The 61,488-nt window shown below is 39.1% G+C and overlaps 4 protein-coding genes and 1 long non-coding RNA gene across 9 annotated transcripts; 2 read left to right on the plus strand and 3 right to left on the minus strand.

Annotated features, from left to right (window-relative positions):
* Positions 1-1,910: 1,910 nt before the first annotated feature.
* On the plus strand, positions 1,911-2,504 carry LOC141631905 (uncharacterized). Its single transcript, XR_012537726.1, has 2 exons — positions 1,911-2,114; positions 2,220-2,504. It is a non-coding gene; the product is annotated as an uncharacterized LOC141631905 (long non-coding RNA).
* Positions 2,505-27,194: 24,690 nt separating this feature from the next.
* On the plus strand, positions 27,195-29,890 carry LOC141643985 (receptor protein kinase-like protein ZAR1). The gene is made up of 2 exons (XM_074453397.1): positions 27,195-28,840; positions 28,998-29,890. Exons 1-2 carry the CDS (start codon positions 27,403-27,405, stop codon positions 29,663-29,665), a joined length of 2,106 nt encoding a protein of 701 aa, XP_074309498.1. The 5' UTR covers positions 27,195-27,402; the 3' UTR covers positions 29,666-29,890.
* Positions 29,891-32,228: 2,338 nt separating this feature from the next.
* On the minus strand, positions 32,229-33,987 carry LOC141643987 (auxin-responsive protein IAA32). Of its 4 annotated transcripts, none has more exons than XM_074453401.1 (6): positions 33,640-33,987; positions 33,379-33,539; positions 33,014-33,292; positions 32,814-32,922; positions 32,492-32,576; positions 32,229-32,457 (listed from the first exon to the last, which is right to left on the minus strand). In XM_074453401.1, the coding sequence occupies exons 1-5, from the start codon at positions 33,687-33,689 to the stop codon at positions 32,492-32,494; spliced, it is 684 nt and encodes a 227-aa protein (XP_074309502.1). In that variant the 5' UTR covers positions 33,690-33,987; the 3' UTR covers positions 32,229-32,457. The 4 variants fall into 4 exon arrangements, with proteins under 4 accessions (XP_074309502.1, XP_074309501.1, XP_074309503.1 ...); XM_074453400.1 differs by having other exon boundaries at positions 32,410-32,576; positions 33,640-33,698; positions 33,793-33,882; XM_074453402.1 differs by having other exon boundaries at positions 32,410-32,576; positions 32,814-32,886; positions 33,640-33,783.
* An 831-nt stretch (positions 33,988-34,818) lies between these two features.
* On the minus strand, positions 34,819-41,118 carry LOC141643986 (uncharacterized). Of its 2 annotated transcripts, XM_074453399.1 has the most exons (10): positions 40,610-41,118; positions 40,432-40,509; positions 38,488-38,869; positions 38,156-38,346; positions 37,911-38,013; positions 36,992-37,092; positions 36,701-36,875; positions 36,112-36,282; positions 35,424-35,524; positions 34,819-35,329 (listed from the first exon to the last, which is right to left on the minus strand). In XM_074453399.1, the coding sequence occupies exons 1-10, from the start codon at positions 40,856-40,858 to the stop codon at positions 35,276-35,278; spliced, it is 1,605 nt and encodes a 534-aa protein (XP_074309500.1). In that variant the 5' UTR covers positions 40,859-41,118; the 3' UTR covers positions 34,819-35,275. The 2 variants fall into 2 exon arrangements, with proteins under 2 accessions (XP_074309500.1, XP_074309499.1); XM_074453398.1 differs by having other exon boundaries at positions 38,156-38,869; positions 40,610-41,082.
* A 1,165-nt stretch (positions 41,119-42,283) lies between these two features.
* Positions 42,284-50,025, minus strand: LOC141643989 (elongator complex protein 2). The gene is made up of 10 exons (XM_074453404.1): positions 49,742-50,025; positions 49,488-49,575; positions 48,963-49,048; positions 48,443-48,596; positions 46,739-46,899; positions 45,760-46,428; positions 45,129-45,444; positions 44,382-44,599; positions 43,455-43,632; positions 42,284-42,894 (listed from the first exon to the last, which is right to left on the minus strand). The coding sequence occupies exons 1-10, from the start codon at positions 49,865-49,867 to the stop codon at positions 42,401-42,403; spliced, it is 2,490 nt and encodes an 829-aa protein (XP_074309505.1). The 5' UTR covers positions 49,868-50,025; the 3' UTR covers positions 42,284-42,400.
* Between the last annotated feature and the right edge of the window lie 11,463 nt (positions 50,026-61,488).

Here is a 61,488-nt window from a genome sequence, read left to right on the forward strand (position 1 = left end):
TTGGACGGCTTAAATACTTCTTGGGAATTGAAGTTGCATCCGGTACTAAGGGTCTCTTTCTTAGTCAAAGAAAATACGCTCTAGAAATTATTAAAGAAGCGGGTTTGGAAGGAGCAAAACGAGTAGACATACCAATCCAGCCGAATCACCAATTGGCGTTAGCAAATGGAGATTTATTACACGATCCTATGAAGTATCGGAGATTGGTAGGCCGTCTTATATACTTGACCATTACGAGGCCTGACTTGGTATATGTAGTACACATTTTGTCACAGTTTGTACACGCCCCAAGAAAGGAGCATATGGATGCTGTTTTACAAGCCATACGTTATATTAAGGGGAGTCCGGGAGAAGGAATAGTGATAGAACGAAACGGTGACTTAATGTTGCGTGGGTACTCGGATTCCGATCATGCTAGGTGCCCCTTAACTAGAAGGTCTCTCACGGGATATTTCGTGAAGTTGGGAAATTCACCCATTTCTTGGAAAGCGCGAAAACAAACAACGGTTGCCACGTCAACTGCGGAGGCTGAATATCGAGCTTTGGGTGCATTAACTAGTGAAGTCATATGGCTTAAATCATTTCTCAAGTCACTCAGCATTGATCATCAGCCACCAGTGGAGTTATTTTGCGACAATACCTCGGCTTTGAGCATTGCTAAAAATCCGGTTTTCCATGACCGAACAAAACATATCGAGGTGGATTGTCATTTTATACGTCATCATATTGTACACAAGACCATTTCGACCTCTTACATACGGAGTAAAGATCAGGTTGCGGATATCTTTACGAAGGCATTAGGAGGAGAAGCATTTCATTTTCTTCGATCCAAGTTGGGCATTAGCTTGTCAAGTGCTCCAACTTGAGGGGGAGTGTTAAATGATATTCACATAATATCATAAATATTAGGTGTATAATATCTAACCTAATTTAGCATATCATATAATTAGTTTCCACTGATTAAGGCTCTTGTTTAGGTAACTAATATTTTGTGTATTGTATATATACGTTGTATCTCCTAATTAAGCCTACTAATTAATTCAATAATAAGATTAATTCTTCCTTCTCCGGTGTCTTTCCCCCTTCTTCGTTTATCAAATGCATGGAATAGGAGGGATTTGTCATTCTCTTAACATTCTATTTTTTTTTTCCTTATATTATTTAAGACGGAATACTGGATTAAGATCAGAATTAGTGGAAATGATTTTATTAACATCTTGTATGCTTATCATACTTATCCACTCGCATTGTCCTTGACGAATCTTATCACTAACCGTTACGGTTTCCGAGTTTATCACGTGACCTCAACGAATCTTATCACTACTCTTTAGGTTTAGAATAATATTAGAGATTACATAGGTGACCGAGTTTATCACGTGATCTCTTAATTAGATGTTTGATCGAGGCGACAATTGCGCTTGGAACGTCCCAAGCAAACGATTAACAATTAGACCTGGCAAACAGATCGGGTCGTGTCGGGTTCGTGTTCGTGTCACATGTAAACGGGTCACAAACCCTTCAACCCAAACCCGACCCGTTTAAATCTCGTGTCGTGTTCGTGTCGACCCACTTACATAAATGGGTCATCAAGCCTCAACCCTAACCCGCTAATATCGTGTCGGGTTCGAGTCGTGTTTTCGTGTCATGTCAATATTTGGAAAGTTTTAAGTATATTTATGTGATGAAAGATAAAAAAATTAGGATTAATTTATTAAACATGTCATTCGTGTCGGGTTCGTGTTTAGAGAGCTCAACCCAAACCCGACCCAATTAAATATCGTGTCGTGTTCGTGTCGACCCACTTACATAAATGGGTCATTGAGCCTCAACCCAAACCCGTTAATTTCGTGTCGGGTTCGTGTCGGGTTTTCGTGTCGTTTCATTATTTGCCAGCTCTATTAACAATACAAGAATAAGGTTTCTAACCATCTATAAATAGAGCGAGTTGAGTGAAAGGAGGTACTACAAATTAAAAACACAACAAAAGAGTAAAACATACATTTAGCGAATCGATCATACAAAAAACAATAAAAGTATTTGTGAAAATGGCAGCTATTTCAACCATCAACAATATGATCCCAAGTGCTGGTGTTCGTGCATGCCCACCTTCTCAGGTATATAAGTTTGTTATCCTGTTGTTTTTTTATTAATACATCGTTAATGACTTTATTTGTTTCGATTAATTAATTCTCATCGTATTATTGGTGGTTGTTGCGCAGGAGACGATGGACGGCACGGACGCTTCTGTCCCGGTGTAAGATGTATTGTCCCAACACTCAAGGTTACTACGGTCTTTAGGTGATCTTGTTAGTATGTATGGTCATGGTGGTTTTGTTCTAGTGTATCGTCTTGAGTACTAGTCGTCTCAGGTCATGTTATTTATTTAGCGTCTAAATGTTTTTTGTTTTTAAGTTACTCGTTTCTTTTCAGACTTTTTAGTTGAACCATGTACCTTATCGAGATCTTCAATAAAATCTAAAGGCTTCTTTTATGTTCTAAATAAACTCGGGTTTATTTCTTGCCGTATCTATTTTGTTGAATTGGGTTCAATTCGTTGACACTCTCTATCCATTTGCCTTGTGATAAAAGATTGAAAGGTGACAATGAGTTGATTATGGAAAAAATTAAATATTCTTCTATATATGTTTAATAAATGTTGTACTCATAGATGGCCGATGACTTGAGGATGCGATCATACAAACATGGTGATACGAAAATTACTTGAATGAATATGATCCGTTAGAGTTGCAGCGGAATTAATAAAACTGGATAATGCTGAAGACTGTCTGATTTTCGTATTTAACCTGATTTGAATGGTTTAGTGGACTGTCTGATTCAGAACGTGAACTTAGTAATTTTTATGTGTTTTTTTTTTTTATGATATAAACGAAACAAGTAAATAAAAGGATATTTGCTTGAACTAGACCTATAGCTCAACCAATGGTGAATTATAATCAAGTCCTATTGATTATAACTCGGATTAATGTTCGAAAACGCGTCAAACAATAACGGGATTTGGAACGAAACTCGTCGAATCTGGTTGCTTACACAATGTAAACGAAACTTGAAAGTTTATTGATAATTTTTGGATGTGAAATAAGGATACAGGAGCGCCCTATTTATACTAAGCTAGATCGACTCTTAGAAGGACATAAGGAAACAACCGACGTCCCTGAGCTTACACGACTTAAGCTATGGCAAAATTGCCTTATTATAATCTTAATACTTTTAGGAAATAATTAAAGGAAATTACAATAGAATAATTAACTAAACCGGATTTTAAGAAAGTTGGAAACTTTTCTAAAACCAGGTGGACTACTAATTAAGAAAACTTGAATAAGGAAAGATATGGCAACCGGCGTTTGTGCTCGCCTATGCACGTTTCCTTAAGCTCTGCGGACCTTCCTTCTTCAGCTCAATGATGCACTCTCCTTGACGTCCAAACAAGTTACTAAACTTGACGCCCAAGATTCGCCTTATTCAAGTTTTCTTAATTAGTATGTATGGTCATGGTGGTTATGCTCTAGTGTATCGTCTTGAGTACTAGTCGTCTCAGGTCATGTTATTTATTTAGCGTGTAACTGTTTTTTGTTTTTAAGTTGTGGTCTCTTTTTAGACTTTTTAGTTAAACCATGAACCTTATCAAGATCTTCAATAAAATCTAAAGGCTTCTTTTATGTTCTAAACTGTTTAGTTTTTGCCTTGTCTTCTTTGTCAAGTTCACAATTCATTGACACACTATTTATCCTCTGATAGAAGGTTGAAAGCAGTGGAGTATCTTAGTTATGCCGGGAGAGGGGGCCGGCACCCCAGAGTTTTCATATTACAATGCAAAATTATCAGTCAGGCCCCCTTGACTCAACGACCGAGTCTTTTATTAATCCACGAAATCAATATTTTAAACCTCGGCCTCTTTTATTGTTCACTCCAAGATTCGCCACTGGTTGAAAGTGACACGAGTACACGACAATGAGTTGATTGTGGAGAAAAAAATTCTTCTATACTTAACAAACGTCGTACTTATAGATCATAGATGGTTGATGACTTCAAGAAACCGTTGATTTCAGAGGACAAAATAGTTATGTCAACACAATGATAATAAGTTCCGGTCACCACCACATCATTATTTTCTAACGAAGTTGGTGTGGACGATGTCTTGGGCGTTTCCTTTCCTCGTTTAATTATTACACAAATTCTCATTGAAGACATGACATATCCGTCACAAGCTTGTGACGGATACCACTTTACCTCACAATGTACCCACTTTTTCTCTCTCTGCAACACTATTCATGTGGTCCCCTTTCTCCACTAACCCATTTTGTTACCATTTTATCTCACAAAATATCCGCCACAAATGGTAACCCGTCACAAGGGAGACCAATTGTAGTTATTAATTAGTTCTCAGGGCTTTGCCTCTCTTATGTACGAAAAAAAAAAAGACAGTGGGTTTACGATTTCGGTATCAGTCAACTTATAAAGATACCTATAGTGGATAAAAATTAGAAGTTTTAAAGGATCGGTTGATCTCCCTTATCGTTTTAAGCGTAAAAAACTGGATTACATATTATGTTTTAGACTATGTTTATTTCTTACTTTATCTATTTTATCGGGTACAATTCATGTCATTTATACTCTAAATTCATTGACGCACGGTTGAGGACTTTTCGCATTTATACGGTGGCCAAGCGATGATGCCAAAGCGAAACATGCACTGTTAGAGGCAATTGACTTGAACTCATCAGACATTAATCCATTTATCTTAATCATTTTTTTACCTTTTAAAATAAAAAAGTAAAATAAACAAGCTTCCGCATTGGCCCAAAAGGAGTATGTATAATACAGGGTTGGACTTGTATCCTTATATATAATAGGTGTTCGAAATATATTCCTTTGCGAAAATAAAATTGAGTCCCAACTTTGTTGTAATGTTGTCGATTTTTATCAAATTTGTATTTATTTATTTTACAATAGGCGAAATACTTACTCCGTTCTATATATATATAAACTATAGACGGAGTATATTCCATTCGACAAATCTATTACACAAGTTTGCATAATTTATTCCGCTAATCCGTCACAAAACGGTAAAGCCTATTTAATTGCCCGATAAAATTCATTTGAAACCTCCTAGAAAGGTTGGCAGTTTGCGATGAGCAAGCTTAGAGCCCGAAAAGAAACGGCGACCCATTTGAATTCCCTCTGATCTCCCTGACATCTCCCTAATTCCCCCTTTCCTAATTCCAGACGCCTCTCTCAATGGGCTTCAACCTTCTCCTGCGTACATGTTGGCCCATTACCCTTCTTCGTGTTTATTCCAACCGTGGGATCCCCCTCTTCTCATTAAGTCCATTTATTTATTAAGTGGGTCTTCTTCTATTATGTGATTTTTGGCTCAAACAGTTTTTACCCCTTAAGTTTATATTATTAAATAATTATCATATCGTTTTATGTCATTTTATCAAAATCAGTTACTTTTTCAGTTAGTTTGCGAAACATTTTTTTATATAATCAGCTAGTTAATCAGTTCCTAATTCAGTTACCTTTTTAGTTAATTTTACTAAATAAAACCTAATTTTTTTATGTTTTTTTTGGGTGAGGGAGGATTCACAGCGCTATTTTTAGTGTAAGAATTCTTGCTGGGCACATATCCGGATGAGTAGATTGCATGCATTTGAGATTGATTATATGACACTTCCTCTCTTAACTAATTATAGACACTTGCATGCATTTCCTTTCCAATATCTAGGGGATTCTAACTTGACGCTTGCTCTTTGAAATTAGCACGTATCTTAATTGTTGAATTTCTATCTAGGGGATTCTAATTTGACGCTTGCTCTTTGAAATTAGCACGTATCTTAATTGTTGAATTTCTTAGGAAATGTAATTGGAGAGAAAAGGGAGAAGTTTTTTCATATAACATGAATTGCTCACATAATAAACATAATAAGTTGGCCTTTAAATAGCCTTATAATATAATATAATACAAAGTAACAAAGTGATGCACTAATACAAGACTACATTATCCTAATTATTAGGAACCATAACTTAATTATAGGAAACTAACTTAGACTAAATTGGAGCATAACCCATTTGAATTTGGAAGAAAGGTGCGTATGGAACGCAACAGCAGTAGCACATTCCCATTCCTAAGAAAGGTCTTGTATGCGAGAACGGAGTTATGGTCGAGAACGACATTTGTTGATGAGCAAAACCCTGTTGTAGCCGTTGTAGGCGCTTCTCCGTTGTCTATTTAAACAAATTACGATGTCAAATGGAAGAACACGCAGTTAATTAAGTAAATGATCATGGTCATTTCTAAATTAATTACCTCAATTTGAGACCTCAATTGTTTCATATAGTCTATTGCATTTTCAATGATTGAAACTTCGTCTTTCTATCAAGTTTTGGAAAAGTCAACAAAAACTATAGTAAGCACAAATTAGTTGAATGTTAGCACAAAAATACGTACAACAAAAATAAGTTGCAGTCATGATCTGAATTCAAACCCCGGCCTTATTACGCGCTTTATAGTTTACATAAACAATAAATATTTGCACAAGTATTATAAGGGAAAAAAAAAAGGAAAACAGAGCTGAGATTAATTAACCTTTTCACAATTGGGCACAAGATCTTATAGGACTTTAATCTTCTTGTCGATTCGGTCTTGTCGTTTCTGGTAGTTACAAAACAAGCTAAGTTCATGATTCAACAATAAAAAAATTATATATATTATTTACCTTTTATATATATTCTTTTTAACGAGAATATTTTAATCAAACGTAAATAAATGATTTTTTTTAGACAGATGAAACAATATAATAAAGCAAACTCGTTACTCGTGTATAAATATAAATTGGTTTCCGCGCATCTTTACAAATATTCACTTACTCAGATCCAGCCGGAATATTTGTAAAAATGCAGAGGAACAAAGTTATATAATTAAATAATAAAAAGGAGAGTGAAGTGTGGTAAAGTTTGCACAAAAAAAACCAATATTTTTTAGTTAGAAAGGAGATTTGGAAGATTATTGCGAAAGGAAATTAGGAAGATTATTTTTGGACGGAGGAAGTACGTGTTATAGCGATATACGAGTAGATAATAAAAACAAGTAGATAAATGGAAAGAAGAGTTACCCACTTACCCTCTTGGATATTATACTATGAAGCTCAGCTGAACGGGAACGCTTTATCGGTAAGCCCTACGAATAGATTAATCTCATAAAACAAATCAACAAGTTATATGTTCAACTTTTTTATTTATTTTAAAGGTAAACAAATGATCGAGTCATCACTAAGATGATAAAGAGAAGTAGTATACTTGAGTGAGTTCCTGCTCGAAATCATGAATAGAAGTTTCCGTTAAACAATCATCTTCGTCTTCATCTTCGTCTGACAGATCATCGCTTAGCAGCTCGAGTTTGACCGAGTTGCTAGGCTGCGATGTCATCTCCGGTAAAGTTAATATACTAGGAGATGAGTTGCGCCTTTTGGGCCGGGGTGTTGGGGAGGACCATATTTGATTCATCCTAGTATGTGATCCAGTTTCGACGTCGTCGTGCCCGTTTTCGTCACATAACGGAGATATATCCCTCTTTTCTTCTTGGGGTTTCATGTTGATTTTAAGAGGGAAATATAGGTTTTTGAAGATATGATGATTGCGATATTTTTTCTTGTTTTGCAATTGATTTATATACTTGTTGAAGCTATGTTTTTAATTATTTGTTGCACCAACTTGATAAAAAGAACCAAAAAATGAATATTTTATGGATAATGATAAGTTAGCGTTCAATTTTGGCGTCACCTCCTCACAAATACCCCTAATTATTGGGGATTTCATTTTTTGCATGTGATGCGCGTCTCATTATTAATGGGATCTTCATTTTTTGCATAAGAGAGAGTGACGTTGATTTTAGACGTCACCCGGTAACACTAGCTCATTTTTCATATTATATTAGGATCCCGAAATTCATATTGTTCTGTCTTAGATTAGTTTTGAGCGCGAAAATCGATAATCCCTAATTCATTCTAAGTAAAGTAAAGAGTACACGCGACCACAAATATCTAAAGAGAGAATGGTAATATAATGGCGGCTATCTGAGTCACCGTTTAGCAGTTCCAGTTTGCATGTCACGCAACGTAACGCAATTTCTAGTTTGAATGCACCATCTTTCTAACGGTGCACCATCTTCATGTCATGTGTGATTCCATTGTGCACAAAATTTCAAGTAAGTTCATCCATCAAACTACATTTTTTTGCATTTCTCTGAATTCCATGCATGACTACTGCAAAAATAGTAAGTACGTACAAAGTATATTGTTGCCGTCTATGACACGTGTTTACAAATTAGATATTGTAGATGGGTATCAACATGTGGCCGCCTCATTTCATGTTACTACAAATATTACCGCTAAAATTTTCATTTATGACGGACGGTTTAAATATTATCCACATGAGAAGATATGACAAAGAAAGCAAATCAAAGTGTCTAGGAGGTAGCATTCTGTTTTGTCTTATCTACCCATGTGGATAGTATTTGACCCGTCACAAGTTTATGACGGATATGTCCATCACAAGGGACTCTTGCTGATATAACAAATGCAGTAGGTGACTTTTGAGGCTATCAAATGCAGATTTGGTTCGTGTGTATCCCGGCCTCACCCACCATAATTAAGGGTCGGGACTATGTCCTGGCCGACCCTTGACACGCCTTCAACCGTGGCCTACCATTGAACCTACCTCGGGCCGATTCCATGTCCATCTTCACTCGGCCCGGCCAGACCGTCTCGCCCCTCTCGTCACCTGGTTTTGGATCCGCATAGCCAAGCCCGACCTCGCACAGCTCGAATGTTTGACCAACCCTAATTGAATGCGATTTAAGTGAGATATATCCTATTGTGAAATTAATTTACATATGTAATTAGAATAATCATTTTCCAATGCTCATGTTCAGCTAGTAATTTATTGGCGAGATGTTGATTTGTTTTTTTATTTTTTATTTTTTTTTCTAACAAATCGCACACTTAATTGCATTATAATAGTGGGGGGAGGGGAGAACCTCAGACCTATCATCCAAGATACTTCTGTCTTAACAACTAGACTAAAACGTCTTCGATATATGGGAAAGATGGTGTGGACCAAAAAAATTCACATATTTACCCTCGAGTACTTCATTTATTGCATATTACATATCGTGAACCCGGTCCATTAATCTATGGCCTTTTCCTCTGTGACATTAGAAAATTAGCCGTGACTTGTATCCTTCAATAAACGATCTTAGAGCATCTGCAAAGGTGGGATTTTACCTCCCTATTTGCCTTGTCGTTCTTCAAATGGGTCTTCTTATTGTTGCACCAAGCTCCCTAAATATTGGGGTTCCTCTACTTTTAGAGGAGGTTCCCAAAAGAAAAAGTAAGAGCATCCGCAAAGGTGAGGCTCCCCATATTTTCTCTTTCCTATTCTTATTCGTCCACCTCATTTTCCACTAACTTTTCCATTTACCCTCCCCAATTTGTATCTACATCTATGCAACAATGGAGTTCCCTAACAATATTGTATGTAAATTTATGTTGTTGGGGAACCTTACTATTGCAAAGATGTAGTTATGAAAAGAGCATCCGCAAAGGTGGAAATCGAATTCCCCATATACACTCTCTTTTTTCATATGGGGCTCCTCATTGTTGCATCAAGCTCCCCAACATTTGAGGTTCCACTGTTTTTAAGAGAGCTCCCCCCCAAAAAAAAGTAAGGCAATTTGTGTTACTTCTGGGGAGGTTTTCAAATTTTTGTGTGTGAATTGGGGAACCCATTGTTGCATAGACGTAGTTATGAAATGGGAAGGGTAAATGGAAAAGTTAATGAAAATGAGGTGGACGAATAAGAAAAGGAAAGAGAAAATATGGAAAGCCTCACCTTTACGGATGCTCTTAGAGTACCATGGGCCCAAACATTTTAGCCACAATCTTATAAGGCCAAGTAAGTGAGTTTTAGTGGCCCAGTTATGGTTGAAAACTATAGACTTCGGCTCTTTAAAATCATGAGGGGTAATATTTAGAGTAAATTAATAATTACACCCTTTTATGAACTACTTTTTTAAAATTACTCATTTTTGAATTTTTTTTAATAATTTACTCCCATAAAATGTTCTCAGGTCAAAATTTGTACCCAAATTGACACTCCGGTGACAAATTCCGTCAATTTTTAATTTTTCTGATTTTAAGTCTATTTTTATGACAAAAATACCCTTCTCGTTCATCTTCTTCATTTATCATTCACATCCTTCACTCCCTTACTTCCTCCAGTCCTCCATAACCAACCACCACCAATATGCTACCACTACCACACCAACACCAACACTTATTGGCCTGGCGAAAACATCAAAAAATCAAACAAGGTGATAGAGAAAATTGGGAAATTAGAGATTTAATTGAAAGTTTGAAAAACGATTTCTGGGTAGTGTTTAATTGAAACTTTGAAAATTGGGAAATTAGAAACACTACCCAGATGACAAGAACGTTTTTCTGAGTAGTAACTAATTGAAGCTTTGAAAAACGCTTCTTCCTCCTAACCCAGGTGACAGAGAAAAATGGAGAAATTAGGGATTTGATTTGATTTTAATTGTTTAAAAGTTTTTCTTGTCGGGAATTTTTGGTGTGGGCGATATATTTGTGCTTCGTGTTGGGTATTGGTGGTTGATGGTGGTCGGGGAGAATTGTCGAGAAATTGGCGATATTGGTTGTGGTTTGTGTTGGGTATTGGTGGTTGGTGGTGGTGGTGGGTTTAATTGGGGTTGACGAATGTTGTTGGGTTTAATTGGGGTTGACGAATGGTGTTGTTGCTGCAATAGTGCGTGAATGGAATGGTGTCGATTTCGATTCCGCGCTTGAAGGCAGATGAGGGGCGTGGGAAATGGTGCTGCTCCTTGGAATTAAAGTTTGCCATGATGGTGCGGAGGTGATGATGATTGAAGGAGTAGGTGTGGGTACCACGGTGGCAGCGTGGTTGAGGCAAGACGAAGGTCCGATTCCGAGCTCGCAATTAAAGATGAAGATGGTTGGGTTGACGAATGGTGCAAGTCCAGAACACGTTTTACAAAGGAAGAAGACAGGGGCAAAACTGTCATAAATAAAGATTTTTCACCTGAAAGTGTATTTGAGTGCAATTTTTGACCTGAGAATATTTTATGGGAGTAAATTATTAAAAAGTTTTCAAAAGGGAGTAATTTTAAAAAAGTGGTATCTAAAAGGAAGTAATTATCAATTTACTCTAATATTTATAATTTGGGTTCAAATTTGCCAGCGTCATATATTCACCCTTGTGACTTTCTATATAATTTACACACACAAAAAATATTAGTTGGCTACCCCAAGAAAAAAATCAGTGTTGATTTAAATACTTTGATAATTTGACACGACTAAATAACATTGGTTTATTATGAAAAGAAGAGCTAGCATCTAGTGAGTGTTAAGAGATGCATAAACAAAGTCGTAACCAACTGATAGATACGTCCTTCCTAAGTCGATCAGTGCATAAAGGTGACCAGCTTCATGACACATAAGAAGACAAGAACACGATACGCTTATATGTCATAAGAGTGTATAAATGTATAATAGACTTTTAAAAAAGTTGGCTTTACAAAGAAAAAAGGTCAATGATGCTGATTTAAATAATAAAACTTTGCATTAAAATCCATATGAGTAAATTTAACTCCAGATGCATTATAAAATATATAAAAGTTGATAGTTAATTAGTATGAGCAATTTTATGAGTTAATAAATTTAATACCGAGTATATGAAGTTGAAATGTTTTTCTTCATACTATGATTGAGAAGTATAAATTGGGCCCATTCACCAAATAGTTTGTTTAGAAACTTAGAATGGGTATTAAATCTGTAATTGAGATGCTTTAAATGTTCACAAAATCTCATTGAAGACGGCACGTATCCGTCACTTTGGAGTGACGGATACCATTTCCTCTCACAAATGACCTAAATAGAGGAGAGAGGGAAGCACATGGGGGTGCCCCCACCTTGTCCCCCTATCCGTTTTGTGAGTGGCATTGTCCGTCACTTGCTCCGACCCGTCTTCAGCAAGACTAACCGTTAAATGTTTTTTTTTTCATACTATGATATTATTATTCAGGTAAGTTCAAGCCGCTCACGAGCTTCTCAAGATGACCCAACGTTAATTAAACTCTTCTCGTTTAGCTATTTCCAAGTTGAGCTCGCACTAGCGAAGCTTTAAATGTGTTTTAATGGAGTAGCTATCTTATCTCATTATTACTTGTAACCAAAACAGATGGAACAATTTTCATTTAGAAGATAATTCATTTCTCCGAACGATTATTTACTTTTGTTTGGGTTAAGAAGACTACGAACAAATTAAAGGTCGTAAACAAAAGAATTAAACAGGTTAAGTAGTTTCTTACAACTTAACACTAATTTTTTTAAACATATTGATTTCCCATTTAAATTTTTAAATATTTTTTCACAATAAAAATAATCTATAAAATTTTTTTTTTTGTTGTTTGCACAAATCCGGATGATCCGAAGTAGGATATAAAAAAATGGCAGATTGCATGCATTAAGATTGATCAAACGACACTTGCCCTCAAAACTAAACACTTGCATGCATTTCCAACATCTAGGCGATTCTCACTTGACGCTTGCTCTTGTAATTTAACACGTCTTAATACAAGAATTATATTAAGATTTGTTTATGAATTCAACAAGCTTGCTAATCCTCTATAAATAGGGTGATATTAGTGAAATGTGGTATATAAAAAGTTAATTAAAAACACTACAAAAGTAAAACATTTTACAAAACAATAGTATACTCTTTGTGAATATGGCAGCTTTTTCAACACTCCACTGTTTGAACCCAAGTGCTGGTGTTCGTGCATGCCCACCTTGTCAGGTACATAGGTCTCCATTGAGACGGTCTTAACATAAAACGAAAAAATATTAATTTTATAATTTTATAACGAAAAATATTTAAATTTTATCATAAAAAATTTATGGTAATATTGTAACGGAAAATATTTAAATTTTATCGTAAAATTTTGTATATTTGTCTGTCTTATTTTAGACGGAAAATGGGCGTTTGAAACAAGAATTTGCCTTGAGTTTTCCATAATTTATGACAATAGGTGAATATGATTGTGAATAATTAAATTCTAATTCTAGTATTATTGGTGGTTGATGTGTAGGAGATAAGGGACGGGGTGGACGCTCCCGTCCCAACTGCTGGTGTTCGTGCATGCCCACCTTCTCAGGTACGTGTACATATAATAGTAATAATACTACTCCGTCTCAATTATTTGTTTATGTTTTTACCTTTAGTTATAATTTCTTTGTTTCGTTTATTTATTTACCTATTTCATATTTAGATGTCTTATTCATTTTTTGTACCTTTCTATATCAGGAATAATTTTAATGGTGCTCTCCTTTTTCTTTAGTCTTATCAAAATCAGATAAACAAATGGCGAGATGGATGGAATATTATTTAAAACTTCATGTGTTCCAATTATTTGTTTAATTTTTTTCTTCACACTCATTTATTTACTTTTTTGCCTATTATATTATTTGTGTTATTTATTTTAATCAAAGTAAAGCAAACAATTAAGACGAAATTATTTGTTTACGTTTATATTGTTTGCGAGTATCAAAAGTAAACCAATGATGTAAATAAATGATTGGGATGGAGTGACTAAAATTTGTCATCCACACAAACAAGATTATACATTCAGATGTATATGCGTATAGTACAACCAATACAAATCGATTTGAACTTATATGCAATTTTATCTAGCTTTTAGAATTTTTGAGTAATATTTTAATTTCTTAGGTGTCAAAATTAAAATCTATTTGAGTTTAAAAATTCTTCCGTTGTAGTCGTCATTATTTTCATACATTTATTTAAAATTTCGTGTCACATAATTGAACAATCATAAAGATCGAAATGACTTGAAAAAATGGAGAATTATTTTATAACGATCTTATGTATATCATCTTATGTTTGACTTTTTGAGCTTTAATTTATGACAATTGGTAAATATAATTATGAATAACAAAATTCTAATACTATTATCATCGGTGGTTGGTGTATGTGCATGCAGGATACAAGGGACGGGGCGGATGCTTCCGTCCCAGTGTAATTGGCACTCGGACACTTAGTTAAATGTTCCGCCTTTAGGTATATCCGGTGTAACCAAGTAGGTGATCTTGATGCTATGTCGGAGGGCATGGTGGTTGCTCTACTTTATCGTCTTTGTGTCATAAGTTATGTTGTTTAGTGTCTGTAAATGTTTTGAAGTTTTAAGTTGAACCATGTACCTTGTCAAGATCTTTAATAAAATCTAAAGGCGGTTATGTTCGTTGTGTGTATGTTTTCAACTATATTTCTTGCCTCGTCTGTTTTATCGCATTTTATTGAGTTCAATTTATAAGTTGTTAGGACTCTAAAGCATGATCATGCACGCACTAGTAGAATAACACCCTATAGCATCGGTTGCAATCTACGGGGTAACTTTTTAGCATCGTTTTTCACGGATGCGCATGGCGCTGATGTATATGATCAGGATCAGGACCATTGACGCTTCCACAAGCCTAAGAATTTAGAGATTAAACCAAGCTATCGTCCCTATCGACAAAATTGTCAAAAGAAGCAAACACAGAATGCTTCCACAAGCCTAAGAATTTAGAGATCGTCTAAAAGTAAACAAAAAAAAAATGAACACCGGCTAAACAACATGAAGATCAGATCTTGACACATCATACTTGAAATAATAAAAATGGTAATATTATATCTTAAAGTGCTAATGTCTCATCAAGGGAAGTAATGAGACACAAAATGGGAAGATGATCTGCTCTGTTATAATATTTTTTTTAAAAAAAGCATTGATTCTTTCATGATTATAAAATATTACGTCAAAATGTCACACCAAAAAATACAATCATAATAAGGCTTCTATTGAAACATCAATACGAAGTATCTAAAGTGTTTACATTTGGATTTTATTGATAATGACAGCAATATTAGCCCTGTCAAAATATGACAACCTGACCTGAAACTTGACCCGGCTTTTTTTTCAAAGGCCAAGACTCGAAAATCTTGACGCGTGACCCGATGGACTTGAACTTTAAGTGAACTTTTAATTTATGGTTGAAATTCGACCCGATATTTTTCAACAACTCGAGAATCGAAGGTAATATATACAAATATTCGACGAGAGCATTGATATGTCGAAACAAACCAACCATAATAAACATTTTTATATAATATAAGATCAAGATAATATTATCTGATCACGCAAGTTCTAGCTGCTCAGGAGCCAAGCCAACGGTAACTCAACTGGACTCGTTTAGTCGTTTAGTACCTGAGCCGACCTGGAATTCGAGTCAATCTCGCACTAACCAAACTTTAAACGAGTTAAACAGATTAAGTAGTTACTTACGTTTCAAACGACATTAACACCAAAGGTAAAATAAAATAGTTAATAAACAGGTTATGTAGTTTCTTACATTTCAAAGTAGAAAAAGGATTACGCATCTGAGGTAGTACCTTAGACCTTGTAGTTTTTGAGCATATACACATTTTTTTTCTGAGCATATTACCATTTATAAATATAGTTTTGAGCAATATAATATTTTTTTTAGTGTAATATTTTAGTAAATGTGCTCAAAAAATTTATACTAAAGTAAAACTCAAAACTTTAAAATAAAACTTAGAAAATAATTAAACAATAATAGGTGTTATCTCAGATGTATAGTCTATGAACTGATTTCAAAGGACATTAACAATTTAACACACATATTTTTTTTAATAATAATATTAATTCCCATTTAAATTTTTAAATTAATCTTGTCTTAAAATAAAAACACAGTATAAGGTTCCGTTTGATAAGGTATTTCAGGTACCTGATTTGGTCAAAATAGCTTATTTGACCAAAATTTCAGGTACCTTAATTTTTTGTACGCGTTTGGCAAGTAGCTTATTTAACCAAATAAGGTACCTGAAATGAAATGCTACCTAAAGTAGCATTTGAGATTTCAGGTACCTGATTTGTTTTGACTTTACGTTTTTACCCCTTAAGTTTATACTATTAAATAATTATCATATCGTTTTATGTCATTTCATTAAAATCAGTTACTTTTTCAGTTAGTTTGCGAAACATTTTTTTATATAATCAGCTAGCTAATCAGTTCCTAATTCAGTTACCTTTTAGATTTCAGTTTTCAGCAATTTTTCAGGTTTCACCTGCATTTTCAGTTAATTTTACCAAAGAGAACCTAAATTTTTTTTTTGTTCACAACGCTATTTTTAGTGTAAGAATTCGTGCTGGGCACATATCCGGATGAGCGGAAGTGGGATATTTTAGGATATAAAAAAGAGTAGATTGCATGCATTTGAGATTGATTATATGACACTTGCTCTCTTAACTAATTATAGACGCTTGCATGCATTTCCTTTCCAATATCTAGGGGATTCTAACTTGACGCTTGCGCTTTGAAATTAGCACGTATCTTAATTGTTGAATTTCTAAGTAAATGTAATTTGGAGAGAAAAGGGACAAGTTTTTTCATATAACTTGAATTGCTCAAATAATAAACATAATAAGTTGGCCATTAAATAGACTTATAATATAATACAAAGTAACAAAGTGATACTCATGGACTACATTATCCTAATTATTAGGAACCATAACTTAATTATAGGAAACTAACGTAAACTAAATTGGAGCATAATCCATTATTCGACAAGTCTATTTGGCCCGATAATACAACAAATTAAAGTGCAAAAGTTGATTCCTTAAAATTTGCAGAATTTATTCCGCTAATCCGTCACAAAACCGCTAAAATTCATTTGAAACCTCGTAGAAAGGTTGGCAGTTTGTTACGAGCAAGCTTAGAGCCCGAAAAGGAGCGGCGACCCATTTGAATTTGGAAGAAAGGTGCGTATGGAACGCAACAGCAGTAGCACATTCCGATCCCTGAGAAAGGTCTTGTATGCAAGAACGGAGTCATGGTCGAGAACGACATTTGTTGATGAGCAAAACCCTCTTGTAGCCATTGTAGGCGCTTATTCATTGTCTATTTAAACAAACCATGTCAAATGGAAGAAGACGCAGTTAAGTAAATAAATGATGGTCATGTCGAAATTACCTCAACTTGAGACCTCAATTGTTTCGTGTAGTCTATTGCATTTTCAATGATTGAAACTTCGTCTTTCTATCAAGATTTGGCAAACACAACAAAAACTAATAGTAAGCAATGAACGATATGAAGCCTGTAAACTTGCTTGGAAAGCCATCGATTTCAAGGGACAAATTAGTTGAATGTTAGCACAAAAATACGTACAACAAAAATAAGTTGCAGTCATGACCTGAATTCAAATCCCGGCCTTAAGTTATGACGCGCTTTATAGTTTACATAAACAATAAATATTTGCACAAGTATTATAAGGGAAAAAAATAGGAAAACCTTTTCACAATTGGGCACAAGATCTTGTAGGACTTTAATCTTCTTGTTGATTCGGTCTTGTCGTCTCTGGTAGTTACAAAACAAGTTCATTCAACAATAATTTATACTTCATCTGTCTTATTATTTAGTTACCTTTTATATACGAGTATATTCTTTTTAACGAGAGTATTTTAATCAAACGTAAATAAATGAATTTTTTTTATACAGATGAAACAATATAATAAAGCAAACTCGTGTATAAATATAAATTGGTTTCCGCGCATTTTTACAAATATTCACTTACTCAGATCCAGCCAGAATATTTGTAAAAATGCAGAGGAACAAATTTATATAATTAAATAATAAAAAGGAGAGTGAAGTGTGGTAAAGTTTGCACAAAAAAACCAATATTCTTTAGTTAGAAAGGAGATTTGGAAAATTATTGCGAAAGGAAATTAGGAAGATTATTTTTGGATGGAGGAAGTACGTGTTATAGCGATATAGGAGTAGATAATAAAAACAAGTAGGTAAATGGAAAGAAGGGTTACCCTTTTGGATATTATATTATGACGCTCGGCTGAACGGGAACGCTTTATCGGTAAGCCCTACGAATAGATTAATGGAGAAAAAAGATTACCCATCTGAGGTAGTACCCCAGACCTTGTAGTTTTTGAGCATATACACATATTTTCTGAGCATATTACCATTTATAAATATAGTTTTTGAGAAATATTATATTTTTTTAGTGTAATGTTTTAGTAAATGTGCTCAAAAACTTTATGCTAAAACAGAACTCAAAAACTTTAAAATAAAACTCACAAAATAAACAATAAGAGGTACTACCTCAGATGTATAGTCTATAAACTGATATTAATGTCATAAAACAAATCAACAGCTTATATGTTCAAAATTCCCAAGATATAATTATACACTATTCGTCTCAATCGTTTATTTACTTTTTTTTTAAAAAGAAAGAAAAGTATTTTAAAGGTAAGCAAATGATCGAGTCATCACTAAGATGATAAAGAGAAGAAGTATACTTGAGTGAGTTTCTGCTCGAAATCATGAATAGAAGTTTTCGTTACACAATCATCTTCTTCTTCGTCTTCGTCTGACAAATCATCGCTTAGCAGCTCGAGTTTGACCGAGTTGCTAGGCTGCGATGTCATCTCCGGTAAAGTTAATATACTAGGAGATGAGTTGCGCTTTTTGGGCCGGTGTGTCGGGGAGGACCATATTTGATTCATCCTAGTATGTGATCCAGTTTCGACGTCGTCGTACCCGCTTTCGTCACGTAACGGAGATATATCCCTCTTTTCTTCTTGGGGTTTCATGTTGATTTTAAGAGGGAAACATAGGTTTTTGAAGAAATGATTGCGATGTTTTTCTTGTTTTGCAATTGATTTATATACTTGTTGAAGCTTTGTTTTTAATTATTTGTTGCACCAACTTGATAAAAAGAACCAAAAAAAATGAATATTTTAGGGATAATGATAAGTTAGCGTTCAATCTTGGCGCCACCGTCTCATATATACCCCTAATTATTGGGGATTTCATTTATTGTATGTGATGCACATCTCATTATTAATGAGATCTTCATTTTTTGCATAAGAGAGGGTGACGTTGAGTTTGGACGTCACCCGGTAACACTAACTCATTTTTCATACTCCCTCCACTTTTTTATATATGACGTTTTGCATTTACGAGGTAAGCCTTTGACTTTAATATTTACAAAAATATATTTGTTCAAAAAATATAAAAATGGTACCATTAAATTCCTTACGAAAAACTCATTCATATGAGTATACATATCATAATATTTAGTCTTATATTTTAAGAGATATTGAAGAGAGAATGGAGTGTCTCGAAATGTGAGAAAGTCATATATATAAAAATAGAGGGAGTATTTTATTGGGATCCCGAAATTCATATTGTTTTGTCTTAGATTAGTTTTGCGCGCGAAAATCGATAATCCCTAATTCATTCTAAATAAAGTAAAGAGTACACGCGGCCACAAATATCTAAAGAGAGAATGGTAATATAATGGCGGCTATCTGAGTCACCGTTTAGCAGTTTCAGTTTGCATGTCACGCAACGTAACGCAATTTCTAGTTGGAATGCACCATCTTTCTAACGGTGCACCATCTTCATGTCATGTGTGATTCCACTGTGCACAAAATTTCAAGTAAGTTCATCCATCAAACTACATTTTTTTGCATTTCTCTGAATTCCATGCATGACTACTGCAAAAATAGTAAGTACGTACAAAGTATATTGTTGCCGTCTATGACACGTATTTACAAATTAGATATTGTAGATGGGTATCAACATGTGGCCGCCTCATTTCATGTAACTACAAATATTACCGCTAAAATTTTCATTTATGATGGACATATCCATCGCAAACTTGTGACGGTTTAAATATTATCCACATGAGAAGATATGACAAAGAAAGCAAATTAAAGTGTCTAGGGGATAACATTCTGTTTTGTCTTATCTACCCATGTGGATAGTATTTGACCTGTCAGAAGTTTATGACGGATATGTCCATCACAAGGGACTCTTGCTGATATAACAAATGCAGTAGGTGACTTTTGAGGTTATCAAATGCGGATTTGGTTCGTGTGTATCCCGGCCTCACCCACCATAATTAAGGGTTGGGCCTATGTCCTGGCCTACCCTTGACACGCCTTCAACCCTGGCCCACCATTGAACCTACCACGAGCCGATTCCATGTCCATCTTCACTCGGCTCGGCCAGACCGTCTCACCCCTCTCGCGACCTGGTTTTGGATCCGCCTAGCCAAGCCCGACCTCGCACAGCTCGAATGTTTGACCAACCCTAATTGAATGCAATTTTAAGTGAGAGATATCCTATTGTGAAATTAATTTACATATGTAATTAGAATAATCATTTTCCAATGCTCATGTTCAGCTAGTAATTTATTGGGGAGATGTTGATTTGTTTTTTTATTTTTTATTTTTTTTATCTAACAACTCGCACACTTAATTGCATTATAATAGTGGGGGGGAGGGGAGAACCTCAGACCTATCATCCAGGATACTTCCGTCTTAACCACTAGACTAAAACGCCTTCGATATATGGGAAAGATGTTGGTGCATGAATGGAGTGGACCAAAAAAATTCACATATTTACCCTCGAGTACTTCAACTATTGCATATTGCATATTGCATATCGTGAACCCTGTCCATTAATCTATGGCCTTTTCCTCTGTGACATTACAAAATTAGCCGTGACTTGTACCCTTCAATAAACGATCTTAGAGCATCCACAAAGGTGGGATTTTACCTCCTCATTTGCCTTCTCGCTCTTCAAATGGGTCTCCTCATTGTTGCACCAAGCTCCCCAAATGTTGGGGTTCCTCTACTTTTAGAGGAGGTTGCCGAGGTTCCCAAAAGAAAAAGTAAGAGCATCTGCAAAGGTGAGACTCCCCATATTTTCTCTTTCCTATTCTTATTCGTCCACCTCATTTTTCACTAACTTTTCCATTTACCCTTCCCAATTTATATCTACATCTATGCAACAATGGGGTTCCCCAACAATATTGTATGTAAATTTATGTTGTTGGGGAACCTCATTATTGCAAAAATGTAGTTATGAAATGGAGAGGGTAGATGAAAAAGTTTGTGGAAAATGAGGTGGACGGATGATAAAAATGAGAGATAAAATATGGGGTAAGAGCATCCGCAAATGTGGAAATCGAGCTCCCCATATACACTCTCTTTTTTCATATGGGGCTCCTCATTGTTGCATCAAGCTCTCCAACATTTGAGGTTCCACTGTTTTTAGGGGAGGTCCCCAAAAAAAGTAAAGCAATTTGTGTTATTTTTGGGGAGGTTCTCAAATTTTTGTGTGTGAATTGGGGAACCCCATTGTTGCATAGATGTAGTTATGAAATGGGAAGTGTAAATGAAAATGTTAGTGAAAATGAGGTGGACGAATAAGAAAATGAAAGAGAAAATATGGAAAGCCTCATAAAGGATTCTCTTAGAGTACCAGGGGCCCAACATTTTAGCCACAATCTTATAAGGCCAAATAAGTGAGTTTTAGTGGCCCAGTTGTGGTTGAAAACTAGAGACTTAGGCTCTTTAAAATCATGAGGGGTTATGAGAGGTAATATTTATAATTTTGGTTCAAATTTGTCAGCGTCATATATTCACCCTTGTGACTTTCTATACAGTTTACACACACAAAAAAAAAATTATTAGTTGGCTACCCCAAGAGAAAAATCAGTGTTGATTTAAATACTTTGATAATTTGACACGACTAAATAACATTGGCTTATTATGAAAAGAAGAGCTAGCATCTAGTGAGTGTTAGAGATGAATAAACAAAGTCGTAACCAACAGATATAATGATATATATACGTCTTTCCTAAGTCGATCAGTACATAAAGGTGACCAGCTTCATGACACATAAGAAGACAAGAACACGATACGCTTATGCCATAAGAGTGTATAATAGACTTTTAGAAAAGTTGGCTTTACAAAGAAAAAAGGTCGAAGATACTGATTTAAATAATAAAATTTTGCATTAAAATCCCTACGAGTAACTTTAACTCTAGATGCATTATAATAAAATATACAAAAGCTGATAGTTAATTAGTATGAGCAATTTTATGAGTTAATAAATTTAATACGGAGTATATGAAGTTGAAATGTTTTTCTTCATACAATGATTGAGAAGTATAAATTGGGCCCATTCACCAAATAGTCTGTTTAGAAACTTAAAATTGGTATTAAATTATTAGTATTATGATAATTTTATAAATCTTATTTAACTATAATTAAAATATATTATAATAATAATAATAATAATAATAGCTATTTAATAAAAAAAAATTACTTATTTATTTGGTGAAAATTTAAAATTATAAAGATAAAATCAAAAAAAATGGAAATTAATAGTGTTTAAACCAATTTTTATGAAAAAATTTCTCGAATAAAATTATGGTGTAGCGGGTTAATATGTAGGCGGGGCGGGTACGGTTTTATATTTTTACCCGTTGGGGTGGGGATGGTTTTGGAATTTTGTACCCGCCATGGGTGGTGGGGCGGGAATGGGTACGGGTTTTTCTTGGTGGGTACGGGTACGGGGGAGCCTATATCCACCACCGCTCCGCCCCAATGACATCCCTAATTCCAACTAGTTAAATTTGGTGGTTTTCAAATTTGTATCATATACTAGTATTGGTGCTCGGCTTCGCCCGGGCTACCTCTATTTACTATTAATTTTTTTTTTCATTAAATAAAATTACTTAAAGTTGCATAACCCATAAATTTATCATTAATATATTTTTCTATGACATACCCTAAAATTACAATGAAATAAAATTTTGAGACAAATTCACTGTTCCCGCTATTAATATTTTACTCTTATTAATGAAACAATAGTAATAACATTTCACTACTTGCCCGTAAATCATTGTTACTTTCACTACTCCTGTTAAATCATGCAAATGAGCCTGGGCCTTACCCGAATGGAGGAGAGACGGACCACTTAACAACACAAGGGAGGTTACATCCTAAAACCAATTGGCAATAGGAGAAACACCCATAGGCCTTATAAGATAGACAATCTCTCTCTTTTTCACCGATGTGGGACTCACAAGTGGATTTATACTTCAACACACCCCCTCACTTGTGAGCCCACTTAAAGATCGGTCTGGAGGGACTGGACATCCTCACAAATCCGTCAAAGGTGCTCACTCGACCCGAGGGACCGGACTTCCTCATGTCGAAACCGGAGGGACCGGACATCCTCACGGTCGGTGCACATAAAGGCTCAGTTTTAAACACGAGACCCAGGTCTTTTTTTTGCCTTGGGCTCTGATACCATAATAAACACGAGATGGGTCTGGCCTTACCCACGGTGGAGGAGAGAAGTCTAACTCACAAGCCCAAGAATGCCTTTATCTCCCAAAACCAATTGGCAATAGGAGGAGTAGCCCCTTGGTTATAAAGTGGTACAATCTCTCTTTCTCCTTCAATGTGGGACACTCACATGTGGGATAATATGGGATTCTTCACAACTCCCGTATGCATTAAATCAAATCGAAAGAATTATGCAATATTATATATTATGAAATCTAACTTGAATTATTTATAATCTACTTATATTATATTTTTGTATGTATCTAATATAAACTGTAAAGTTTAATAAAATTGCATATATTTTAAATTTAATATATAATTTTATTATGATAATAATTAATACCATAAGTGTGCATGTTTATACTAATTAATTAGTTTATTTTAAGGAAATTGACCATCTTCTAGTCTTCTATAAATATTTAGAAAAATTACCAAGTATCTTCTTTCCTTCAGTCTCCTTGAAATTGACCATCTTAATTAATTAATATTATTTTAAGGAAATTGACCATCTTAATTAATTATTTTATTTTAAGGAAATTGACCATGTTTTAGTCTCTTACAAATGTTTAGGAAAATTACCAAGCTTCTTTATAATTTAATTTTAACCCAAACTATATAATATTTGCATTGAGATCCCTTAATCGGGTCCATCACACGGTGCTAGCAATTTAAATTTATATAGTATAATTAATTTGTATAACTTTCTTTAATTACATTGAAGTCCCTTCGTTTCTGAAATTAATATATAGTATTGATTAGTCATATCAATTCCATCACTATTTAATTACTTTTTTGTGTGATGCAAATTTGTACCACAAATACTATCCTACAACCAGCTGTATACTAGCATTGTACAACCGCCTCAAAGTTCTTGAGCTCTTACACAAAGTTGTTGAGCTATTTTACAAGTTATTGAGTTATTTTACGAAGTTATTGAGTTTAATAACCATATTCTGTTGAATTCAATAACTTTGTACCATAACTCGATAATTTTGTTAATAAAGCTCGACAACTTTGTAACAAAGTTCAACTACGTTGAATAAGTTGTATATACAACCAGTTGTATAATACATTAACTGAATTTGTACCATATAAACAATTCTCATACTTATACCCGTCCCACCACTAATGACGGGTACAAGGTTTCATACCCCGTACCCGCCACATCTGGTGAAAATCTAAACCTGCACACCCCATATGTAGGCAAACCCAATAATTACCTATGTCATAAATTTTATCGACACTTTTTCAAATAAGAAGTATTTTAAGCATTATGAATTTCCGCAAAATTTTATTTTTATATTTCTAATATAAGATGTTTAACACTCCGCACTAGCTAATAAAAAAAGTGATGGGTAACATTTTTGGGCTATATTTTTGTCGATACTTTGGACTGATTCCTATATATCATGGACCCTTTTCCGTGTGATCTCGCAAAGCAAATTTAGCCCAACAAAAGTTATGGGTAACATTTTAGGGCCATATTTTTAAAGTAAAAGTTTCATAAATAGTACTCCCTCCTATTCTATATAATTGTCCCTATTGTTCATTTCTGTCTATTCATAATAATGTCTCATTGTCTATTTTTGATAAATTTTTATACTTATTTTAATTACTCCAACCCTACAACAGTACCACACGTCCACACCTCACCCCCACAACAATACTTATTTTAATCACTCAACTCACAATTATACCTCACAATATCTTCCCTCTCTCCAATTACCTCACCCACCACAATACTTTACGGTATTTAACTCCTCTCCTTAATTCTTGTGTCATTCACACAATAGGGCACTTATCTTGAATAAGAGGGAGTGGTATGGTAAAGAGTATTATGACTTGCGACTTTACGAGTAACAGTTGACTAATTTTTGGATTTGTGAATAGAAGGGAGTATTATATAACACGGTTTTATAAGAGAGTCGATAATAAAAGTCGTTACTCGCTCGTTATTTACGTAAACATGAAAATTATTCATAGAGCGGCTTACATAATTTGAGAGTGATTATAAGAATTCACCTTTGATGGGAGTCCGAGTCATGCTCTATTTAATTTCTTTATTTTCTTATTGATAACAATAAGGTTATTTTCTTTTATTCAACCCACCTTGTCTTTTACCATTATACAAGACCAAACTACCAATTAATGAAAATCTTGGTTCAATTTGTGTGCCTCGTCTTCTAATATCCAACCCTAAATAAAGTACTTGTGTTATGTTATATCAACGGCTTTTTGAGAGTTTGGGTTGAAAGCGTCACAAGTCTCACAACTTACAACCGAGGAAACACACAAAAGAAACAAAGAAGAATGGGAGTCTAACTGGGAAAGACAAAAGAGGTACTTCGTACATAGTAGCATTAAGTAGCCCATAATTACTCTTTTAATTTTTCCATAATGTTGGAATGCTGAAACATGTGGCCATCCTCCCTGTAATTACACTTCACGAGACTTTTTACTTTCTCTAGTATACTATTTTACTACTAGGTTCCAAAACTCGAACCCCGCCTCATTTTGCTTCGAATACACAGAATTTTGTAACTATTTAAAGCTAAATGTGACCACTATTGAAAAATAAGTTACGCTAAACTGTAACACTAGTGTTGTATCATGAGTTCATAGACTATACATCTGAGGTACCTCCTATTGTTTATTTTCTGAGTTTTATTTTAAAGTTTTTGAGTTCTGCTTTAGTATAAAGTTTTTGAGCACATTTACTAAAACATTACACTAAAAAAATATAATATTGCTCAAAAACCATATTTATAAATGGTAATATGCTCAGAAAAAATGCGTATATGCTCAAAAACTACAAGGTCTGAGGTACTACCTCAGATGCATAATCTTTTTTCTCTTGTATCATTGTGACTACATTAAACCATAAAATGGTCGCATATACTCGTCTGAAACTTCAGACGAAAAGTGGCCGTCTGAAACAAGAATTTGCGCATGACAAATATGCCAATTGTTAAAATTTCTCCCTTCTAGGTTCTAGCAAACTATTAGTATAAAATAAGACTATTTTACAAAATAAGACGATAATGTAATATAGAGTATTTTCTTACTATCCAAATACAAGCGGTTTTTTACTCTTCGGGTGTAATCCAAACATTGTATCCGGACCATGTTACTTCAATTCGGTTTAACTTAGTTTAATTCAATTCAGCTCGGTTTCATTCTGTTCAATTTATCTTAACTCTACCCAACTCGACTTTATAGTTAAACTTCATTCAACTCAATTTAGTTCATTTCAACTGAATTTAGTTCAACTCACCTTCATTCAATTCAGTTTATCAATTTCAACCGGAAAGACCGGAATCAACCCGATCCGATACCCATATAAGGAGAGTAATAATTAATTCTCCATTTTAACTCACTATGTAACTACCCAAAATCTCATTATAGACGGTACATATCCGTCTATAACTAAATACATGTCAAATACAACACCACATTTCTAATAGGACAAGTAACAAGTGGGCTAATAGGGGCAAAAAATATCACCACCTTTAAGTTATTTGACCCGTCTTTAGTTATAGACGAATATATCCGTCTATAGCAATACTAACTGATGTAACTAAGTCCTACTTCTATCACTAGTTCATTACACATAACCCAAAATCTCATTTGTGACCAACAATATCCGTCACTTCAAAGTGAAGGATACCATTTTACCTCACAAAGTACCCACTTTTTCTCTCTCTGCAACACTGTTCATGTGGTCCCCTTTCTCCACTAACCCATTTTGTTACCATTTTATCTCACAAAATATCCGCCACAAATAATAACCCGTCACAAGGGAGACCAATTGTACACATAATTGTACATTTGTACTAGTTAATTTAATAATTTTCCTAGAATATTTGTGGGGACTCTTTTAACCCCATCTTTCTTTTTACCAATCTTGCTTTTTTCTCTCAATATCTCCTTTCTTCTTCTCATCTTTTCCTCTCCACATTATTCCCATCTTTCCAATGCTAAAATCCCCTTTTCACACTCACAAACTACTCTCCAATCTCTTCACAAAATTAGCTTAATTTTGTTATCAGGTGATGTATAATTTGCTTATTTTGTTTGTTTTTCTACTATTTAGCTTAATTTACTTTGTAAATTGTTTGAATGAAGAAGGTTTAGCACTAATTACATTCAAACAATCAATTACAAAAGACCCAGAAAATAGTTTAAGTAATTGGAACACTTCCAATGAAAATCCATGTTCTTGGAATGGTATAACATGTAAAGACCTTAATGTAGTTTCAATTAGTATCCCAAATAAGAAACTTTTTGGTTTTGTTCCTTCAGCAATTGGGTCACTTGCTAATTTAAGGCATGTTAATTTAAGAAGTAATAATTTTTATGGGTCATTACCAAATGAACTTTTTCAAGTTCAAGGGCTTCAAAGTTTGGTTCTTTATGGTAATTCCTTAAGTGGGTCATTACCAAATGAGATTAGTAAGCTTAATTACCTTCAAAATTTGGATTTATCTTATAATTTGTTTAATGGGTCTTTACCAAATGAGATTATTTACTGTAAAAGGTTAAAGAGTCTTGTTTTAAGTCATAATAATTTTACTGGTACTGTTCCTGTTGGATTTGGTAAAAGTTTGGTTTCACTTGAGAAACTTGATTTATCTTATAATAAGTTTAGTGGTATGATCCCTAATGATTTGGGTAATTTGAGTAATTTGCAAGGAACTTGTGATTTTTCTCATAATTTGTTTAGTGGTATGATTCCTGCTAGTTTAGGTGATCTCCCTGAGAAAGTTTACATTGATTTAACCTATAATAATTTAAGCGGAGCGATTCCGCAAAATGGTGCTTTGATGAATAGAGGACCAACTGCTTTTATTGGGAATCCTGGCCTTTGTGGCCCTCCATTGAAGAACCTTTGTTCTTCTGATTCCTCGGCTGCTTCGCCGTCTGCATACCCTTTTTTGCCTAATGACCATCCACAGCATGGTAATGGTGGGGGTGGTAAGGGGAAAGGGCTTAGTACAAGTGCTATAGTTGCAATCATTGCATGTGATGTGGTTGGGATTTGTTTGATTGGGTGGTTGTTGTCGTGTTGTTATACGAAGATTTGTCCGTGTAAGGGTAAGGATGGTAAGGAAAGGAGGGAGTGTTTTTGTTTTAGGAAAGACGAGTCAGAAACTTTGTCTGAGAATGTTGAGCAGTATGATTTGGTGCCCTTGGATTCGCAAGTAATGTTTGATTTAGACGAGCTTCTGAAAGCATCGGCGTTTGTGTTAGGCAAGAGTGGGATTGGTATTGTGTATAAGGTTGTGCTTGAGGATGGTCTGACTTTAGCTGTGAGAAGGCTAGGTGAAGGTGGTTCACAACGGTTTAAGGAGTTTCAGACGGAAGTTGAGGCTATCGGAAAGCTTAGGCATCCTAATATCGCCACTTTAAGAGCGTATTACTGGTCTGTTGATGAGAAGCTGCTCATATATGATTATGTACCTAATGGAAGCCTTACCACTGCATTGCATGGTAAGAATCGTCAATGCCTTGTATCTCGACTATTTATCATATTATCGTACTTTTCTTCTCGTTGTTTTACCTGTCATTTTACATTTGATTCATTTTAGGCGGCAATGTAATCGATTGATTTTAATGATTGTTTGCTTTTGGTTGATCTTGTCAACAGGGAAACCAGGAATGGCGTCTTTCACGCCATTAACGTGGTCAGAACGCTTTAAAATCATGAAAGGCATTGCGAAGGGTTTGGTCTACTTGCACGAATTCAGTCCCAAAAAATACGTCCACGGGGATCTAAACCCGAGCAACATACTGCTCGGACACAACATGGAGCCTAAAATCGCTGATTTTGGGCTCGGCCGACTAGCCAACATAGCCGGGGGATCCCCAACCCTGCACTCAACTAGGATGACCTCTGAGAAAGCTCAACACAAGCAAGGAAGCAGCGTGCCATCGGAAGTTGGTAGTGTCTCAATCGCGAGCATGGTGTCATACTACCAAGCTCCGGAATCACTCAAAGCCGTGAAACCCTCACAAAAGTGGGATGTTTACTCATATGGAGTAATCTTATTGGAAATGATTTCGGGTAGATCTGAATTAGTTCAAGTGGGTGCCTCGGAAATGGACCTCGTTCAATGGATGCAACTATGCATTGAAGAAAAGAAGCCTCTAGTCGACGTATTGGACCCTGATTTGGTTCAAGAGGCTGATAAGGAAGACGAAATCATCGCTGTCCTGAAAATTGCTATGGCTTGTGTGCATGCCACACCGGAGAAGAGGCCCGCGATTAGGCATGTGTCCGATACATTGGATCGAGTATCCGATTCGAGCCCTTGATAGAAGAGAGTTGACCCGTGACCGATGTAACTGTAATTTGCTTTGTTTTGTGCTATTAGAAAGTTGTAGGGGTAACTTCTTTTTAGGTAATTATAAGATGATTGTAGGTTTGTAGGTATAAAATGCCAAATTTGGTGTCATTCATGTATCTTTATCAAGAATCTTGGCATCCTAAGCATTTGTCTGTTTGTTTTTGTGATTTAATGGATAACTTTCTTTGTTAAATTTGTAATCCTTCCCGAATCCAGACCCATTTATTTACCTTTATTTTTGACACAGAGATTAACGCATATGGTTTAGTGTTATTGAATGATATAAGTGAATCATGATGGATATGAATGATCAAATCACACATCAAAAGCACCCTAATATAAAAAGATAAATAAATAAATTTGACACCTAGAAATGGAAAATGTAAAAAAATAATTGGAACAAAGGGTCTTGTTTGTCTGGGTTGGATCTGCTATCCAAGCTAAAGCTTACGCTCTAAAATTTGCTATTCAAGACGCTATTAATATTTCTGATCTCATTTTCTCGTGTCACTATTTGTCTATAAGTCATTGTCTTATGCATCTTAACAAGATCGCTCATGCCATTGCAACCTTTGTAAGGACATAAGTGCTCTCTCGTGACTGTGAAAAAAAAAAATGTAGTAGCATCTAGTATGATTATTATTAAAAAAATAAAAAGAGAGATTAGTTTAATAATTAAATATGTATGTATAGATTCCCTTCCATAAGCTGGATTCTAACCATGAACTACCCGTGCTTTGACACTCAAGAATTAAAGGCATTTGCATGAAACATGTCAGATTCCTGAATGACAACGGTATTGTTTTTGCAAACTAATTGAAATTGAAATATTGGTCCAAATTTCAAATGGGATTGAAATTTTGACAATTTAAAGTTTGAAGTTTGAACGTGGTTTCTTATCCAAAGATTTGAGTGAGTGTCATATGATTTGGGGTCATATTTTGAAGTAATTTGAAACGTAGCGGAGTAAATAGGTTTGTAGAGCAAGTCTCTTGAAAACGTTTTCACGTTAACATAAATGTAAAACACTAGCGATAAATTAAAATTTAAAAAGGAAAATAACTACTTCATACTGTATCTTATATGAGAGGTCTTATTGTGAAACTATACGAATCAAATTTAAAGAAAGTTCGTAGCGCTGTGGTCCCTGGGAACAAACGGTTAATGGTCCTGTGAAACAAATCGACTTTAAAGGTTAAAGTTAAGTAAAATTGTCTCGTACAAGAGTATAACTTTATGTATATATTAAGTGTGTTATATATTATATCAAGATACAGCCCACTCATGATAAAAGACACATGTGAGTATCCACATCGAAAAAAGAGAAGAGAGTTGTCTATCATATAAACCAAGGAGTTACTCCACCCATTGCCAATTGATTTTGGGATGAAACCTCCTTGGACTTATAAGCCGGACTCTCTCTCCTCCATACGGGTGCGGCCCAGGCCCGATAATGGAACTTATCGTATTAAAAGTTGGTCCCTCTTTTTTTGGGTTAAAAATAACTGAATGGAGTTAGATTTAAGTAAACTGGGCTAAAGTCGTTAAATCGAATGTATGTAGGGTCACGTAACATATTTTAGAATTTACATAGAAGTAGAGCTGTCCATCAGCACGGGTTGACCTGGCCCGCATTGACCCGTTATTTTATGCAACTTGGCCTGACCCGGACTTAGCCCGCCGTTAACCCTGGCCTGGCCCGGGTCCTGAAATTCTAGCCCAGCCCGGTCTTGGCCCGCCATTTTAGCAAAAACAAAAAATAAAATGGTAAGGCCCGTCAGCCCGGCCCGCCTCGGGTCCTGGCCTGGGTCAAGCATATCCCAGCCCGGCCAAGCTCCCCCCTCCCCTGGCCTGGCCCGGGTCTGACCAGGAGAGCCAGGCCCGTCTCCTGGTCAGCCCGGCCCGGCCCTAGCCTGGCCTGAGTACAGGTCTACATAGAAGGGAAATAGGGGACGGATTATGTTGAAATTTATTTTGTACTACAATTTATTCAACTTAGATCTTGCCTAATTTTGACCAAGTTACCCTCTTCATCAGAAAATTGAGTTACACAAGAATCCGCTAATCAAGCATTTCCTGTCATAGTCTCAAGTCTCCCAAGTCCTAATGTCAAAAATTTGGCACCCAAGGCAACATTTTCGTTTAAAATGGGGTTACCTATGAACAACTTTAATAATAAAGCGACATTTTAAATAAAATATGAATAATATCGCAATAACAATTATATGACTTGAAATTAATTAAACAAGTTAATCAGTTTATACCTTATATATTATGAAATAGCAGTAAATCGTACTCCGTATTATTTCATTATTCACTCTTCGTAAATAACCTCTTTGTATACGATACATCCGATTATACGTAAATCTGTGTATGATTGATAAAGCGTGCATTTTCACTGAAAATGATGCAGCAATCACAACTTTTTCTGTTCTTTTTAGCTGCTCAGTGCTCATCTACAGTTTTACGTACTTTGTACTATGTCAACAGTTGGTTGTAAACAGGAAAAGTGACAGAAACAATAATTGAGATAAATTAAACATAAGCTAAATGGTTGCATTAGAATGTTTTCTTTTTGTCGGAGTAAGGATGAACAACACGCACCCGTATCCAACACTTGTGTTCGAGTCTCCGTTGCAACGGAATCATTTGTCTTAACAGTAAACTAACTGAGAAATGAAAATAGGAAATCATTTGTGTAATCTACTACTTTCTGATATAAACTTATTGCATGACTACTGAAAATCTGGTTTAACTCCACTGATTAATGTCAGTCGAGTGAACCAACATTTACTCAAGGAAAGTTCTTAGGAATTGGGAGAACGGAGACTTTGTTCTTTGGCACAATCCTTAAACGCTTCACACTGTCGACAAAATCCCTGCACCGACAATGTATATATAGGAAGATCAGAAAAACAGCTTTGACAGGAATCTCACATCATTATATATAGACTTCTTTTTTGGGTCGTACCCATGTCCGACATGACATTCAGGGTCGAATTACAAGGTGGAATTGGTTGCGTTTACAAGTAACATGGCTGAAACGAGTAAATTCAGAGTCGTAGTAACAAAACAGAATGCAAAATGAAGGCTAATATGACAAAATCAGAACATACTTCCAAGGGACATCACCAGCAGGTCTCCAGTGTTCCTGCTTGTCCTTGTAAAACAGAAAAAATTCCGGAACATCTGTAAACAAGCGTAAACCACAAGCCGACAGTCTACCTGAGATCAACAATGAGGATTCACTTCAAAAATACCCATAAATGCTGTAGAAATCTTAAGAATTTATGTATTATCTGAGAAATAAAATTACCGAACATTTCTTCCAGTTGAACAGCAAGAGTGAAGTAACCCGAATAATCACCAGGGCATATTTTTCGACCCACGACAACTCCGTCCATGTTGACCTTCACATAAGACCGTCTCTCCTTGCTTTGGACTGCTTCCAAGTCTTCACCATAATCTTCGGGATTTGTTTTTGAGAATCCGGTCTTTGAACTATTGAGATTAACGGTTTGTGTGTACGGCCAGTCAAGCAGGCCATGATATTCCGCAGGGACTATCATTGAATCCAAATGCACACTTTGACTAACTGCATTGTTCTGCAAATGTTAGATACGGAGTATAATTCAGAAAGAAAACAAGACAGTAACTCAAAAGACGGATCAGGAAACATACCGGGTATAACAGCATGACAAGCTTGAGGATGCAACGTTTTCAAGCTCAGCCCAAGATCAATAAAGCCATCATCCTTATTCACCTGATGATACATAGTTTCAAAAGTCGATGCATTGTACAGAAATCCCGCCATGTTAGAGTCCATTATCGCTTTCTTTCTCCTGCAATAAATTCCATCTAAATATCAATAGTATATATAGAGATAAGCAAAGAATATGAATAAATGTGATCTACAGAAAAGCAGTAAATGTCGGAACCTACCAAGTAGACATAGAAACCCTGCTCAGACTTTGCCTTCTGCTTATCGTCATCGACTGAGGCTATCAACAAATACAATTTCAGAAAACATATACAGCCAGAGGAACAAGTGATGGGTAAATTTGATATTGTTACACACAGGTTAGATTTTGCTACCCAAGATTGGTACAAACAACTCTCACATTCAAATATTAATTCCGAAAAGTGGCAAAAAGCTTGTGATCAAGATAACAGCATTAAAACATCCTCTGAAATCCTGTTTTTTTGCTTTGGCTCAACGACCGAGCTAGAAAAGAAAAAATCGAAGATTTAACCCAAGATGAATAACATTGAACGAATTCGAATAAGCTTAAACTGATGGTTGGAGTCCCATGAGCGGTTTTATATTTTAACAAATGGTAGTCCTCAACACAGCTTTTTTATCACAGCGCAATACTCGTACATTCAACTTCTTTAACTAGCGATGCATTGGGGTAACGTTGTTGTCGACTTGTTGTCCGTCCTTTACACATCTTATTCCACTAGGGAGTTTGGCTACTGCACAACTTGCATTATGTAGAATGGGCCAACTTTATTGCTATGTATGCCCATAATTTTCTGAAGCTCTATCAACTTATTTTGCTAGACAGTAAGGAGACATTTTTGGTGGGTGCTAAAGTTGAACACTTGGCCTTCTAATTCTTCAGGGTTGTACCCACCCTTGTCACAATTAAACTGCTAGTTTAATGCTTTCGGTCACGTGTATGATTCGCATATAATATCTTTCTAATTGTAAGAAGACCGTCTCAACCAAAATCTTAAGTTGATGGTTGAGCCCAATCAATGATCTTATACTCTATGATCATTGAACATGAAGTTCGTCTAGTTAGATTAGGTCACCAAATTGGATTCACATCCGAAATGACTCATGTGAGCAGTCGAAAACACAGATAGGCTGCATAAAAAAGTCGCACCAAGAACAGGGTGACTTGTCAACCGGGAAAAAAAAAATTCACACTTGCGCATTGGGTAATTTATCTCAGAGAAGGGTAAAAGGTTAGATCCCAATAGAACCACCATCTACCTTATTTCCACATAATGACCGATTTTTTGTATGCAGGGAGACGCAAGGGCAATTGTGATACTGACGAGCTCAGAACACCAGTAACCGACACTTTATTCAGGGAAAATGGAAAGAAGAAATTATAAAATGACGAAGCTATTAAATCGAAACTACTGATGTCATATACAGAATATTGCAATATGCAAGTTCAAAATATTGTAAAAACAAAAACATTTACGTGAATTAACTTAAACCCGGCATAGTACAAAGAGACCACAAAGAGAAACAAAACCCACACAGTCTAGCTTTACTGAATAAAGAGACAGAAAGGCTATACAGATTATGGTCATGACCAATGAGCATGTCGATAAAAATGCACGGTGCTAGACCAGTTCCGACACAGCGAAAAAAAAAGTCTTAATTTCCAGCAAAACTCCGGAGTTTCAAGTTCAACAAAAGCGATGAGTAGGCACTGACTTGGACTTGGTGCTCGTAGCAGAAAACGGAAAGACAAGGAGTCTTGTATAGTATGGATAGTTTTTCATGTGAGACGAACCGAAATTCTCATGCAATCAGGGAATCGCGTGAAAACTGTGTCTAGTCGTAGTTGTTGAGAAACTCGACTATACATGGATAAACTTCTTCTACGGCCTGCAATGACAGAGCAGGTATAAATATCTTCTGCGGCTTATAAAGCAATATAGTAGTGGAGAGGAAAGGAAAAAGTTTCAGAAATTATGCTTACGAGTCTCCCTCCAACTAAATCATAGTGTGCATAATGTGGGCCTTCCGGTTGTCCAAATACCTTGTACGTCGCCAAGTCCTTGGGAAATAATTTTACCGTTTCTGTTTCATGGAAAGAGATTGTTAGCCTCAGAAGTAGATCAAATATAGTTCAATACTTCTACTCTGGAAGACTATTCATATAGATAGCTTTGAATTAACTGCTGATATTAACTGTGTCACTAGCTATGCAAATTGTTCTTCAGTGAAACCACTTTATCAAATTTGTTCTTAATAGCAACTTCTTACATGAACCACACATGATAATAAATTTGGGTCACGAACATCGCTTCGCCGCTACTGGTAATTGAGGTTCCAAAGGTTACAATGCCTGAATTTTGAGGTGACAGCAGCTGCATCTTTGTTCTAAGTCGTAAAAACCATGATCAAGCCGCAATGAACAATTTCAAGATTTAAGTATCAATCAAGATTTAATATCATGGATCCACACGAACTATCAACTGCCGCTGAATGACTTGTGGTCAGTCAAAAAGCACACCTTTCACAAGTTATCTTGTAAATTTAACTTTTTTAAGACGGTCAAAAATTGTCACCCACTCTTCCGAATTAGAAATCTTGGTCAATTCAACTGATTCCAAAGTCAGGTATATTGCGCTAATAAAATACTAATACTTTGCTGGAATACACACCATAAACAGCATCAGGAGGACAAATGAGATCCCGATCTCCGGCAAGAGCTAAGACTGGGACAGTGCTTTTGTGCAGATGGTTTTTATATAAGAAATTGCCACTTCTGTCGCGTAACCCACCTTCCCGGAAAGCTGTTGTTAGTTGCAGTAAAAGTTTGGTTGGTATGGTACCTGATAAATATCAGTGGCAGAGTGTGTTTAGCAGCAATATTAATGTGCAAAAGAATTGAATTAATTGGAAAATGACTAACACTAAGAAGCTTTCGGTCCTGGAATAAGATATAATCAGAAATATACAACATGCAAATTGCAATCTCTTAATACAGCCAGTTTCATTCTTTTTTGAAAAAGAAAGGCAAAAAATAAGAGATCGCAGGATTAGCTCTAGAGGTGTCAGAAGCTGCATCAAAAGGTATGAAACAAAAAAACCTTTGTAAAATGCCGACAAGGTTCAAAACTAATAGAACAACATAAAAACTGGCACCACCCACATAACATAAAGTGTGTTTCAAATTACCAACATCAAGTGTTAAAATAACTCAATGATCTATATTCTGTATATGTTAAGAGGTGCGATGCATGTACTTACAAAAATTGTTCAAAACAAGCTTCTTTAGTAACTCCGGATGCATCATGTCCTCCGCTGATATTAAATTATTCAGCCAAGACAAAACATATGGAGGACTCGATGAAAGAGGATATGTTGCCGATAACATGGCTCCCAGAGGGACAACAGGAACTTTGAGAGCTTGTGCAGGATTGGCCTGATATATTTTCAAACAGGGTTGTATGTAAGCATACATTACTCAAAGGAAGTCTATTAGCTCAATAGTAGAATATAAGACAATTATCAAAAGCATATCAGAAACTTTGTACTTACAAGAGGTAAAAGCATTTTGAGTGTTGAATTAGAAGCAGTATAGTCGATTGAAGATGCCAAGGTAACGACAGCTGCTAACTTGGGATCTCTACCTTCTGATCCTGTGTTAAAGGAAAACATCAGTAAAATAGAAAAATTTGGAGATACAAATGCTTCTTAAAACTTTATCACATGAATACACACAAAGCCCCAACAGCATTGTCAACCTCCTAGCTGTAGTAGGTTCATGGTTGCTATGCACAATAAATTTGACATAAAATAAACAGTCTAAGACTCCAAGTGTTCCTCTCGTAAAGAGGCCAGTATGCTAAATAATAGCCTCAAAAGAATCAACTAATTCAAGAAAATCTCTTACAAATCAGTTAAAAGGCTAACAGTAAAAACAGTTTCACACAAGATTAAAAATGCACAGCAAGCCGGACTTTGATGTATAAACCACGACATGATAATTGACCTCTTTAACTTGTTCAATGGTGAAATTAGATCCCCTAAGTTTCATTTGTAGCAAATAATTGACCTCTTTAATCTAAGAACAAATTTACATCGGTCTAAAATAAACTCAATAAAATTTCATGAAGTATTCTTACATAGTTACAGGCCTTACATATATGATAAATTGTCTAACAATTGTATAAAACTATTATACAATACTCTTACATTTTAATATCGCAGAGTAGGAGTTAAAGTTGTAAAATTTTTATTTGATTATTGATTTGAGTTTTTGCCCATTTGGTGAAATATTCGTACAAAAATAAACAATGGAGTTGAATTTCACTTATGATTCAAATTATGGGGCTTGATTGCTACAAGTGAAATTTAAGGGGCCTAATTTCACCCTGGAACATGGTTAAGGGTTGTTAATTACCACTCTCGCCTTATCCAAAGGGAATTAAACACACACGGATACATCTCAACTTACCATATTTTGAAAGCATCCCATACAACAATATACCCCCCATTGAGTGTCCAACAGCAAGCAAGTTATCAGCCTTGGGATTACTTTGCGCCCTTACGTATTCCATCTGCATTCACAAAGACAAAAAGTATACGATTAGAACGATAAAAGTAAGTTTACAGCACCAATTCAGTAGAGCAGTCACATAGTGATGGATATTAACCTACACAAATAAACAAGCCGCAAAGTAAGAAGGGAAGTCACCTCACCACAGCAGGAATATCTTCCTCCAAAAAGTGATCAAAATCCCAATCATACTTCACAATCAGGTCGAGCTGCTTTTGAAAATCGTCTATAGTTGTAAAAAAGCGGTCTTGCAAATCATAGAGCTGAGGCGAAACTGAGCGTTGCCCTTCTTCGAAAATATTAACAAGCCTTTGCCCTAGATCTCTGATTTGACCTGCGATAGCAGAGTTCCCATCAGTTTCTAACAATGTCAAGAGCATATCCCATATCTCATTGAACCGGTCTAGTAACTGAGAGTCTTCAAAAGGTTTGTGCAATTGATCAAATAGTCTAGCAGAGAGAGTATTTGATTGACCTTCGACAAGAAATCCAGAGAGTCTCTGAGACAAAGTTGTGAGTGTCTCAGTTAGCTTTGTCACCAACTCTAATTCATCCCAAGCTGTAGTCTCTCCATTAGTAACAGCTGAATCAGCGTCCATCAATGCGCGGTCTTTGGCAACAGAAGACGCGGGAACCTCAAATTCTCTTTCCTTTTCAGATGTCGATATCAAGGTCTGCTCTTCATTAACTACAGCATCTTTTGCCCTTTCAGCAGTTGACTCCATGCGACTCGATATTTCATGAGCAGACCGTTCAACATCTTTAGCATGTTTTTCTTGCATGCTTAATCCAGCCCCTCTAACTTCAAGAATCCATGTATCAAATCCTTGCCCTGACATGTGACGAGCAAATGAAGACTGCACAAAATGACACAAAGCGTTGAGTATGACAAACAAGTTCAGCTAAATGGTATCACCTGCACAGTCCACAGGCTCCACAGGCTCCACACTCGTTGACTTGAAAGATTAGATTTAATGGGATGAACATGAACACGACATAACCACAGCACAAAGATAAGTTGGCTATAAATTAATTTGTACAGATGGAGTTAGAATGCAAATAAATTGTGCCTCTCATGCCAAATTCTAGTATATTAAACATGTACAGCAGACATACAAAAAACTAACCCATAAACTTTTACAAAGGATAAATTTATACAGTCTAATAGGTTCCACTTCCACATTATACACTCAAATAAGCTTGTTGACAAGGAATCAATCACCCAACAAAAAGCTTGGATGCCCAACTACATAACCAAAAGGAAGTGCATTTAACAGTAAGTGACGGTTGACAAGGTTATGACGCAAGGATAGGAACAATTAACGAGTGCCTAGCTTGTTCATTGTTCACAATGTGCACTTTCGTCACGCAGGGTGGCAAACTTCAAAAATATGATCAAGTTGAGAAATGTTTTTCTAAAATTGGCAAGGTTGGCGATTTTTGTAAAAAAAAAAAAAAAAACCTGGAAGGTGTGAAGTGTGAACTATAGGCCATTGCGCACAGTCGCACTCATTTTGTCTGTTCCTTAGTTGCTGTCCAAACAATTATTTCTATTTCAAGTGTGTTACAATGGTAACTAACATATTATGTAAAAGATGTCACATAACCTATAGTGTAATTTCCAGCGATGTGGTAATAGTATCAAACAGAATGATACTTCTGATAGAAGGAAACGTACAAATGCACCAGCTTTCGAGAAAAAAGCAAGTACCCAAGTAGGACATTAATATGGCACCCACAACTACGAATAGAATGACAGAATTGTCCATCTACAACAAGCAACATACTTCAAGAGATACCCTAATTTCCAAACACAAAAAACATGACCAATTACAATCTTCCCTTAAGCTTAAACATCGATCACTTTACACGCTCAGCTGCTATAAAATGATACTCCCACCGTCTGAATCATTTATTTACCTTTTTTATTCTTCGTGAGTGGCATTTTAATCAAAGGTAAACAATTGGCCGGGACGGGGGAGTATACAACTTCCTAAACTGATTTAAAAAGAGTTGCACAACAATTGAATCAAATTCGCGCTAATAATCATCTACATTTTGCAATGAACACACAAATCTTGTGTAAAGTTAAAAATGACCTCACAACCATAGTACTAAATATCCGTCTATAGCTAAAGATGGGTCAAATAGCTTGGAAATGGTGACATTTTTGGCCCCCACCATCCCACTTGTTATTTGTCCTATTAGGAATATGGTATTGTATTTGACCCGTCTTTAGTTATAGACGGATATGTGTCGTCTATAATGAGATTTTATGAATCTCGATTCTAATATATAATCGCAGCCAACTTTATCCGTTACAACATAATTACCGTCACTACTACTTCAAAACCTTTATAACTCGACTATAAATACGTGTCACAGCCCATACTTAATAATTCAATATAAAAAAAATTACCTCAGGCGAAAGATCGTAACCAATAGCATTTGTCCCCACGCCCGACAACAGCAACAACGGATGCTTCTTTCTACTCACCTATTCATAATTAGGTCCAAAATCGTTTATTTAATTAAAGGTAAACAAATAATTGAGACGTGACGAGTACTAATTATAAAATAATAAAAATAAAATTAACCTGAGGATTGGGATGGTAACGCCAAAGAGCAAGGCGCCAATCAGAAGTAGGCACGTGGACATAGTGAAGTTCATCGGCGGTACAAATAGAAGGTTTATTAGTAACCTTCTGTACGACGTCGTCTGAGTACGCCCGAACCGGAAACCTAACCGGAGATCGAACCGGGATAGGATAACGGAAACCAGACCGGAAAGTTGAAGATGCTAATCGTAAAGCGGACCGCATATCTGTTTGTATCGTAATTGTCATTAGTTTTTGAATTTATAGGAATTTCAGAAATGAATGTTATGTTATGAAATGAAATTATGAATCGGTGGAATTAATAAAGTGGATTAAAAGATAAGTGAGAGTTATGAAAATTAATTTATGCAGGTTACGATTTAGTAAATGTAGAATTTAGGAAGAAAAGGAGAGATGTGAAAATGGTCCACGTTGTTATTAAGATTAGTGATTCAATTAAAGTTGGCGGATGTGGATGAGTTGACTGGATGGGATATACAAGTATGGTTGCTTTTTGCCGCTTTTTTTGCTTTCATTTGTCGTGTTCAATCAATTATTCAATTTCACTCAATATCATCTACTCTCTGTCTTCCTTCCTTCAACTCCACTCTACCACTTTATTTTATCACGTTTGTCAACACGTGTTTTACGCGGTAAATATCGTTAGCTACGTATTTGCAAAAATTATAAAAGTTAAATATTTCTAAAGCATTCGTAAAGACGAATTAAACAAGATCACACATGAATATATTTCCACTTATATATTGAGAGAAAATTAAAATTGAATGTTTATTTGTGAATAGTGTAGAAAAATAAAAGTGGTAGAGTGGAGTTGAATGGAGGAAGTATATGAAGGTAAAAAAAAAAAAAAAGTTAAAATTCTCTCTTTTCTTAGCATTTTCTCTCAATAGTCTAGATTTTACTGCAGGTGAGTTAACACTCAATTGTTTGATACGGTGTTGAAAAAATAATAATTTGTTTGATAAGGTGTTGAAAAAATAATGATTTAATATCGTCATCAGAAATTTGTTTTTAATTTAGGTTTTGGACATTTACTAGCTGTTTTTAAGTGAAACATAGTGATCTTTTATGTTTGGCTATGGAAGATTTTTTTTTTTTAAAAATTGAGAGATGCCTTGATTGCTAGAGAAGGTATGGGATCAAACAAATTGCCTGACGCACTCTTTCTTATGTTCACTTTGTTTCCTGCGATGACAAACTCTATTCATTTGAGTAGTATTTAACCCGTTTTACACTTAAACGAATATGACCGTGTTGAGAGAAACCAATTCTGGTACAAACTTTTGACCCGTTTTAGTTAAGATTCTTGTATCATCGCTTACAACTAGGTGGATGACAAAAATTCTGATACCAACTTTTCTCCTATAAAAACATCTTAACTGCACAAAACACGCTACAAGGTGCAGAATAACTTCTACCAAAATGTATCTAAACTCGTTAATAAATAGGGTTTTTCTAACGTGTGCTCTTAGGGCACACATTAAGAGGCTAAATATAGAAAGAATCAAAGGAATATAACATGAGAAATGTAAGAATCAACTCATTTATTCCATATTTAGTGAAATATTCCTTTTCTTACATTTTATTTAAATCTTAATGTAATTTAAGCATGCAACACACGTTAAAAACCCTAATAAATAAAGGGCGAAGTTATTTCCGTGGGGTTAACGCTTAAACGAGGTTTTGTCTGTAGCACGTGTGATACACACGCGTTTACCCTAATAAACTCGACATGCAGCCATACAAAAACCTGATTTTCCAGCAACTACCCTAACTAACATTCACCTCAAATACACGTACACAATTATCAGCTCCACAGGAAGCCAGCTGCACATTACGGCAATCTTCTACCTTCTCGGAGTTCCTCCACGCTAAACGCTGCACAGTGGACGCGTGGCACATGAATGAATCTAATCGAGAAGCAAGCTTAGCTGTGAACTCCGGAACTGTCTCACAGCCGTCTTTGTATATAGCTGAAAGGTGCCAGAGTTCTATGAGCCCATTTTCCATTCCGACTGCTAGTAAACCATGTTTGGATTGCCGGTCTACACCGAGCCAAGACAAGGCGGTGACACTACTAGAGAATGTTGGTAAGGTCAAGAGTAGTTTAACTGAAGATTCATTCTCAACACCCCATATCTTGACCATTTTGTCTCTCGACCCGGTGGCAAACTCGTGTCCGAAAGGATTCCAAGAACACGCCCATATTATTCTTTTGTGGGCCTCTTGCCTGGCCACAAGCTCGTAACTGATTTCCTCTGTGCCTGGTCACCATTGGAGTGTAAACAGTTAGTGCCTTGAAAGATGGTGTGATATAAATATAATGTGAGACAGCCGATTTATTATGTTTACTGTGTTTGGCCGGTCTCATCATTGCATTACGGGTAACCATAGCCAAAATCCTCGAATATTTGAGAAACAGGTCGTGTATCAGTTAATGTTGAAGAAACACCACAACTTCAGATCATGAAATCCAGCCATCAACTTTTATTGTGCAAGTTTGTTGTCAAAAATACACGAGCTTAAAGCTGGTACATTGTCACTTTAAATTCTCAAAAGCCGACTCAAGGACTTTCAGCAACTCTCAAGCGCACTTTAAGATAAAATAGGCTAGCGGCTAGCCAAAGCCCGTAGGTGAGCGTAACTGCCTAAGGCAGTCTTAAACAAGACTTGCTGATTTAACATACTTTTATATGGACGACAGTAGAAGCATCTTTTTGTATCCTTCTAAAATTTGACACTTTCGGCAAATTTAACCTTAGTTTGGATTTTGGAAATATGCCAAATTAAGTGCTTTGCTCACAATACAAATTGCCAGGTTTACCTTTTCGTTTGATGGAGAAAACGGAGAATTGTCGGTCCCTGGAGACAGACAAAAGTAAATTGTCATCGTGTGAAAATTCCATGTGGGTCACAGTCAAGTTGTGAGACTGCAAGCGACCAACTGCCTTCCATGATCCAACTTGCCACAGCCATATCTCTGCAACTGAGAGTGTTTGAGCCTGCAAAATAGTACCTTGTCAGAACTCAGAAGTTACTCCCCCACTAACACAGTAACACCTACAACAACACTGTTGCCTCAAATGCTCCCAGCTTGTGCAAGGTAAAGGGGGTCGGGTGCACATATCCTATTAAACTGAGATTTAATACCGTATGCATTTGAGACCTTAACCCTTTGTTGCAAAATAGAAGGTAACAACTGAAGAAATCAGAAATAGAGCGTTCCCCCTACAACTATGGCAGGGCCAGTAAAAAGTCCATTAAATAATTGAGGCCTCATTTGAAGCTCATTAGATTTTACTAGTATTTTGCCCATGGGAAAGTAGGGTGGGCTCTTAAATTTCGGTTTTCTAAAATAGTGCATTTCCCTTCACGATTCCATTGTCCGGCCCATCATTATACCATTCTTTCTGCTTTTTCACCCTACTCCACTCCAAAAAAAAAATCCAGCACCACTGAAAAAAGATCCCTCAATTTTAGCATTTGCATGAAGTCAAAATGGCAACACTGGTAAACGAGTGAGCATATGACGTCTCCACTCTCCTTTACTCCAAATAAGATTAAGAGGTCTTTCAAGAGCTACATATTTAAGAGGGTAGCGGAGCCTTCGATTTAAAACAAAAAAACAGTTCCATAGCAAACACTAAGTACATAAAACTCGCTTTTCCTACCATCTGGATGATATTATATCTCATCTTTCAAGGATGTGCCTCGAAAACAAGAATAGATTAACATAATACTTCATACATACCTTACATGAGGAAGCAACAAGCTTCCCTTCATGATCACAGCATAAAGAGAACAATTCATTTCCATGACCGTAAAGTTTGTGAGACTCTGGCCATAATGTATGCCATGCCAGTTGGTCCTCTATAGGAGGTTCAGTAAATGTAACTGGTATTGCTTCAGGAACAGTTTCAAGGGTGTCGACCACTTCGCTGCCAGATCTCTCTGGAGTCTCTTGCGCGGCTTCACATGAAACATTTCACATTAAAAGTTTAGAACATTTGAAAATCCCCTGCAACAAAAATTACACAATCCCCAACCCTAAGTGTAACAAAGCAAGTGTTAGTTTTAAGGCGCGAGGCGACAAATTCATTGTTTGTCTTGAATCTTTGTTCGCAACATGAGGCCCATGGCAATGAGGCCCAAGACACGCGCCTCATGCACACAAAATTGTATTTCAAAATAAATTTTTGTGCAACATCACCGTTTTTTGGATGTTAAAGAGGGCGCTAAGATTCAAAAAAAAACAATAAAGCTAGGTATGATGGGGGCAAAAGCAAAGGCATAGAAACAAACGTGAAGAGAAAATATATAAATTGCACAGAAGTGCGCCACATTAACTGTGCCATATGCAAAAGGCCTACCTAAGATGCCAAGGAGTTTTAGCTAGTGCCTCGGTAAGCCTTGTGGGATGCTTTTTAAAACTAAGATATAAGTAGGCTAGCAGAAATGTTAAGCAGGAAAAGAAGGGGAGGGGAGAGCGAGGAAATACCGTGGACATAAATAGGTCTTTGCGATAAACCAAGAGCAGACATATTTGCTCCTAAGATTTGAACATCCTGTTGAATGTCTTCCTGGACATCAGATTCGGCAGAAACAGCACAACTTAATGTCTTCAAGAAAGACAATGGAGCTTCAAACACTCTAGCGACTTTCTCATCAGCCCCGCTCACAAATCGATAGTTACCCTTCCCTTGAATAAGTGTCACACAATTCATATCATGGCCATGAACTTGAGGGCGAGCAATTTCATGCCAAGAATTCTCATCTGCAGTATGATTCAACCATGGAGCAAAAACCCGAGTAGTCTGCAATTTCAGAAGTTCAAATGTAACTCTATACTCCTATTATAATGAGGAACAGAACCAAAGAGATGTATAGAGTATGACAGAAATCATGAATAGTGCACCGCGACAACTGCAGATAAAACGACAATAACTAACATCTAATGGAACTATATGTTGTAGAAAAGAAATACTTCTATATAACAGAAGAGGCTGCTGACTAGTTGAATTACATTCTGTTTCGGATCTCTTGTGAAGCTTTTCCCATTCAAGATACAAATTTTAAAGGCCAAGTCAAATAGTTACATGCACCATTTTAGTAGGAAAGAAGAATATTACCTGGTCATGACTTACAGATAGCAAGAACTTTCCCGATCTAGCCCAAGAGATATCAGATACAGCTGCATAGTGCCCAGAAGGGACTTTTTGAGGCTGCCAGTTGGCAGCATCAACGCCAACATCTTTCCAAAGATGGAAAGATCCACCATACCCATGTGCTAGAATTGCATCCCCATTCGGACTCCAGTGCCCACCATAAAACCCTAAAGCACAATGGCTAAGTTCCCCAACAGTGACAACATTCATCCAGATACCAGAAGTTCTCTCCGGTTGCCAAATCATCATTGTCTTGTCCATGGACGCCGATAAAATACTTTGTGGCTGAATGTAACCTGTCCTCTCTTCCGACATCGCTGAAGGTGGTTGCCACTGAACTGAATACACCCAATCTTCATGCCCAATTAGGAGTGACTCCAGAGATATCTGATAGGAGGATGAGCCCGCAATAAGTACAGGACCTTCAATATATGATGCCAGGCCTATGACACCTTTCCTTTTGGAACTGTCCACAATTTCACACGGGACTAATTTCCATATGCGTATGGTTTTGTCCTGTGACGAACTCACTAGCAGTAAGGTGTTTCTTTTACCGTCCATCTCCACGGGCAAAGAGAAGTCCAGATTCCGTATCCAATCTGAATGTCCTTTAAGTTCACATGCACGAAGAAACTGAACCACACCAATTTTAACCAAAATGAGAAACAGTATCCACATATCCAAAATAAAAAGACATACTAAAAGAAAAAACAATTGGTCTCCCTTGTGACGGGTTACCATTTGTGGCGGATATTTTGTGAGTTAAAATGGTAACAAAATGGGTTAGTGGAGAAAGGGGGCCACATGAACAGTGTTGCAGAGAGAGAAAAAGTGAGGTAAAATGGTATCCGTCACTCAAGAGTGACGGATATGTGCCGTCACAAACAAGAATTTGTGAAGAAAAAATAAACAATGCAACAGAGAACTCTGCTATATATATTACCTTGCCTGTCCTTTCTCCACAATACAAATGAACCTTGTTATCCAAACCTCCCATAGCCAAGACCAAATTCCCAGCAGTACCAGGTAACTCTGCTAAGGCAAGTGCAACCATTGTTTTTGAACCGATTGAGAGAGCTTCAAGATGTGATAATTTACAGTTGCCTGCAAAAAGCAAAGCAAGCAAAAAAAAGGGTTGATCTCCGCACAGAAAAGGGCACACGAATAAGAGGCAAGTATTAAAAAAACAGACATGATGGTGTTTCTAGTTGCTAAAGCTCGCATTTTATGAGGCATATTCATGAATCACTCAAAAAATAGAAATAAAAAAGGCACACACTACAGAAGAGCACAAATACACAGATGAAGGAGTAATAGAGACCGGGCATCTATGAGCCATTCATATAGTCTACATATCAAATGCCAAACTAACTCAATTTCTACAAAATTTCAAACAAAAAAGGTCAAGGGGAGTCACCCAAGGGGGTGAAAAGATGTAGAAAACTGTGTTCTGCCAACCAAATCTACGTAGAATACAGATGCCATAATCCAATCTTCTTGTTAGTGAGTAGAATCAGCTGCCAAAATCCATCTATGCCGAATAAATATGCCATTATCCAATGATAGTGAGGTTAAGAGAGCGTTTTCATCAAAATGGCCAGATCGACGACGATAGCCTCAGAAATTAAATGGATTAGCAAATGTATTTAAATCGTTCAGAAAATGCTTTAATACTAGCTTAATCAAATCTTAATCTCCAGAATACATTAATTTTTTGTTATTTCATAAAGAAGAATATTAATCGTAGATTTCTTTTCTAGTAACTTGGACCTTGTTGGGATGACAAGATTTGGAGGAAAAGTGAGAGGAGGAAAAGGGAATGGGGGGCAGAAGGCAATTTCCTCTGTTTGTCAATAATTGGGCTAGAGGGAAACGGAGAGATCCAATTTCCTTCGTCCAACGTGGGAAAGATTTGGAAGGACAATAGTCCCTTGTGAAGCCCGAACTACACTACACGCGTGGCTAAATATACCATAACCCTATCTCCCATCCCCTCATTTTCTACCATTTGCAGCTTCAGCAGTGCAGCCTCCCCCCTCCCAGCCGATGAGACTTAATACCATTCGAGACATCTTCAGAGATGTTATTTGTCTATCAACTAACTCATAGCCAGACCGCAGAAGCCCAAAAAATCGATTTAGTAGACTGTAGTCGACACCAATGTTTAGACAAAGCTGTGGCCCGTTAGAGGCATAACTCATAAGTATACTGGTAGATATCGTCTTGAGGTAAACATATACTCTTAACTCTTAAGATTAAAACAGAAAATGTGAAGTAATAAACAGAGTTGAGATTCAGATCCTTCATGTTGTCAGCCTTAGCTAATTAGCTTAGCAAGATGAACAGAAGGGAGACAAATAAAACAAAAGGAGACAATAAGAGTCATGAATAAATATACTACAAGTACAGTGAGATTAGGCTGCTGAACCATTAGGTATTTGCTTTTGCATATTTAAATCAGATAAACTTCTGACAAGATAACAGTGAACTTATATTTTAATGCTAAATTAGAAGAAAAATCTCATCCAGCATGGAAAACATATCAGCATGTTTAAAACATTCATGAGCCGAGCCTATAACTATTTTGCAGAAAACATCATCTGATAAATACACTGAAAATCTTAGATTGGTTACAAATCTAACTTACCTCCAGCAGCTAGTGGCAGAATGATTTCCCAGATGTTAACAGTACCATCAGACGAAGTAGATGCAAACAGTGCTTCGTTTGTGGAAAGCATAATTCCAGAGATGCACGTTACGCCCTTCTTGTGTTTTTCAGGAACAGTCAAAACATGCCTCCACTATAATCTCATATAAGATGGAACCATAGTCAATAGAGTTATACACATTAATTGATATGTAGATTACGTAGAATGGTGCATGATACAAACGAACCCCTGAATAACTCTAACCAGGGTTACCGAATTCGCTTGGTACCCTACGAATCGCGAATTGTTAAGAGCGAATTCTATCACGTTGCTTACTAAAAATAAACATAACACACATTCTGTAAGAGCGAATCGCGAATCTGTAAGGGCGTATTCATAGCGAATCTGGTAACCATGACTCTAACTACATACAACTGAATACATCCAGAATCGTAGTTTTTCACATTATCACGAATGCTGGCAACATTACTGCAAAGCAATAGAGGTCAGAAGAAGTACCTTTTTCTCTCCAAGAGAGTATTCCCACAGCATGATCACACCATCAGCATCTCCAGAGAGTAAATAATGAAGCTGCAACTGCTGAGCTGCATCAATCATAACAATTAGCATAACTAAGACTCTAAGCGTACTTGTTCAGTACAAGTGTAAAACAACATCATCATCGACTCAAGGTCTCCTGCAAATTATGAGTTAAGGGAAGTTAAATGTATTTCTTTAACCCTATACTTTCATAGAGCAACTATTTCCAGATGATCTCTAATCAAATTACGTCGAGAATTACATTGAAAAACTCCTACTTCATTATTAAAACAAAAAAAACACCAATTCACTGAGCCATTTTGCTTTATTTCATCATAACCCGAAACCAAAAACAATAACCAAACATAAGAGAACTTGTTTTTCACTAATAATATATTTGAATCAGTATACTAATTAGACAAAATACTCCTAATCATCATTAACTAGTCAATAGTTTACGTTTACTTTACTACTGGCAGGGACGGAGGAAGAGCGAGAAAGAACCTCGAAAAGCAAATTTGGAGTTAGGAAGCCAGTAAGTAGAATTAACAGCAGCCTTATGACCAGGGAGAGTGGTCAAAATCTGGGCTTTCTGCAACCAAAAGAAGAAATCAATGATAACCCAGTATATGAAATGGGGTAATAAATTCTCAATCATTTGTTTAACTTTGATTAAAATACCGCTCACGAAGAATGAATATAAAAAGTAAACAAATGATTGAGATGGACGAAGAAGAACAGGAAGGAAGAGTTGATACAAGAGGGCAGAAAATGGCGACGGCATTATGAGCACCAAAGGAGACGAGATTAGAAGCACCCCATGAAACGTTGTTGACGATTCTATTGCAACCTGCTGCTATGAACAATCTCTCTACTTCACCCATGGCTATTAATGGCTTCCCCCCCACCTTCTTTTGCACCAATTTGACAAACGGGACGATGGTCAGTTCTCAGTTCTCAGTTGGAAGTGCTGTGTAACGGAGGTTTGCGGCGAGTATTCTTTTGCTTACTTTGTTTTGTTGAATCGGCTCGACCATGGGAACATTAACACGGGACTTGGGAGTTGGGACTAAATTAGCCTAGAGCCCTAGACCCATGGTGTCATTCCGTGGTATCGAGTTTCAATACGATTATCATCTATCCTTATGTTCCGGGTGTAATTCCAGAGCAAGTATTGTTACCACCCGTGGCTTGTAGAATGATGTCCTTGGTTGAATCCTTCTTGTCTTTATCGTTCTCTCGGCTCTCCCCGCAACAATGAACAGGCGAGGGTTTGGCTTTGTGCAGCGTACTCACTCCGACGCCCAAGTCGATAACTTAGAGAGGTAAGTTGTTACTTGACTCAATGTATATTGTAGAGAGATGAGAGATAATACAGGATGAATAGTGTTTCTTAGGTTAAGTTGTGGATCCTTTCCTCGATGAGGGTTGAGGAGTATTTATAGACTTTCACCTTTTGTCACGTAGTGGCCAAGTGGCCAAGTGGCTAGCGGTGGAAAGATCGATCTACCCCTCGGCCGAGGGACCTATGTCGGCCGGCGGGCCTGTTGCCTCACCGAGTGGTCTTGGATATGAGTACGCGGATATGTGTCCCATTTGGCGGGTTGTCATCCGAGACCAGTGACAGCCGATGGGCCGTCACGGCTAGGGTGTCTAGGTCGTTGACTTCTTTGTGGATGTCTTTGACCTTGCTCAATATGTTGACTTGGTCGGCGGTGCAGAATATGCCCCATCAATTTGCCCCAGGCGTAGTCATCTTAGTGGTATGGGCTCGGATGTACGTTTGAGCGTATATTTGCGCAAGTAATTTGTAAAAAATTTCTGCATCGGCTTCTTCTGCGGCGGCTTCTTTTACCTCGGCCGTACCATATCCCCCCTCCACATGGATGCGTAAAGGGCATCCGATGTGGAAAAGAAAGTGACGCTGGCCGAGACCGGGGTTGAGAGTCTTGCCGGTTGTTTTTGATTGCCCCGCGGCGCTTCTTAGCTTGGTTGATCATGTGGCGGCGGAGAACGGATGCTTGGGAATTTGTTGAGGAAGGCGAATAGGCGTAGAGATATGAATAGGCGTGTTGAAGACGCTTGGTCACTGTTGCATTGATTGACGTCTGACTGTTGCAACGATTGACATCCCGTGGTTGCATGTCCGACACGTGTCCGCACGCCGATTGGTTTACGCCTCGGGGGGTACATTCTCGATTGGTCCTTCTTCATGGGCTTTTCCTATAAATAGGGCAGTTATTCCGTGAAATTGGCCACCAATTTCATTTTCCAAAATTTTTCTTCTCTCTAAACTTTCAAAGGCTTCTTTGTCTTCTATTTCTCGAGTTGTTACTCGTGAGTGTTTTTCTTCAAGGTAAACAAACAAATTTCTTCACTTTTTATTTTGTTAAATAATTATTGCTATTATGTCTTCTTGTTGACGCGGGACTAGCACTTCGCGGCGGGGGTTCCCCGTCGCGTCTTGATGGGGAGGGGATACTAGACGCCATCCCGATAAGGTTTGGGGGCCCTAGGTCTCCTTCTCCCGTAGTCGATCCACCAATTTTGGAGGAACGGGAGGATGAGGATGACGATGTTGATGAGGATGAGAGGGCTCTTTCGATGGTGGGAGGTTTGTCTATCCCGGATCATGGCGAGCCCCGCACGACCGGTCCCGACCGTGCTTGGTCTCATAAGTTCGCCGATTGTTCGCGAAACATTTTTCGGAGGCCATTTCTCCTTCGGTGAGGGGTACAAGATTGTTATCCCTAAGAAGGGTCAGGCGGTCTGTTGCCCTCCTCCGGGTCACACCGGCGTGTACATCGAGGCACTGGAGTATGGGCTCGGTTTCCTTTGAATGAACACGTCGCGGCCATTATCAAAGCTATGAACGTTGCCGTGGCCCAACTGCATCCGTTGGCCATGAGGACGGTAGTCGGCTTTGTGTGGCTTTGTCTCTTTAAGGGGAGACTCCTTGATCAACTTGTTCCGCCGACTTCATAGTCTTGGCCGTCGATCGCCGGTAAAGTGGGATGGTACGGCGTGCGGACGGAGCCAGGCTATGCCTCCGTGAACAAGCTTACTTCTTGCAAAAAGGCGGCGCGGCGATGGGTGTACGTCCAAGTGCGGAGGACTACCCTTTGCCTCGGTCTTTCCGAGCCCTGTTTACTTTCGGTGTGAGAACCGGGAAGAATACGATAAATGTATCTCCTGGGGTAAGGTTAAGATGGATGCTTCGATGGTCCCTCTTCATCGGGGGATGAGAAGCGGGCGTCTGTTGTTTGATCTTTGAGAAGGGATGGCTGCCCCCGACTCGGATTATTCTTCGAGGATGGTGCTCTGCCACGTCGGCCTCATCCGGCCCTCGGCCCGGGGTGAGTGGGGTCGGTGTGAGGCCCGTCTTTGCACGTTATGCTCTGTTTTTAGAGCTACGTTTTATTTCTTTCATGTAATTCTTGTTTGGTTTCTTGCGGACCGGTTTGGCAGGATTTGTCCGAGAGTACCTTGAAGAGGATAGGCCTTGATAAGGACGGGAAGGTCGTTGAGCAAAGACATCCTACGGTGAAAAAAGTGATCGTAGACCGACTCTAACGAGCTCATGGATAAGGAGTCGAAGTCGCTGGATCCGGCGGCGGCCGTGCAAGGGTTCTCGGGGGCGTGCCAAAGAGAACAAAGAAAGCGGCGTCCAGGTTGGCGGCGGCGTGCGGGCGCCTACCTCTTCGACCCCGGTGGTTCGGGGAGCTGTGGAGGTCATCGAAATCGCCGATGGGGCGGTGGCCGTTGCTAAGGTCCTTTCTCCTCCGAAGAAGAGAAAAGAGCCTCCGTCCGCTTTCATCGTTCGGGGAGAAGATCGACTCACCCGGCCCTCGAACGAAGAGGGTCCGGACTGGTACGGATCTAACTTGTGGTTCGGATTTAGGCTGGTTCGTTGGACATCCCAGGACACCAGGCTTTACGATGTGTCAATGCATGGTGACATGGATGCTCTGTGTAAATTTTTGTAGATCCTCCTTCGGCGGGCTGCCGCTCTCACCTGAACGGCAAATAGGGAAGCGACTGTGAAGGCTATTGAGAAGACGGGTGACAGAAATGTCATCGTTGACTCCTCGGCCAACAAATTTCGCCTCCGAGCTTGTGGCGGAGGGTGCGAAATTGTATAAGAGGTGGCGAAGTGGACCCAACAAGCCGGCTCCTACATCACGGAGCGGGGAGAAAACCATGGCCCAAGCTGCGCCACGCGATCGCAAAGCTTAAACTTGACCTCTCGCCGCAAGGGGGAAGCCGCGAAGGCTAAGTGGATCTCTTTCTTCGCCAAGAAGCGCGTGGAAGAAATTGAGAGGTTGCTAGCGGCCGAGAGGGCCAAGGTTGAGGAAGGCGATACCGCCACCGCCAAGATGATGGAGGAGCGGGAGGTACAAGGATGGTTATGACGCCGTGGTTGCCAAGGGGGAAAAGTGAAAGGATCATTCCACAACCAGGCGGAGGCGCTCGGGGACGCGCAGTCGCCCTTGCTCAAAAGGAGAAGGATATTGCAATGCTTCAAGATGATCTTCTCCCTAGAATGTGCGCCCAATTCCGGGACCAGGCCGAGGAGGCGACGGGGAGGCGATAAGAAAGCTCGTCCCCGAGGGCTCTTTCCCGTGGGATAAATTTGAGCAGCTTTTGGACGAGATGGCTGATGCTGCGGAGGCAGCGGCTACAAAGAAGGCGGAGGCGGCGAAGGCGGCTCAGATAGCCGAGGCCAAGGCGGCCTATGATGCCAAGGTGAAGGAGGGTGACGCGCTAAAGGCACTTGAGAATGTCGAGCCCTCTTCCGAGCCGACCAGGGAGGTTGCTGCTGGCGATGGAGGACAAAGAACAGGCATAGGGAGACGGGTGGTTGTCACCAGACTCACCTGGCGTCTCGGATAGCTTTAGCTGTTCGGGGGCCAATTATTGAGCCTTCTCTCCCTGCCATCTTTTGGCGCTTCAAATCCCAAGTCTGTAACCTTTTGTTTTTTGTTTCCTTGCTTTTTGTAAAGCTTTGGTAGGTAGAGTTTAGGCTATCCTTGTGGGGACGGCCGTCGTCTGTACTCTCCTTGCAATTATTTTCAGTAAAGTTTTATCTTTTCGGTCCTCGGCTTGGCCGGGACTTTGATCACGATCTTTTACTTATCTTCTTGCGTTATTAATTGAGTGCCTTCGTTTTTACCGTCGGCATGGCCGAGGCAGTTAGAATGCATATCTCAACTGTGTAACGTCTTTAGCATTTCTTCTAGCGTACCGGTCATTGTATCCCCGTCGCTCTCGGCTAAGGCCGAGGTAATCGGGGTTATGGCTCGATAGCAATTCTTCTAGCGTACCGGTCATTGTGTCCCCGTCGCTCTCGGCTAAGGCCGAGGTAATCGGGGTTAGCCGAGGTAATCGGGGTTATGGCTCGATAGCAATTCTTCTAGCGTATCGGTCATTGTGTCCCCGTCGCTCTCGGCTAAGGCCGAGGTAATCGGGGTTATGGCTCGATAGCAATTCTTCTAGCGTATCGGTCATTGTGTCCCCGTCGCTCTCGGCTAAGGCCGAGGTAATCGGGGTTATGGCTCGATAGCAATTCTTCTAGCGTATCGGTCATTGTGTCCCCGTCGCTCTCGGCTAAGGCCGAGGTAATCGGGGTTATGGCTCGATAGCAATTCTTCTAGTGACCGCCTGGTGGCAATTATGGAGAGGACAAACACTTCGATGGAAAACTTGGGTGATTCATTTGCTTGTTATGATCGTGCGTTGGGGTGTCCACAAGGGGTTGGACACCTCCGCCGCTATACAAAGTATTTCCTTAAGTTATCGGTGTTCCAATGGCTCATCAAAGGCACACCTTCCATGTCTGTCACCGGTATGTGCCGGCCTCATCTCTTCCACCACTTTGTAGGGACCCTCCCGGTTGGCCGTCACCTTACCATGAATATTTCCTTTGTTGGTGGCGGTAGACTTCCTTAGGACTAGGTCTCCCACTTTTAGGTCCCTTTTGTGGACTCTTCGGTTGTAGGCTCTTTTCATCCGGCTTTGATATCCGCCAAGTTGAGACGTCTTTGTATCTCGGCTTTCTTCGACCAGGTCTAAGGAAGCTCTCAGGCCTTCCTCGTTTTCAATCGGGTTAAAGGTAGCCGTTCGAATGTTGGCACCGTCGCTTCAATTGGTAGGACCTTCGGGAACCGTACACTAAGTGGAAGGGGTGTACCCGTTGCTTCTTTTTCCGTGGTCCGAAGGGACCACAGACGCCGGGTAGTTCATCGGCCCACCTTCCTTAAGGTCTTCAACTGTCTTCTTCAAACCGTTGAGGATTGTTTTGTTGGCGCCTCCGCCGCCCGTTGCTCTGTGGGTGGCGGACGGAGGAGTATGCAAACTTGATGCCAAGCTCTTCTAACCAGTTCATTATCAAGTCGCTCCAAAACTCTCGGCCGTGGTCAAATACAATAACTTGGGGTAATCAAAGCGAGTTACAACATTTTCCCAGATTACCTTTCGACGGCCGCCATTTGTGGTCTTCGCCGCGTCAGATGCTACGACTTCAACCCATTTGGTGAAGTAATCAACGGCGACGATCAAGAACTTCCTTCCTCCGGAGGCCGTTGGGAACGGCCCTAGCATGTCCATCCCCATCGTGCGAAAGGAAGGGGACTAAGCACCGGTTGTAGGTCTCGGAGGGTGCGTGTATCACCGGGCATGCATCCGACGGTTCGTGCACTTCTTGGTCTTTGTTCGGAATCTTGAAGCATGGTGGGCGAAGTAGCCGGCTCGGAGAGCTTTGTGGGCTAGTGTTCTTGCCCCATGTGATGTCCACAGATGCCTTCGTGAATCTCTGTCGATGCTCGATTTCGTCTGGACCGACACACTTCAAGAGTGGTCTTATTACGGATCTTCTGTACAGTTCTCCTTCGAACACCAAGTACCTGGCGGCGATCCTTTTTATTTTGGCCGAGGATTGCGGTCCTCCAAGCAATTCACCGGTAAGTTTGTATTTCATTATCGGAGTCATCCACGTTGTCTCGGTCTCTATGTTGCCCACCATGCCGACGGTCTCGGTGATGCTCTTCGCATTCTCGATATCCACCAAAGACGTTTGGTGACATTCTTGATGGTTGGTGGCGAGTTTGGAGAGAGCGTCGGCCGGTTGTTCTCGGATCCGGGAACGCATTGGATTTGGAAGGACTTCAATTTCGCTATGTCGGCCTTTACTCTCTCTAGGTACCTTACCATTCCATCGTCCCGAGCCTCAAACTCCCCTCTGATTTGGTTAGTAACCAACAGTGAGTCTGTCTTCAACACAATGTGTTCGCTCCGTGACCCTAGCTAGCTCGACTCGGTTATCACCGCCTCGTATTCGGATTCGTTGTTCGAGGCCGAGAAGGTGAATTTCAAGGCGTACTCAAACTCGTCCCCGTTTGGCCTGATGATAAGGATGCGGCTCGAGCCGTTCGTCGTGGAGGAGCCGTCGGTGTAAACCTCCCATACGCCTGGGTTTGGCTTTTCTTGATATGTGCATTCGGCCAGGAAATCTGCAAGTGCTTGCCCCTTTATCGAAGGCCTTGGTTTTGTCTTGAATGCCGAAGCCGAGAGAGTTCACTTTGCCCATTTGATGAGCTGCCGGATTGTTCGAATTTTTCCAAAGCTTTCTCCAATGGCTGATCGGTTAGGACCGTCACGGGGTGTGCGTCGAAGTAGGGTTTTAACTTCCTCGTGGCAACGACGACGGCGAAGGTTGCTTTTTCAATTAGTGGGTAATTTTCTCGGCTGGGGTAACAGCGTATGGTCGACAAAGTAGATTGGGTGTCTTGTTGCTTGTCCTCTTCTCTCGACGATCACGGCGACCGACCGTGGCCGAGGTAACTGCTATGTATAGGTATAGCGTCTCCCGAAGATCGGCACTGGACGAGTTGGGAGAGTCGAAGATGAGCTTTCGATTACTGAAAAGCGTGCTCTGTTCCTCCCCCAGTGAAGTCTTTATTCCCCTTCAACACTTTGAAGAATGGGGTGCTCTTGTCGGTTGACCGAGAGATGAAACGGGCGAGAGCCGCCATTCTCCCGGTTAGCATCATAACCTCTTTTCGATTCCTTGGTTCCGGCAGGTCTAGGATTGCTTGGATTTTGTCTGGATTTGCATCAATGCCCCGGCACCGACAAGTACACCGAGGAATTTACCTGCCCGGGACACCGAAGTTGCATTTCATTGGGTTGAGCTTCATCTTGTATTTCCTTAGTGAACAAAATGTTTCGTGTAAATCGGCCGGTGCTCATTTGTCGGACTTGCTTTTCACAATAGCATCGTCGACGTAGGCCTCAATGTTTCGCCCTTTTTATTTTGAAACACTTTGTCCACCACCTTGTATACGTTGCGGCGTTTTTCAAACCAAACGGCATCATTTTGTACATGTATGTGCCGTTAGCGGTGATGAATGCGCATTTAGGCATGTCTTCCTCGGCCATGAATACCTGGTGATACCCCGAGAAGGCGTCTAGCAGGCTCAGCATGGTGTAGCTTGCCGTGGCGTCGATTAAGCTATCTATTCGAGGCAAAGGGTAACAATCTTTGGGGCATGCTTTATTAAGTTGGGTAAAGTCTACACACATTCTCCATGCCCCTGATGATTTCTTTACCATCACAACATTGGCTAACCACTCGGGGTAAGTGCAAGGCATAATAAAGCCCGCCGTAAGTAGTTTATCTACCTCGGCTTTGATGGCCTCATCTTTCTCGGCCGAGGAGTTCCTCATCCTTTGCTTGACAGACGAGCGGTGGGGAGTACGTTCGGCTTGTGAATAATTACCTCCCGGCTCACGCCTGGCATCTCGGCCGCCGAGTAGGCGAAGACGTCCTTATTTTTCCTTAGCGAGTCCAGGAGTTCGGCTCGAATTTTGGTTCCAGGTTAACACCGACGGTCCGGTGCGGCTGGGTCAATCTCCACCTCCTCTGTCTCTGCTCCCTCAACCATGCTGATGGTTCGGTCGTTCTCGGACCGGGGAGTGTCTTTGTATCGGAAGGATTTTAATTTTGAAGCGACGGCTCTCACCCTCTCTAGATACCTTGTCGTCCTATGGTCCCGAGCCTTGTGCTCTCCTTTGATCTGGTTGGTCAATAAGAGCGAATCTGTTTTCACCACGACATGCTCTGCCCCGGCGGCTCGCTAGCCCGACTCCGGTTATCACCGCCTCGTACTTGGATTCGTTGTTTGAGGTCAAGGAGGTAAGCTTCAAGGCGTGCTCGAACACGTCTCCGTTTGGGCTAAAAATAACGATCTTTGGCTTTCGAGCTATCCGTCGTGGAAGGGCCGTTGGTGTGTATCTCCCATACGCCGGGTTCCTTCTCGTTCTTCGAGGTGAGCTTATGTGCTTCCCCCCGGTCCGAGACGTATATCAATGTCAAGGCCGGATGGATATTCTGAGTCGGTTTCACTCAAAGTGACCCGGCCTATGAGAACGTTGTGGGCGGACGTGCGTCGATAACTATAAATTCGGACATAACATTCATGGCTGCAGTTCCCTCGCCGAACCTCACCGGCGATCGACCGACCCTGGGGGTACCAGCCGACCCCAGGAAAAGCTGTACGGCGGGTTGGTGCGGGGGCTCAAATCTTCGACTCTCGGACCGAGGCCGAGAAAGCATTCTCTGTACATAATGTTTGTGTAGGCGCTGTGTCAATCGGGCACCTCTTCACCAAGTGGTTGGCTATGTCCAGGTGGACCGTAAGTGGGTCATTTGTGAAGAAGCGACGACTCCTCGTAGTCCTTCTTCCCAATGGTCATATCGGGGATATTGGAAGCGGGGGTGGCTGTGTTGGGCACAAAGTTGATGGTCTAACACGGTTCATTCAGGTGCCGTTTGTGCCCATGAGCGGACCCACCATTCTCGTTGCCCTTGATGATAGCATGGATTACTCCTATCCGTTCAAAGACGGACTTGCTATGCGACCCGCCGGCATCGGTTTTGGCCTCCGTGCAACATATTTGCCGAGGCTCCCCTTTCGGATCAGTTCCTCAATGGCATTCTTCAGATGTCGGCAGTCGTTGGTTAAGTGACCGGTGTGGCCGTGGTACTCACAGTACTGGCTCGTGTCACCGTCACTCCTCGGCCTAGGGGGTCTTTCCCACTTCTGGCCCTCGTTCTTGCTCAACGCGAAGACCTCGGCGGCCGATACGACTAGGGGGGTGTGATCATCGTACCGTTTTTTGTAATACGTTCCCGAGCTCCCCCCGGCATCCGCCGAGTTCTGTTTCCTGGCAGATTTGTCCGACCGTGACCTATTATTCTCACGGCGTCTTTCATCGGACCGTGACCCGTTGTTGTCACGGCGTCTTTCATCCGGGTTGTCCTCCCGGCGACTCTTCTTTTCTGAGTGCTCGGCCTCGCTGGGGCCTACCCAGGTCTTGTGATAGTCTTCTACCTTGATGGCCTGGTCGGCCATCTTCCTAGCGGCGTCCAAGTTCAGGCCTCCGCACTTGATGAGCTCGTTTTTTAAGTCTCCCCTTGGGAGGCCTTTCATTAGCGCGAAAGCCGCCAATTCGGGATTAATTTCTCGAATCTGCTGGACCTTTCCGTCGAACCTCTTCACATAGCTTCGCAGAGACTCGCCCCCCTCCTGTTTGATAGTTAGGAGGTCCGACGTCTCCACGGCCCTTCTCTTGTTGCAAGAGTACTGGGCTAGAAAGGCGTCTCTTAGGTCGGCGTAATAGTATACCGAGCCGTCGGGAAGCCCCTTGTACCAACTTTGAGCCATCCCATGCAAGGTTGTTGGGAAAACTCGGCACCAGACCTCATCGGGCTGCTCCCATACCGACATGTAAGACTCGAAGGCCTCAGCGTGGTCGGCTGGATCACTATCTCCTTTGTATGATAGGGGTGGCAACTTGAGCTTAGTTGGCACCAGGACTTCTAGGACGTAGGCGTTGAGGGGCTGTCTGACCACGTGTCGAACGACACGCGGCGATCGGCTCCTCGCATTCCTAATCCGGCTCCTCTCCTCGTAGCGGGAAGGACTCCTTCTTCGATTCGGACTTCTTCTCCAACTCGCCGAGTCGGACTCCTCCGGCTCCTTTGGGGTAAGCCTCGTTCGTCTTTGCGGGGACGCCTGTCCTCCCACGAGCGCGGGAAGGACTTAGGTCCGCCACGCCCACTTTGGGCTCCCGGCGACTTGACCGGGTCGGCTTCTCCTAGTGCTCCGTTCAAATTTCTCGGAGTCACATTTTGGGCCCTGGTCTCCTGGACGGTTTCCGCCGCTCTTGTCGGCGTGACAGTGTGAGCAGGCGTATTACTAATTAGGTCCAGGACCATTTTCAGTTTTCCTATGTCAACCACATGTCCCATGATGGTGACCTGGTTGGCTGGCAGCGGCGTGTCCGGTATTATTGGCATTCCGAACTCCGGTTGGATTACTCCGCCGGTGGAGGGCTGCGCGACTCCAGAATTGTTGAAGGTATCATCTTGGTAGAATGGGGTTTCGTCGGTCACGACTGCGTCTTGTTGTTTTGACATCTTCTTAGCTTTTTGGGTGGGTTTTTGTGTTTTTTTTTTTGTTTGGGAATGAGTGTGACTAGCTTCTAGTATCTATTCCCCACAGACGGCGCCAATTGTTCCGGGTGTAATTCCAGAGCAAGTATTGTTACCACCCGTGGCTTGTAGAATGATGTCCTTGGTTGAATCCTTCTTGTCTTTATCGTTCCTCTCGGCCTCTCCTGCAACAATGAACGAACTGAGGGCTTGGCTTTGTGCCAAGCGTACTCACTCCGACGCCCAAGTCAGTAACTTAGAGAGGTAAGTTGTTACTTGACTCAATGTATATTGTAGAGAGATGAGGAGATAATACCAGATGAATAGTGTTTCTTAGGTTAAGTTGTGGATCCTTTCCTCAATGAGGGTTGAGGAGTATTTATAGACTTTCACCTTTTGTCACGTAGTGGCCAAGTGGCCAAGTGGCTAGCAGGTGGAAAGACTGATCTACCCCTCGGCCGAGGGACCTATGTCAGGCCGGCGGGCCCTGCTGCCTCACCGCCGAGGGGTCTTGGATATGAGTACGCGGATATGTGTCCCATTTGGCGGGTTGTCATCCGAGACCAGTGACAGTAGATGGGTCTCGACGGCTAGTTGTCTAGGTCGTTGACTTGCTGTGGATGTCTTTGACCTTGCTCAATATGTTGACTTGGTCAGCGGTGCAGAATATGCCCCATCACCTTATATAAAGTTTATTATTTTAATAATTCTTTTACATTGTGTTTATGTATAATACGGTGGCAGCCGGCACGTAACATCATCTCAGTTTTCGATTAGGCATATCACTAAAGGAATATGAATACTTCCTTGTAATTGATGCCGGCTTTATCAATCTGTTCTCTTCGGCTAAAAAGAGCTGAACTGAACTTAATGGAGCTGAATTGCACTTAACACGACTGAACCAAACTGAACTGAATTAAGAGTTAATTTGTGAAAAATTGAGCGGAATGAAGCTGAACTGAACTGGATAGAATTAAAATGAATTGAAATTAAGTCAAAAAAAGCCGAACT

Source organism: Silene latifolia, chromosome 2, assembly GCF_048544455.1.
Source record: "Silene latifolia isolate original U9 population chromosome 2, ASM4854445v1, whole genome shotgun sequence".
Classification (NCBI taxonomy): domain Eukaryota; kingdom Viridiplantae; phylum Streptophyta; class Magnoliopsida; order Caryophyllales; family Caryophyllaceae; genus Silene; species Silene latifolia.

What these genes read in the sequence shown, in the direction of transcription:
- LOC141643989 (XM_074453404.1), bottom strand. Translation starts at nt 49,867, where the DNA reads ATGGGTGAAGTAGAGAGATTGTTCATAGCAGCAGGTTGCAATAGAATC. An exon ending in TCGCCATTTTCTGCCCTCTT is followed by an intron (nt 49,576 to 49,741) that starts GTATCAACTCTT and finishes TTTTGGTTGCAG; the next exon opens with AAAGCCCAGATTTTGACCAC. An exon ending in CTCCAAATTTGCTTTTCGAG is followed by an intron (nt 49,049 to 49,487) that starts GTTCTTTCTCGC and finishes TGATTGATGCAG; the next exon opens with CTCAGCAGTTGCAGCTTCAT.
- LOC141643986 (XM_074453398.1), bottom strand. Translation starts at nt 40,858, where the DNA reads ATGACAATTACGATACAAACAGATATGCGGTCCGCTTTACGATTAGCA. An exon ending in GTTACCATCCCAATCCTCAG is followed by an intron (nt 40,510 to 40,609) that starts GTTAATTTTATT and finishes AATTATGAATAG; the next exon opens with GTGAGTAGAAAGAAGCATCC. An exon ending in ATTTAGTTGGAGGGAGACTC is followed by an intron (nt 35,330 to 35,423) that starts GTAAGCATAATT and finishes CTGTCATTGCAG; the next exon opens with GCCGTAGAAGAAGTTTATCC.
- LOC141643987 (XM_074453401.1), bottom strand. Translation starts at nt 33,689, where the DNA reads ATGACGATAAGCAGAAGGCAAAGTCTGAGCAGGGTTTCTATGTCTACT. An exon ending in AGGGTTTCTATGTCTACTTG is followed by an intron (nt 33,540 to 33,639) that starts GTAGGTTCCGAC and finishes AATTTATTGCAG; the next exon opens with GAGAAAGAAAGCGATAATGG. An exon ending in TCAACTGGAAGAAATGTTCG is followed by an intron (nt 32,923 to 33,013) that starts GTAATTTTATTT and finishes TGTTGATCTCAG; the next exon opens with GTAGACTGTCGGCTTGTGGT.
- LOC141643985 (XM_074453397.1), top strand. Translation starts at nt 27,403, where the DNA reads ATGTATAATTTGCTTATTTTGTTTGTTTTTCTACTATTTAGCTTAATT. An exon ending in CCTTACCACTGCATTGCATG is followed by an intron (nt 28,841 to 28,997) that starts GTAAGAATCGTC and finishes TCTTGTCAACAG; the next exon opens with GGAAACCAGGAATGGCGTCT.